The 71,830-nt window shown below is 36.4% G+C and overlaps 5 protein-coding genes and 1 long non-coding RNA gene across 8 annotated transcripts; 3 read left to right on the top strand and 3 right to left on the bottom strand.

Moving 5' to 3' along the window:
* Positions 1-19,036: 19,036 nt before the first annotated feature.
* On the bottom strand, positions 19,037-21,313 carry LOC125258524. Its single transcript, XR_007182644.1, has 3 exons — positions 21,262-21,313; positions 19,272-19,351; positions 19,037-19,130 (listed from the first exon to the last, which is right to left on the bottom strand). It is a non-coding gene; the product is annotated as an uncharacterized LOC125258524 (long non-coding RNA).
* Positions 20,418-28,394, top strand: rdh12l (retinol dehydrogenase 12, like). 2 transcript variants are annotated; one of them, XM_048175507.1, is made up of 7 exons: positions 20,418-20,545; positions 23,303-23,415; positions 23,508-23,663; positions 23,745-23,849; positions 23,939-24,148; positions 25,671-25,863; positions 27,929-28,394. In XM_048175507.1, the coding sequence occupies exons 2-7, from the start codon at positions 23,307-23,309 to the stop codon at positions 28,029-28,031; spliced, it is 876 nt and encodes a 291-aa protein (XP_048031464.1). In that variant the 5' UTR covers positions 20,418-20,545; positions 23,303-23,306; the 3' UTR covers positions 28,032-28,394. The 2 variants fall into 2 exon arrangements, with proteins under 2 accessions (XP_048031464.1, XP_048031462.1); XM_048175505.1 differs by lacking the exon at positions 20,418-20,545 and adding an exon at positions 22,843-23,003.
* A 2,578-nt stretch (positions 28,395-30,972) lies between these two features.
* Positions 30,973-37,627, top strand: ptchd3a (patched domain containing 3a). Its single transcript, XM_048175509.1, has 4 exons — positions 30,973-31,944; positions 32,486-32,607; positions 34,440-34,585; positions 34,681-37,627. Exons 1-4 carry the CDS (start codon positions 31,213-31,215, stop codon positions 36,630-36,632), a joined length of 2,952 nt encoding a protein of 983 aa, XP_048031466.1. The 5' UTR covers positions 30,973-31,212; the 3' UTR covers positions 36,633-37,627.
* Positions 37,628-37,751: 124 nt separating this feature from the next.
* On the bottom strand, positions 37,752-45,237 carry pks1 (polyketide synthase 1). Its single transcript, XM_048175502.1, has 6 exons — positions 44,694-45,237; positions 44,456-44,609; positions 44,201-44,361; positions 43,910-44,113; positions 43,645-43,826; positions 37,752-43,499 (listed from the first exon to the last, which is right to left on the bottom strand). Exons 1-6 carry the CDS (start codon positions 44,740-44,742, stop codon positions 37,962-37,964), a joined length of 6,288 nt encoding a protein of 2,095 aa, XP_048031459.1. The 5' UTR covers positions 44,743-45,237; the 3' UTR covers positions 37,752-37,961.
* A 138-nt stretch (positions 45,238-45,375) lies between these two features.
* Positions 45,376-57,707, bottom strand: yme1l1a (YME1-like 1a). Of its 2 annotated transcripts, none has more exons than XM_048175504.1 (18): positions 57,531-57,707; positions 55,898-56,029; positions 54,426-54,609; positions 53,311-53,412; positions 52,795-52,904; positions 52,566-52,710; positions 52,387-52,470; positions 51,981-52,154; positions 51,744-51,896; positions 49,839-49,971; positions 49,695-49,757; positions 49,482-49,594; positions 49,246-49,401; positions 48,986-49,137; positions 48,528-48,654; positions 48,374-48,447; positions 46,528-46,614; positions 45,376-46,448 (listed from the first exon to the last, which is right to left on the bottom strand). In XM_048175504.1, the coding sequence occupies exons 1-18, from the start codon at positions 57,561-57,563 to the stop codon at positions 46,305-46,307; spliced, it is 2,166 nt and encodes a 721-aa protein (XP_048031461.1). In that variant the 5' UTR covers positions 57,564-57,707; the 3' UTR covers positions 45,376-46,304. The 2 variants fall into 2 exon arrangements, with proteins under 2 accessions (XP_048031461.1, XP_048031460.1); XM_048175503.1 differs by having other exon boundaries at positions 52,363-52,470; positions 57,531-57,704.
* A 1,075-nt stretch (positions 57,708-58,782) lies between these two features.
* Positions 58,783-61,702, top strand: eif1b (eukaryotic translation initiation factor 1B). Its single transcript, XM_048175508.1, has 4 exons — positions 58,783-58,992; positions 60,900-61,063; positions 61,146-61,247; positions 61,362-61,702. Exons 1-4 carry the CDS (start codon positions 58,962-58,964, stop codon positions 61,404-61,406), a joined length of 342 nt encoding a protein of 113 aa, XP_048031465.1. The 5' UTR covers positions 58,783-58,961; the 3' UTR covers positions 61,407-61,702.
* Positions 61,703-71,830: the final 10,128 nt, after the last annotated feature.

Here is a 71,830-nt window from a genome sequence, read left to right as displayed (position 1 = left end):
ATGAAAAAAAGAAAAAAGAAGTGGCCTATATGACTCATGCAATATATTACGAGTCTTTTGAAGATGTAACATGCTGAAATTAAAGTCACTGTTCAATGAAAATCACACAAAGCACTCAAAAAGTTTGAAATACTGCAAGTTTATAGGGACCACATTTATTACATTTTAATGTATTTTAATTAAAAAAGAGGGCATGTTTTTAATGAAAATCCATAAGGGGAAGTATATCATATGTTTAGAATGAAACGAGGGTAAATGATGACAGAATGTTTACCTTTGGGTGAACTAACCCTTTTAATTAGCAAAAAATTATGCATTCAGTGCTCCCTTTCTCAGTCTTTCATCTGCTCTCTACCTTCTTATCTCCTCTTCAGTGTGCCGCAGTGCAGAGTGAACGCCTGTACTCAGATATGCCCAAGATATGCCCATCTAGAGTTTCTTTATGAGCTATCGTGGGTTCAAGTTCCTCACATTACCACCTGTTTGCAGCCGTCTGACCTGCACCTCAAAAGGTCAGGGAGGAGAGTATCATTTCATACCACTACATTTTTGTGTCCCTCCACCTCCAAAAAAAAATTCCAATGTAACCATGTCTAAACACACCAAAAAATGCATGCATTGCACATGCAACACATATGCTATGCATACAACACACATGTGGAGAAACTGAATCTGAAATCATAAAAATCAATCTTCATTCAAGGATTATTTACAAAATAGCCCAAATCCTCATTCCTGGAATGGATTAAAATGGGACAGATTAAGTCATAACAGAACACAAGATAAGATAAAACACAGACCTGCAGAAAAAAAAAAAATCTCTTGAAATGGGGACAGATGTTGCCCGTCACTGATGTTTATTCATGAGCAAATGTATAACAATATAATACTTAAGTTCATTCAAAAATGTAAGGTTTCTCTCATTTATGTGCCCTTGTTTACAAACCATCATGACTTTCTTTCTTCGGTGGAACACAAAAGAAGAATTGTGAAGAATTGCTACAGTATAGTGAAGCTACAAAAAAAGGCAAAAAAAGTACAAACCCGATTCCAAAAAAGTTGGGACACTGTACAAATTGTGAATAAAAAAGGATTGCAATCATTTACAAATCTCATAAACTTATATTTTATTCACAATAGAATATAGATAACATATCAAATGTTGAAAGTGAGACATTTTGAAATGTCATGCCAAATATTGGCTCATTTTGGATTTCATGAGAGCTACACATTTCAAAAAAGTTGGGACAGGTTGCAATAAGAGGCTGGAAAAGTTAAATATACATATAAGGAACAGCTGGAGGACCATTTGCAACTTATTAGGTCAATTGGCAACATGATTGGGTATAAAAAGAGCCTCTCAGAGTGGCAGTGTCTCTCAGAAGTCAAGATGGGCAGAGGATCACCAATTCCCCCAATGCTGCGGCGAAAAATAGTGGAGCAATATCAGAAAGGAGTTTCTCAGAGAAAAATTGCAAAGAGTTTGAAGTAATCATCATCTACAGTGCATAATTTCATCCAAAGATTCAGAGAATCTGGAACAATCTCTGTGCGTAAGGGTCAAGGCCGGAAAAACCATACTGGATGCTCGTGATCTTCGGGCCCTTAGACGGCACTGCATCACATACAGGAATGCTACTGTAATGGAAATCACAACATGGGCTCAGGAATACTTCCAGAAAACATTGTCGGTGAACACAATCCACCGTGCCATTCGTCGTTGCCGGCTCTATAGGTCAAAAAAGAAGCCATATCTAAACATGATCCAGAAGCGCAGGCGTTTTCTCTGGGCCAAGGCTCATTTAAAATGGACTGTGGCAAAGTGGAAAACTGTTCAGTGGTCAGACGAATCAAAATTTGAAGATCTTTTTGGAAAACTGGGACGCCATGTCATCCGGACTAAAGAGGACAAGGACAACCCAAGTTGTTATCAGCGCTCAGTTCAGAAGCCTGCATCTCTGATGGTATGGGGTTGCATGAGTGCGTGTGGCATGGGCAGCTTACACATCTGGAAAGGCACCATCAATGCTGAAAGGTATATCCAAGTTCTAGAACAGTGTTTCTCAACCCTGGTCCTGAGGGACCCCCAACACTGCAGGTTTTGTCTTTCTCCCTAATTAAACACACCTGATTCAACTCATCAGCTCATTAGAAGAAACTCCACTACCTGAAATGAGTGTGTCAGACAGAGGAGACTTTCAAAATGTGCAGTGTTGGGGGTCCTCCAGGACCAGGGTTGAGAAACACTGTTCTAGAACAACATATGCTCCCATCCAGACGTCGTCTCTTTCAGGGAAGACCTTGCATTTTCCAACATGAATGCCAGACCACATACTGCATCAATTACAACATCATGGCTGCGTAGAAGAAGGATCCGGGTACTGAAATGGCCAGCCTGCAGTCCAGAACTTTCACCCATAGAAAACATTTGGCACATCATAAAGAGGAAGATGCAACAAAGAAGACCTAAGACAGTTGAGCATCTAGAAACTTGTATTAGAAAAAATGGGACAACATTCCTATTCCTAAACTTGAGCAACTTGTCTCCTCAGTCCCAAGACTGTTATAAAAAGAAGAGCGGATGCCACACAGTGGTAACATGGCCTTGTCCCAACTTTTTTGAGATGTGTTGATGCCATGAAATTTAAAATCAACTTATTTTTCCCTTAAAATGATACATTTTCTCAGTTTAAACATTTGATATGTCATCTATGTTGTATTCTGAATAAAATATTGAAATTTGAAACTTCCACATCCTTTTGACTTTCTATGCCATAATTGATATGAAAAATCCAAATTATGTTTTGTAATAATTTAAACTCTGATAATTATGACTTTGTATGTTATAATATAAATTCTTAAGCTATATGCTATATTTTATTTGCATATTTGGATATTCAGACTTGACACATAAAGATGTCAGGTTTGACTATACTGATACCAGCAGAACTGGGTGTTTCATAACCAACTGCAATGCACCAAGTTAATATCCTAAGTGTAAATACAATTTGAGAGCTGTGGTGGAGGACAGGATTTTCCTTTCATTTTAGTTATCACACATCATCTACTATTAAGGTAGCACAAATATTAGGAGTCAGAAATTTCAGATACTGTCATTATCAACCAGGTCCAGAGAAATCAGATCCTTCAATTTCTTGACATGAACTGCACTTGAACTGAACAGACATGACTGCTAAAAGCTGTTTTGTTCAAAGGATCTTTTGAGGCATTTCATCAGCTTTCATTCATCTGTGTTTCAAGTCTGCAGGTAAAATATCACAATATACTTCCATAAATATCTATTCGGGACAGAGGTGTTATATAACAATACTTGCTATTGCTATATTGAGTTGTTACACAGTCCATATTTCAGTTATCCATAACATAAACCAAGGGAAAACAATAGCAGTGTGTATAAACTCAAAACATAAAAAACATGCCTACAACCTATTATATTTAGTTTTGATGTTTATTTGATTAAAAAAAAAAAAAAAAAAAAATTCATATTCATTCCAATAAAATGATTTGATTTTTCCTTTGAATATGAGTATAAAATTAGTAAAGATAATACAATGGGAGTTGTTCATTTGTCAGCCTGAGTCATAAGGTAACCTGACCTGCTTCACTGTTGCTAAAGTTCCTGGAAACTTAGAAACTATTCAAAGCTCAGTAACAGCGATAAAGCCGACACATCAGTCATGAGGGCTTTTATGTGGGCGAGTTAAATCAAATAAAGTGTGTAAACAGAGTACACTAGCAGTAAACTTTTTTAAAATAATTATAATAATATTATCGGCCAATCCTGTTGTGTTTAAACAGAGATGAAAGGGGCCCTAACACATAGACCTGCTGAACTTCTGGTGATACATGGGATCTGGAGAATGCATTTACATTGAAGCTCCATAAATGGACTGTCCGGGATAGAGACCAACACAATGAATCCTTAAATAGCTAAAACATAACAAACTGAGGAAACAACAGCTTACTGTCGTACATTTCCCAGAAGAGTCTGGTAGTCTGAGAGCTGTCTGATGTGAAACTGTGTGAGAGGAAGTCAAAGTTTCATATTCTTGCATATGTAAGAAGCAAAGCAAAGAGGGTAACACATACATACATACGTCATGTGTAGCTCAAACATCACTAAATGGTTGCAGCACAGTATGTTTTCAAATGAAGTGGCCCTGATAGGATTTCTAAAGACTCACTAAACACTTATAATCCAGTTTAACCAGAAAACTGCAAAGAAATATCCATGTGCTATGAGAAAATGATATTTCCACACTCACACAGGTCAGTGCTATTTGGCAGGAGCATTTAATGTCGCACTATTATCACCAACTGAAACAGGTAAAGCCTGTTAGTGTACATTTTCAAATGAAGACTGACTGACTAACTGAAAAGAGCTGATTCCTCTCAATAAGGTTCTAGTAATGATTCTTTTAGTAATGTTAAGACACAAATATTATGATAAAAGATGCAATTTCATTGCCAAATGACAAGATCATTTCAAAGGATAAATAAATTTAATAGAATTCTTACAAAAGGTGAAAAAAATATGTAGTGACAGGCATTTAAATCATTTCTTTTTATTAAAATACTACAGAGAACAATGTAATTTAATCAGGAATTTTACTAAACTGGTCGATGCTTTATGTTTTTAATTCACTAAAAAGAATCGACTCAGAGTCATTCGCTCAGAATCAGATTAGTCACACTGTATGGTGTTGATTCACTAAAAAGAATTGGATCATGAATGAGTCATTCATTCAGGAATCATGGAAACTACTATTCAAAAAGTCAGTAACAGCGAGTCACGAGTGGGATTTAAATAAAGTGTGTACTCAGTAAAAATAAATGAATCATTAGAGTCATTCATTCAGGAATTGAACTACATCAGCTGTGCTGTATGTTTTGAATCACTAAAAAAGAGAACTGGCTCATAAGAGTAATTCAGTCTTGAATCGCATTACACTGGTTGCGGTACTGTACGTTTTACACTGTTGCTGAATAAGTAGGTCAAGAGTATTTTAGTAATATTCCTGTGGAAGAAAGGATGGCGAGCAGAACAGTTGCTCCTGCTAAAGTTTCAAAATGAATGTGCTTAGCACAGTATGACAATTACCACAAAACCCCTTCTCATTTCTCATTTCCTTTTTTATGATTTTACAAGTCATTTGGAGTAGTACAAAAAGCTCCCTGTCAGGTGATATTTATTGTTGTACCTCATGGAAACATTAAATGACCGTAAAGTGACCTGTAAGAGCTTGATGAGGCTGAAGATGAGAGCTAATCGGAGCTAATCTCACTACCATGAGCTGAGACAGTGATAACATTTAAAAAAAAAAAAAAAAAGAAAGGAAAAAAAAGGATCCACAAAAGTGAAGAAGCAACTGCAATTGTATTAAAGCTGGAATGAAACAGAAGTTGTGACAGACTTTTCTTCCCTATTGCGATGCATGTCTGAGTGAAATGACTTCTAGCACAAATTTTTTTTTTTTTTTTTTAAATAGGGCGGGACTTGATTTTGTCCGTCAGGAATTGATTGGATGGTTGTGGTTTGCTATTGGTCAATCTCATGAGAGTGACAGGTTGCCCCGCCCTTGTGGCAGTAAACACATCATCAGAAAAGTGAAGGGATGATCCAAGAGGGGAAGTTATTTTGATTAAAGATTACTAGGGCACATGAACATAATATATTGCACATATATTTCTGTCAGGACCACTATCGTCAAATATGATTGATAAGGCATAGAGTTTGGATTGGCGGTATGGTTCTGTTCTGGGCAAGAACTCCCTGTGCATCCATGCAGCCTAGCATGGATAAGAGCCGGAAGAGCAGCAAAGGGGAAACAGAACAGAACCAACATATGCAGATATCATTAATGCCAATAATTTAACATGTACACCTACTTCAAGAATTAGTCTGATTCAGGGGAATCATAAGGTCAAATCCTGACTGACGAGAGGACGAGCTGGGGATGGACTAGGGTAATTAGCTCCTGAGAAATGCAATAACTGCTGATAATACTGAGGAGCTTATATATAGATGCTGTGGCATCGTATTCCTATAGGTACGTGAGTCACCTGGGAGTCAGCAGATGCGAGCTTGACACTGACGTGACCTGCCAGAACTGACGCTAATGCTGGATATATATATTTTTTAAATAATATATTAATTTATAGTAAATGATCAGTCATTTATAATGAATACTGCCAAAAACACAAACAAAACAAGATTTGTCCATTTTGATTTCATGGTGACTTAAATAGAAAAATAGCACACTTCTTTGTTTACATCACATTTTTGCATTTGAGAAACACAATTATTCAAAGCGACACTGCATTCAAGTTATATTTATATTTTACTAAAGAAAAATTTATAATGAATTTGTTGACTGCTCATCGCCCTTGATTTTGATTACTGCAGCTTACAGCTGGACAGAACGTGGCTTTCCCAGAACATATAACGAAGATAAAGAACAACTGAAGACCTTTCACTCTCTTGACTCACTTTAAAAAGTTCACAGGGTGGTTTCATATCCTTATCTCATGAACACCCAAACCACACTGCTGCTGACTGATGAATGCTGATTATAATCTTTTTCATAGTAACATTTTTAAGCAAAGATTAGTCTACTAGTAAGAATCAAACTCCTTTGACAGATCCAGAAATGCATTTATCATCTTGCATTCATGTCAGATTAACTGATATAAAGTATAGGAGACAATAACAAATGGTCACAGACCAGCACTGGAAACTATAGATGTTGCCAGTGCAAACACAAATACCTCTCTGAATTCAAAACAGGTCCTATTAGACACACTGATTGTGATCAGACTTCCTCCTCGGTGATGAGGCAGGTCTTAGAACATGAAAATTCTCAAACAATCGTTCTACAATCAGCCTGCATCTAGCAGGCTGCCTGGAGCCTGTTCACAAACAGCTATGAGACAGTAAACAAATGGTTTGTGATAGCAGCGATGGGTAATCGGCATCCTGGTGGTGTGATGTTTCCGAAGACAAAGTCACTTTATTTACAGACACATATGCAAGTGGCCCAGATGGGATTTCTGAAGAGTCCTATCTTTTCTTTGACCTGTCACTGACACTTGGCTTCCACTGTACAAGTAACAAAAATATTTACACAGAATATAAACGACTCGATTCCATAAAGTTCAGCTGAAGTCAAGAATCATAAGCAAATATACCAAAAACATCATAAATTAATACAGAGGAAATGACTGAGAGAGTTCACCAACCACCACCCAATTAATCAGCATTTCCTTTTTGCATTCAAACAGTCCAAAAAGAAGCTTATTGAGTAACAAAGCCTTGCATTATTATTAATTTGGATATTGGTCTAAAGGCTCCAATTCACTTTGCACATTGAACTCAGCTGTTTTCCAGATAAGTGAAAATGGAAACAGCCAACAATCCACGAGAACACGTCTTTTGGACCCTAATTATAAAACAATATGACTCATTGTGAAAAAGGCTACCAAATTATGGCTCTAGTTCATCTGTGCAATTTCGTCCACACAGATCTCATTATCTTTATATAGAACATGGAGCAATAAGCATCTTAGCTAAATCCACATCATTACGGCACATGGAGGCTGTTCCAACCCTTCACAACTGTATCTGTGGTATTAACTGAACATCTTGACACAGTTAACAGGATTGCATTACCTGGTTAATGAACACAGCGGCTACCGAAGCATTATAGAATCACGTTATGCAAGCGTTACAGTCGTTTTTTATTGCTAGTACGCCATACATTTAAAATAGATGGTCATATTTTCTAAGGAAAATGTATAATGGTAATACGGTAATCATTTAATGAAGAAATTATAAATACTGAACACATCAAAGTGCGAAGTTTTTTGAGTCTGTGTAAATTAATGTTCATGCTAAAATAAAAAAATAAATACATAAAGCAACTGCCATGCACTCTAAAAAGTAATTCAGGGGACTAGTCACAACTACTTGCAAGTTAAAACTTCTAATTTATTGTTTTAATTAAACTTTTTAAGTTGCAAACATGATTTTTTAGAATTCTGTTGACATAATAATGTTGATCATTACATCAACTTAATGTCGCCTGTAATTTAAACTCAAATTTCTGCGTTAATTGGCTTTAAAAAAAAAAAAAAAATTAGGTTGTAGTAACTTGATGAAATTGTCTTGATAACTTTGAAAATTAGGCAGTGGATTTCGAGGTTCCCAGCATGCTTTGCATAGGACTGGATAAGGAGAATAAATGTTGAAATTAAGTGTTTATTTGTTTTTAGTAAAGGGAAAGACCTGTTTAATGCTGTTATGTTTGACATTTAAAAGAGTTGAAGTTAATGTTGAAGTTTTTGTGGGTACCATTGTGCTGAAGAGTAGATACATGAAGGTAAACACTATATTGACTTTATTGGCGCAGTCATTGACAGTGACAAGTAATATCTTACTTTTTCATTAAATAGACAAGTTATGCTATCATGTGTTATGATAGCTGTTGATTTGAACTAAAATAGATCCAAGTCATCCCAATGGCAAAAAGTGTCCCAGTGACCCTGAATTGATACCATGGTTCCAGGGCTACAACTCTGGTTGATTTTTTTGAGTAATCAAATTAAAAATTTATGTATATGCTACAAATTATTAAAGGGATAGTTCACCCAAAAATGAAAATGATCCCATTATTTACTCACCCTCAAACCATCCTACATGTATACGACTTTCTTCTTTCAGACGAACACAATCTAAGGTATATTTAAAAAAATATCCTGGCTCTCCAAAGATTTATAATGGTAGTGAATGGGGGGCCTCTTTGAAAGCCCAAAATAAATGCATCCATTCACCATGAAAGTAATCCATACAGCTCCAGGGGGTTAATAAAGGCCTTCTAAAGCAAGGCAATGGGTTTTTGTAAGAAAAATATCCACATTTCAAATAAAATAACTAGCTTTCGCCAGATGACCGTACGCATACTGCGCAGGTCGACTTCCGCCAAATGAGTATCCTGTGATGCGATGTATGACGTAAGATATAGGAGGATTGTAAGCTTAGATGCTTCTCGCGATTTAAACAAATAGGGCTGTGCAACAAACTCAAGCTCCTCTTCTCTTATATCGACATCATCTGACATTTCTCTTTAAAATTTCTCATTTTAGATTTCTAAATCGTGACCGGTGTTTTGATTTGCTGTATCCTCTGTGCTTCTCATTCGTCATTGCGTCATGCGTCGTGTCAGAGGTTACTCTTCCGCTGCAAATCAATGCGTACAGCCGTCTGAAGCTAGAAGCTAGTTATTTTACTTTATAAAGTTTTAAATATGGATATTTTTCTTACAAAAACCCATCGCTTCGTTTCAGAAGGCCTTTATTAACCCCCTGGAGCCGTATGGATTATTTTTTATGATGAATGGATGCATTTATTTTGGGCTTCAAAACACGCCCCCCGTTCACTACCATTATAAAGCTTGAAGAGCCAGGATATTTTTCAATATATCTCTGATTGTGTTTGTCTGAAAGAAGATAGTCATATACACCTAGGATGGCTTGAGAGTGAGTAAATCATGGGATAATTTTCATTTTTGGGTGAACTATACCTTTAAGTTCCTCCAACTCAGTATTTCTTGTTGGTGGAACGTAAATTCACTAAAAGTTGCAATTACTCTAAAAAAATTGAGGTAAACTGTTGCGTACATTTTTTTATTTTGTTGAGCCAACATATTTTTTAGAGTGTGTTCTGAAATTTTATAATAAAAAAAGCTCAAGAGAAAGACTGCTCTGTTAAAACTCCTACTCAAGCCGCAGGAGGTGAGATCTGAGGATAGCCGTTTTCTCCTCTCTCGGTTAGACTGTGGAGCTCAGAAGGGATGCTGATCTCGGTTTCCTTCCTGGATAATAGAGATCTGGGGAGTCATTTGTGCTGAATATATACAGCCACCCATAATCCACAGCATGTGCCAGACGCAGCATGATTCATTACTAAAAGATCTATCGTGGTGCATGTGGAAACAGCAGCCAAATGTTTCTCTCAATAACTCTACCTTTCAATTTTTTTATCTGTGGTGTTTTCCTGACAGAATGGGGTGCTTCCTTTACTAATTTAGTCGAGCATAGAATAAAATTATGAATGGTTTCAGAACACAGCAGGATTTTAGGATATTAAAAGAACATTTTAATATCAAAGCGGTTTTCCTCTCTGATAACAAAATTACTCTGAAATTAAGCAGTAGCAGTAGTCATGGCAGATGAAGCGTTTTTCTGAAAGTATCCATGACAACATGCTAATGTGCTTATTATGGGATGATAAAAAGCTAGATGTTTGGCAGGGACTCTAGTGCAGAGCTTGTTGTACTGTGATCAGTGAGGCAAGCTGGAAAACACAAATAAAGTGCAGTATTATAATACAGTGGCAGATACTCATGGTACTTTGATCATGCTACTGAATGAAGCTACTAGTCGTGGCCTAATGGTTAGAGAGTCAAACTGGTAACCCGAAGGTTGCAGGTTTGATCCTCAATACCAGCAGGAAATGACTGAGGTGTCCACGGTTTGCAGTGTGTGTGTGTGTGTGTGTTCACTACTCACTGCTCCTAATGTGTGTGCACTAATTTGGATCGGTTAAATGCAGAGGACAAATTCTGAGTATGGGTTACCATACTTGGCCTTCAGATGTCACTTTTCACTTTCACGTTCTCCACTGGTATTTCAAGGATCACCTTTGTATTCTCTTGTTCCAAAAAAGTACTGTGGTGGTACCATGGTACAGTAATGGCATCAAATGTCAGTATTATGATAATTTGACACATCATTATGAAAATAACATGCTTTTTTTGGGCAAGTATCATGACAATACTACTGTTTTTCTGGAAGTGTACCATGGTTTAAAGTACCATGTAAAATACTACTGTACATTTATATGGTAATCATTCATTACCATTTATTATCTGATTCTATGGTATCTTGGATATGTCCCAAACTACATTTTCCACTCAGAAATAGTGCAATGTTCAAAATAAGTTTTCCATCCATATATAGTTCTAGACTCTGAAGGGATTTGAAGAGTACAGGACCAAAATGCCGATTTTAACTTTAACTAAATTTAGCCCGCTTTAAGTCCAAAACACTATGCCAAATTGAAGTTTGCATCATTATGCACACTTGCAAACAATTAGGAGCACCAGATTCAAAACTCATGTTCTAGTGGACAATTGATCTGGTCTGTTCTCTGACTACCGTCTGAACCAGTAATTCACTACATATTGATTTGCAACAAAAAGAGATTTAACCTAAACAGAGATTCAACAGAGGTTAAGGCAATGACTGTAGGGTGATCATTTCTAGCAGAACAAATGTGACCCAAATTGCACGCAAATGACCTCCAGTAGAGATCAATATTGTGTGGTCAGAGTTTCCTCTCTAAGTTTTTCTGAACAACTAATTTAATTTTTGACTTCCATGTTGTGGTACACAGAAATATTGAATATTTGGAATACCATCATACTAGAAACGTATGGAGGCTGGTTTCCAATAAAATAAAAGGTAATTACGAGTTTTCTTGCAATTGCGAGTTTATATCTCACAGTTCTGAGAAGAAAAGTCAGAATTGTGAGATAAAAAGTTGCAATTACCTTTATTTTTTTATTCTGTGACAGCAGCAAACAAATAAGCAGGACAAAAAATACGTTCCAAATTTACAAACACAAAGACATATTAACACATACCTCTCTTTTCCTATATTCTAGATCCCTTTAAAGGAATCACTGCTCTACAAAAATAAAGTAAAATAAAATATGTATGTAAATAAATATGGCATCTACCCAGGCTAAAGTGCTGCAGTATTCTGTGCTTTTCTCACAGGCTTTGATTTAAAAACAATTAATAAGCTACTCTGCACAGAAACATAAGCACTCCAAAAATAAAACTAGAAAAGGCAATGACAGAAAGTCTTGTCATTGTCATTTTCCCCTGTGAGAAACACGTGATGGTTTCTGACCTTTTAATCTGAGGGATCCAGCAGAACAGCTCACTAGATAAGGGGTGCTTTATTTGTTCTGAGACAGGAAAAGCTGTGCATTTCCTTTCTATTAGCTCAGAGTCTTCACACACACACACAACTAACATCCCCCACTGATGCCAGTGTCCTGCGCCACATTACCCGGAGGGAAATAATCTCACCTCTCTAACCTCAGCCCTGACTCTGAACCTAACCTCAATATAAATCTCAACCCTGACTCCTCCAAATAAAATCAGTGCTGAAAATAATGATTTAATTTTACAGTATACACAGCATTTGACTCTAGACAGTGAAATGGAATAGAATGCAGAAGCTTTTTTTTATTTTGATTTAATATCGGTGAATGCGATTTGACCAAGTAGAACATGTTCCAGGATCAAACCAATCAACCAATCAGATTTGAGGGATAGGTTTAAAGTTAATGCATGTTACAACAAGGATTAGGGACTTTACAAGGATTTTACAACATTCTTATTCACCTATCATTTCGTTCTGATTTTAGAGATAAGTTATGGGTAGGGTTAGGTTTAGGTATAGGAATGTTGTTCAGGATCAACAAAAGATGTTGATCCAGGAACATGTCTTACTTGGCAAAATCTTATATAAAAACAAAGTTGCAGTGTGAAGGTGTTGCAAAAACAGAAAGATACATTACGTGTCATGATGCAAACTCAGGAAATAAAAGGCAGGATGTAAACGCAGCAGTATTTTCTTTTTCATTCAACACAAACTCAGAATACACTTAAAGGTGCCCTAGATTGTTTTTTTTACAAGATGTAATATAAGTCCTAGGTGTCCCCTGAATGTGTCTGTGAAGTTTCAGCTCAAAATACCCCATAGATTTTTTTTAATTAATTTTTTTAACTGCCTATTTTGGGGCATCATTAACTATGCACTGATTTTTTCAGCATGGCCCCTTTAAGAGATGCGCTCCCTCTGCCCCACGAGCTCTCGACTATATATACATCGCATAAACAAAGTTCACACAGCTAATATAACCCTCAAATGGATCTTTACAAGATGTTCGTCATGCATGCTGTATGCATGCTTCGAATTATGTGAGTAAAGTATTTATTTAGATGGTTACGTTTGATTCTGTGTGAGTTTGAGGCTATGCTCTGTGGCTAAAGCTAACATTACACACTGTTGGAGAGATTTATAAAGAATGAAGTTGTGTTTATGAATTATACAGACTGCACGTGTTTAAAAATGAAAATAGCAACGACTCTCGTCTCTGTGAATACAGTAAGAAACGATGGTAACTTTAACCACATTTAACAGTATATTAGCAACATGCTAATGAAACATTTAGAAAGACAATTTACAAATATCACTAAAAATATCATGATATCATGGATCATGTCTGTTATTATCGCTCCATCTGACATTTTTTGCTGTTGTTCTTGCTTGCTTACCTTGTCTGTGCACAGATCCAGCCGTTAACACTGCCTTTCCTTGTCTAATGCGTCGAATGGGCTTGCATTATGCAAATATTGGGGTCATACATATTAATGATCCCGACTGTTACGTAACAGTCGGTGTTATGTTGAGATCCGAGTGTTTTCCGGAAGTCTTTTAAACAAATGAGATTTACATAAGAATGAGGAAACAATGGGGTTTGAAACTCAATGTATGTCTTTTCCATGTACTGAACTCTTGTTATTCAACTATGCCGAGGTAAATTCAAATTCTGATTCTAGGGCACCTTTAAGTTAAACGGGAAATCAAACACAGGTAGATGAACAACACCGAACTTAAAGCTGCTGTAGGTAACTTTTGTAAAAAAAAATTTTTTACATATTTGTTAAACCTGACATTATGTCCTGACAGTAGAATATGAGACAGATAATCTGTGAAAAAATCAAGCTCCTCTGGCTCCTCCCAGTGGTCCTATTGCCATTTGCAGAAATGCACCGCTCCCGGTAAGAAACAATCAATCGGAGCCAGGAGGAGTGTCTTAGCAGTGTCAATCAATCAAGCTCGCGTGCGCGCTGATCTCACCCCTCCCATACACAGCGCCAGCGCATACAGGCTTCAAGATTACCGGTGTGCCGCAGCTTTGCTTATGGCGGAAAAACAATCCAAACTGCCAATTCCTCGAGTGGCACCTGCTCATAAAATAAAGACGGGTAAACGGAAAAAGACAGATGACGATGATAAAAAAGCCAAAAAGAAAGAATTAGATAGAGCCCGAAATAAAACGAGGGTAAATATCGGAGCGGCTTTTCCGAGGTGGAGGGAGCTATGTATCCTGAACGGATTAAAAACCGATGCAGAGTCAGCCACATTTCTGCTTGACAAGTAAGTATCCCTGCTTGATTTGTTTAATTTTTTAAGAACTACACAACTAAGATAATTTCAAAACAGGACTGACAAATTATGTATGGCATGGTTTCTTGTAGATTTCAGGGTGGTCCTTTGCATATAACATCGTTTTATTTCGCCATAAGCAAAGCTGCGGCACACCGGTAATCTTGAATTTGACGCCTGTACACTGTGCATGAGAGGAGTGTGATCAGCGCGCACGCAAGCTTGATTGATTGACACTGCTAAGACACTCCTCCTGGCTCTGATTGGTTGTTTCTTACCGGGAGCGGTGTATTTCTGCAAATGGCAATAGGACCACTGGGAGGAGCTAGAGGAGCTTGATTTTTTCACAGATTATCTGTCTCATATTCTACTGTCAGGACATAATGTCAGGTTTAACAAATATGTAAAAAAAATTTTTTTACAAAAGTTACCTACAGCAGCTTTAATGAAGAGAACACACACTAACTAAAACTGAGGGCTATACAAGGCAAAACGTGAATGAAAAGAGTTAATTGATGAAACACAGGTGTGACACATGAGGGTAAATCAAACGCAATGGCAAAACATGAACAGAAACAAAGGAAACTGAATAAAACTGAGGGGCTGTTTACACAACATTTTAGCCATTTATTTACACGACAACAGTGTGTCAGGGGCATGAAAATGTAAACTTTTGAAAACAGGTTTCAAAGTGCATGTTTTTGAAAACGATACATTATCGCCTCCGTGTAAACTACAAAAACTTGAATTTGTGAAACAAATTTGAGTCCGTGCAAATTACGTGTTCACTCTATAGACGCGTAGTGTTTCTTTACAAAGTGACATTGCCAACTACTGGCCTGGCATGCATATTACAGCATTTTTAATTGTTTTCGTGGATCCGTGTGAATGGGGATCGTTTTGACAATTGTGCCATCTGTATGAGAAAAATGCAAAGAAATTAATAAAAAATCTAAATACACTCTTAAAAATAAGAGTTCTAAAAACTGGTGATTGCATAGAAGAACCATTTTTGGTTCCCCCAAAAAACTTTCAGTAACAGTTCTTAAAGCGGAACTCAGTAAGATTTGCGAAGCTCCCCCTACAGGTTCCTTCAGTGAATCACACTGTCGTAAATACTCCAAGTGCAGCTCTGGACTACAACGACTACAACGCTCACCAGCGCAGTAGTTTTGCAAATACAGTACAAGAAATCTTGATGGAGGTGGGTAATTTTCAAAATTGTCTTAAGTCATAATATATACATTGTTTTTGAATTACCGCAAAGCATTTTGTCACTCTCGCGTGAACGTGAACATGAGGCGAGATTGTGTCGGGTCGGCGCAGCTCAACTTGCAAGTGCTGTTTTCTGGCGTAGACGTGCCAGAAGGGGTTAGTGCACGCCTCAAACACACCACTACAAGTCAATTAACCATTGGAAGGACTTAGAAAACTATTTATGAAGGTAAAAAAGTTACTTAGTTCTGCTTTAAAGGGTTAGTTCACCCAAAAATGAAATTTCTGTCATTAATTACTCACCCTCATGTCGTTCCAAACCTGTAAGACCTTTGTTCATCTTCAGAACAAAAATTAAGATATTTTTGATGAAATCCAAGAGCTTTCTGGCTCCTCCAGATAGTAATTTAACCACCACTTTCAAGGCCCAGAAAGGTACTAAAGACATCGTTAAAATAGTCCACATGACTGCAGTGGTACAACCTTAATTTATGAATTGACGAGAATACTTTTTGTACAAAAACAAAACAAAAATTCTTTATTCAACAATTTCTTCTCTCTCCTGTCATTCTCCAACGCTCTTTACACTCAGCGCTTCCAGGTTCTGTGTCAGAATGCTGGCTCAGCATTGGCCAACGCTGTTCACGTGAACAGCACAACGTTTGCGTGTGATGCTGAGGCAGGAACTGGCCAATAATGATTCGCTGTTCGGACGTAAACACGGAAGTAATGCACTGCGTCTTCAACGTAAAGATCGTAGGAGAAAGATAGGGTAGAGAAGAAATTGTTGAATTAAGTCGTTCTTTTTGTTTTGTTTTTACACAGAAAAACTATTCTCGTCACTTCATAAAATTAAGGTTGAATCACTGTAGTCACGTTGACTATCTTAATTATGTCTTTAGTAGCTTTCTGGACCTTGACAGTGGTGGTTAAATTGCTGTCTATGGAGGAGTCAGAATTTCATCAAAAATATCTTAATTTGTGTTCTAAAGATGAACAAAATTCTTACGGGTGTGAAACGACATGAGGGGGAGTAATTAATGACAGAATTTTCATTTTTGGGTGAACTAACCCTGTAAAAGAACCTTTTTCCACTATAAAGAACCTTTTGTGGAATGGAAAGCTTCCACGTTAAAGGTTCTTCATGGAACCCTAGATGGCAATAAAGAATCTTTTTTTGTAAAAGTGTAAAATTTAGAACACCTGTGAAAATTCTGTGCAGTTCTTTTGCCATGTTTGTGTTTTCTTTTTTCTAGGTAAAGATAAGAAATACAGCAACTTTAGTGAGCACATATCTCTGTATATGTACTTTTTTTAATTGTATTATTTTGTGTGATTTATTTATCACATTGTACAGTATTTTAATGTGCTCTATAAATAAATTGGAATTGGAAATTAATACAACATTCCACTGGAACCTTTGCAAAGATTAAGAGGTTTTGCCCACTGGTCATTAAAACTGCATGAATGAAACCACCATGACACAAGTTCACAGGCTCTTCCTAAGGTTGTCTACTTGTAAACTAAAATAAAATAAATATGGCATCTACCGAAACTAAAGTGCTACAATATTCTGCCATTGATATTCTGTCTCTGAAGTTCTGTGCTTTTCTCACAGGCTTTGATTCAAAAGCAATTAATAAGCTATTCTGCACAAAAACAGAACACATGAAGAACTGTCTTTTTCTTCATGTGATGGTTTCTTGCTTGTACTTGCTTGTAGTTCTTAAACCAAATAGTCACTCAAAATTGCGCATGCAATGGGAGAGGTAGAGTTTGATCAGCTTAAACAAGATGTTAACCTATTTAAGCGGCAGCATGAACAAGCTTGTTAAATGGGTTAACATCTTGAGACATTCATGAGAAAAAGAATCAGTTAACAAACTTGAGTTATGAAGGTGCTGACTAAAGGCTGGAACTGTGTGATGAGACCTAGAGACAGATCTTACTCACCATCAAACTTGAACACTTGATCTGTCTGAGCATGCTGGTTGCTGCGATACCCAACATGCAAGGCATGCCAACCCATCAAAGGTTTAAAAGGTCATAGAAGTTTGACCAATCATTTAAATTTATTGAACATAATACCCCACCCAATCATCTCAATTACATCTCAATTCGTTGCAGTGCCAAACTGGCACAAAAATACCCATGGCTGTGGCTATGAGCCTGCTGAGATGAGTTTACTGTATAGCTCATATCTGCTGACCTACGGAATCACTGTAAATCCAGGACAGTATTAGTATAACCCACATTTACACCCAGGATGCTAGAGCTTCACACAGAGAGACTTAAAACTCTCAGTGATGCAGAACGCCAAAGCCATGTAGAAGAAAACGCAGGTCCTTATAGAACAAACACAGTCATTAAGTTATGGAGGTGACCTGTTCTACATAAACAGGTGAGATCAATGGGAATTAGTGCTGGTAATTTAATCTCGGGAGAACTGGAATAGGGTTGGGAGTTGCATCTGGGACATTTCTATGACACTAAAAAAAACACTGAAACTCGTTTGAAGTGAGTGTAGCTAAAACTGAATTGTTTTTTCTTCTGTTTGATGAGCTTATAGACTCATGCAGACTTATAGGAAAGAATAATTTTATCATCTCAATAGTTTCTCCTAGATATCGATGAGATTAAATGTGGATTGAATGGAAGTTTTATTGGTTTTTATGCTCGGAAATGGAGCCCGTTGTACTCAGATTTTCTCCAACTAAAATATTTCAACATTAGCATTCAAAAGTTTGTGGTCAGTTAGATTTTTTTTCATGAATACATTTATTCAGCCAGGATTTATATTGACACAAAACAATTTCAATTTCAAATAAATTTGAACTTTCTATTAATCAATAAATCCTGAAACAAAATATATCATGGTTTCTACAAAAATCAGCATATTAATGATTTCTGAAGGATCATGTGACACTGAAAATTGGAGTAATGATGCTGAAAATTAAGCTTTGCATCACAGGAATAAAGTATTTTAAAATATAGGGTCATTTCAGGGTTATTGGGACAGTTTTTGCAATTGTGATGTCTTGGAAAAAGTGTCCCATTCAACCTGAATTCACCCTATACTTAAAATAGAAAACAGATATTACTGTTTTAATGGATTACTGTTAATTTCTGTCAAAAACATTAAAAACTCTTACAGACCCCAAACTTTTCAATGACAGTGTAAACTCAAACATTTCTTATCAACTTCTTCTAATTTATCTGAGCTGCGCAACACACATTTTTTTTTTTTTTTTGGCTTTATACTCTTACTATATGTCAACAATTGTGTCTTTTTTCCAAAGGAAGTTTATACTTAAATGAAACATAATTCAGTATTCAATTAAGTCTCCTGAGCAACGAAAGAGCAATAAGAAGTCCTGATGAGACTGCTGGCAAAGCCAAACCATTCTCATCAAAAACATGTTTGTGGAAGATCCAGTTTTCTGAAATGTTTACAGAAATCAGGTTCCTAGAAATCAGTGAAGAATAACTGATTATGTAATTCATACCATTTTAACTTAATTGAAAATGATAATACCCATTCTGTGTGCTCCTGTGGACCGTGGGGGTGATTATTTTCCGGTGAAATTCTCTGGAGATCAAAACAGGGACGAATCAGAAAAACAATTAGGTTGACACAATGATCAACCCAGTTTTCACACACATGCCAACACAAACTCAAAAGTAGGTGAATATCAATCATCAAGGTATTCAGGAGGAGTGAGAAACTTACACATCATGCAGAAACACATTAAAGTCTGAGACAGGTTCTTTAAGTTTTTGTTCATACCCGTCAGTAATGACTGACTGAACCTGAAAAGATAAAGAAAAAGGTGAAATTCTGAGGCAAACTTGCATGTCAGAGTAGGCTATCCCAGACCCCAGGTTAAAAAAAGTACATTTCTATAATATACTTAAAGTGCTCTATTTCCACGCACTAATTTTGTACTTAGTATACTAAAAATTCTTCTTTAGTACTTAAGATAATCATCTAAGTGTACTAAACTGTGCTATTGTGAGACACCATGAAATACGAACTAAAATGTGCTTTTAATATACTATATCTATATTTAAAATGTTATTTTTTTTAATACATTTTTTAAGTATATTATAGAAGTGTACTTTTTTTTCACCTGGGACTGCATTGCTACAACGTGGAAGCCGAGAGAGAATAATCTCGAGTAAATTAATACTGAAAAGTATCAATAACGAATGTTGATTATTTAACTAATTTTTGTATAAGTTGTCTATATTGTGTCATAATCACCTAGCAACATGCATACATCATACTCTATTGAAGTTTTGCTACCTACTAGTGTTCCAAATTAGTCACACATGAAGTTAACTAGTAGGCAGCTGCCTATGTAAACAATAAGCATCTTTATATTAACAGATTTATAACCATCCAGTTTTGTATTTCATGTGCACAATAGCATGCCACTCCGCCATAAATATATTGTGCACATGAATACATGAATGACCATTTGCCAAAAAGCATAAACATCACCTCAACTATTCATTCACAGTGTGAAAAATAAACCAGATATATTATGAATCATCAATGTCTAAGGTCATTAATATACTGTAGTACAGAATGCTTATCATTGTTTCAAATAATAATTTGAAAAGGAAGTACACTGTAAACAAGCTTGTATTCGTTTCCAAAGATAGTCTATCAGACTTTGATTTCTTTGAAAACAATGCTTTCACTCAGGTTTTGTAATTCTACAGCAGCCACATTCTGTCTTATTATTAACTAACACAGATCGTGTTGACAGACCAAGCAAAAGAAAGAAGAGCCCATATTTAGTAGTGCACAGTGGTTAATTAGTGTGATGGTCAACATAGCAACACTGTTTTTCTTTCTTCCTCTGCACTTCCATTTCTCCACCAACCTGGAAACTCAAATAGTCATTCTCCAGTGAAACCGTGGGATGAGGTGACAGACAGAGTGTAGTTATTTTTAATCCCTGAAGGCATCAACCACTTTTCGTTTCGTAGAATAAGGTGGGTCCAAGTACATTTTTCAGATAATTAGTTTAATAACATCTTCTCCATATATGCTTAATGAGCCATTCAAGATCAGCTTCATTCAATTAAACTTGTCAAGCGAGTCATATTTGCATTATAAGAAATGAAGGTGTGTAAAAGGCTTCTCGTGACAATGGCCTATAATTATTTTTATGGCAGCTTTGGGTGTTTTCTAATATCTAGCCTGAATATACCGCACTTGTAAAAAAAAAAAAAAAAAAAAAAAAAACGAGAAGTGCTGCAAAATGTATTGCACTTTAGGTTTGTTTGTTTGTTGGACTAACCCTCAAAGTTAGGCCTTCAATGTGTCATCCCTGAGATGACTATTAATCAGAGGTGATTTAATTATAGCTCTCTCTGTGGCTGTCCTGTGAAAAACGAGGGAAGGAAATGTTTACTTACACACTATCATCTGATAGCTGACAACGCACTTCCTCTTTCAGATGCCTGTGTGTGCTTTGACCGGTGTTGGAGTGTTTAAATGTAAGGGGTTATAAACATTAATAGTGCATAAGCACACATTTGGGCATATATGTGTGCGTTATGCTCCTTAACTACTGAATAAGTAATTTGCTAATAAATCTCACCATGAATAAGATCAATAGTATGTAAACACAAATATTTTAAACGGTAATACTACCATTAAAGGGTTAGTTCACCCAAAAATGAAAATAATGTCATTTATTACTCACCCTCATGTTGTTCCACACATCTTCAGAACACAAATTAAGATATGTTTGATTAAATCCGATGGCAGCATCTATACGTTAGTCAGCAATGGTACTTCCTCTCTCACGATCCATAAATGTACTAAAAACATATTTAAATCAGTTCATGTGAGTTTAGTGGTTCTATCTTAATATTATAAAGCGATGAGAATATTTTTTGTGCTCCAAAAAATAAAAAATAAAAAAATAACTGCTTAGGAGCGTTATGAATCTTTTGAGTCGAATCAGTGATTCGGATCGCGTTTCAAACCGCCAAACTGCTGAAATCACGTGACTTTGGCGCTCCGAATCACTGATTTGATTCGTAAAGTTAAGAAGCTTCATGAAGCAGTGAAATCGGCCATCACTGGATATTGTTAAAAAGTCGTTTTTTTTTTTTTTTTTTTTTTTTTTTGGTGCACAAAAACTTTTCTCGTCACTTTATAATATTAAGGTAATAAATGTCATTATTTTCATTTTTGGGGTGAACTTACCCTTCAAAGCCTTTTATTTGGCAAATATGCTACACATACTGCATACATAGCGAAATATTATTTTCTAATGGTCAGTCGTAAGTTTTGCATTTCACTGCATACACACAGATGCTGAATTACTAATAAGGGCATCACTGCAATGCAAGAAACTTTGCAGTAGTGCTTTCTTAGATGCAATTTATTTCATCCAATGTGTCTTATTAGAGCAGCACAGTGTGTTTGAGAGCAATTCTGCAGTTTCTGAGAAACATTACCAGTTAAAGTCTTACTAGTCTTGCACTAGTCTGTCACATGGTTTGGAGTGTTACAGTGTAGAATCTAAAAATATGATGCTCGAGAATAGCAATCTTCTGACAGTTTCAGAGAAATATGAACTGCTGAAATAAATTGGGGCATTACAAAGCAGTTTTTAAGATTTTTTAAAGATGCATTTGTCACAAAACACGACTATTAAAGTAATCTACACTTAAAGGGATAGTTAACCAAAAAATGAAAATTCTGTCATCATTTACTCCCCCTGAAGTTGAACACAAAGGACGATATTTGGAAGAATGTCAGTAACCAAGCTGATCTCGGCCTCCACCATAGTATGTTTTTTCCTACTATGGTAGTCAATGGGGGGGCGAGATCTGCTTGGTTACAAACATTCTTCCAAATATCTTTCTTTGTGTACAGCAGAACAAAGACATTCATACAGGTTTGGAACAACTTGAGGGGAGTAAATGATGACAGAATTTTCATTTTTGGGTGAACTGATTTTTAGCCCACTGTATAAACATGTTAACCTCAAACAAATATTTAAACACCTGCTTATTTCTTTACTAAACATCTACTGCCATCTCCTGGTTAAACTAAGAATCACGTGATCTAGTTTTTTTTTTTGTTTGTTTTTTAAGAGTAAAATATGCCCTTTCTCTCTGTTTTCCAGATAGCAGTAATTATATTTATGTTGACATATAATAAATATAAAAGTCTATAATATTTCTGGCTTCAAGAATTAACGTATAAATAGAATAAAAAATAAAAATAATTATACAGGTCCGGGTTTACTGTCTCTGACCAATCCCAAACTACAACTCTTCCTTGTGCGTCATCTGACTCCTCCCACTAGCGACAGTGCGAGCTCTTTGATTTTGAACTACTGTTTTTTTTCTGCTTAATCTGCATTAACTAGTTTTAGAAACTTTCTTTTTTGTTTCTGGATACATATCATCTTAAAATGCAGGCACTAAGGTATGAACAGAACGGTATATATTATATTTCATAGCTGTTATAGTAGATGTGGACAGTGAAATGTTGCACAATACAGTTGTGTCGAGGAAGTTACGTTTAATGGATTTTCATTCATATGATACAAATATTTCAGATGGTTTGAATCCAGTACAGACCTGACATGACTGGGCAAAAACCAAGGATTATTAAAACATATGTTTTATTAGTATTTCATTAAGCATGCGAAACTAGTTGACATCAAACCAACGCCCAAGTTGAGCAATATGAAAAATAATTACCTTTATCCCTTTTCCCCTCAGAAATATGTTTCGTTCGTGGTCATCTGATGCCAGACTTGACGGTAAAACTGTTATAATTACTGGAGCTAACACTGGAATTGGCAAAGAAACAGCCATTGACCTGGCAAAGAGAGGTAGACAACCTTATCTCTATAAAGATTAATATTAATATAATTGTCATATGTAAAAATGTTGTCTTTCTGGCTTTCTTCTGTCTTGTCTTTAGGGGCACGGATCATTATGGCTTGCAGGGATACAGAGAAAGCAGATGCAGCCCTGAAAGAAGTTAAGGGTGCTTCAGGAAACCAGGATGTTGTTACCAGAAGGCTTGACCTGGCAGATTCCAAATCAATCAGAGAATTTGCAGAGAACATCAATAAAGGTGAGTTATAAAAGTCCTTTATAAATGTCTTCCTTATATAGCACTACACTGATGCTACTGTATATATATATTGTCTTTCAGAGGAGAAACAAGTCAACATCTTAATTAACAACGCTGGTTTGATGGCTTGTCCTTACGGAAAGACTGCAGATGGTTTTGAAATGCAAATAGGGGTGAACCACTTGGGTAAGCATATCTAATTTGTCTGAATCGGTCACCATTTTTAACCCTAAAAGAAATTAATAGAGACATCAGAGCTGTCCTTCTTCCTGTAGGTCACTTCCTGTTGACTTACCTGTTATTGGATTTGATTAAAAGATCAACGCCAGCAAGGATCATTAATATCTCGTCCATGGCACACCAGTGGGGGACCATCAACTTAGAGGACCTCAATAGTGAGAAGAACTACGATAAACAGAAAGCCTACGCCCAGAGCAAGCTGGCAAACATTCTGTTCACTCGCTCATTGGCCAAAAGATTAGAAGGTCTGTCTCTTAAAAAAAGGACATTTACATTGCTTGTTTATATATATATATATATATATATATATATATATATATATATATATATATATATATATATATAATAAAAATGTGTTTAAGCACAATGTTTTTAATTTTTATGTATTTTTATTTTATTATTCTAATTTCATTTTATTCCTGTATTAGTAAATTGATCTTTAATTTTTTTTCCCACTTAATTAACTTTATTAATCAATTATTTAAATACCACTAAAATGCCTAAACCAGCTTCATAGAACTAAAATAGATGATAAAATATATTAAAATAAAATGTAAAATAATATAATAAAAAATATATTATAAAATGTTACAGTATATAACAGATTAAACATATTTTAAATTAATTTCTGTGCCACTTTTGCCCCTGGATAATTTCTGACCCTGTCCTGGGACGTGCATTTGTAAATAAGTAATATTATTTGATGAATAGAAAGTTCAAAAGAACAGCATTTATCTGAAATACAAAGCTTCTGTAGCATTATACACTACCGTTCAAAAGTTTGGGGTCAGTAAGAATTTTTATTTTTATTTTTTTGAAAAGAAATTAAAGAAATGAATACTTTTATTCAGCAAGGATACATTAAATCAATCAAAAGTGGCAGTAAAGACATTTATAATGTTACAAAAGATTAGATTTCAGATAAACACTGTTCTTTTGAACTTTCTATTCATCAAATAATCCTGAAAAAAAATATTGTACACAAATATTTTGTACAATTGTACACATTAAATGTTTCTTGAGCAGCAGATCAGCATATTAGAATGATTTCTGAAGGATCATGTGACACTGAAGACTGGAGTAATGATGCTGAAAATTCAGCTTTGCATCACAGGAATAAATTACTTTGTGAAATATATTCAAATAGAAAACAGTTATTTTAAATTGTAATAATATTTCACAATATTACTGTTTTTTACTGTATTTTTAATTAAATAAATGTAGCCTTGGTGAGCAGACGAAACTTCTTTTAAAAACATGAAAAATCTTAGTGGTTCCAAACTTTTGGACTGTACTGTATATATATATATATATATATATATATATATATATATATATATATATATATATATATATAAAATAAAAAAATGTGTTTAAGTACAATGTTTTTAATTTTTATGTATTTTTTATTTTATTATTCTAATTTCATTTTATTCCTGTATTAGTGTATTAGTAAATTAATCTTTAATTTTTTTTTCCACTCATTTAACTTTTTTAATAAATTATTTAAATACCACTAAAATGCCTAAACCAGCTTCATAGAACTAAAATAGATTATAAAATATATTAAAATAATATAATAAAAAATATATTATAAAATGTAACAGTATATAACAGATTAAACATATTTTAAATTAATATCTGTGCCACTTTTGCCCCTGGATAATTTCTGACCCTGTCCTGGGATGTGCATTTGTAAATATCGTTGTTTTATTTCAATAATATGATGATTGCTGCTTTCTCGTCTGGTCTTGTGTGGCGTCTCAGGTACTGGAGTGACAGCGTATGCTCTCCATCCTGGCGTGGTTCAGACTGATTTGTGGAGGCACATGAATATAGTTCTACAAGCTGGCTTGTGGTTGTCAAAGCCCTTCACCAAAACAACTGCGCAGGGAGCTCAGACCTCCATCTACTGTGCCGTGGCCCCTGAACTGGAGACAGAGAGTGGCAAATATTACAGGTCAGTGGATTTTCATCTCGATCTTAGCAAAAGAATAAATTGCAGTAGAGCAGGCCCAGATTGGCTAATCGGGAGCACCGGAAGAATTCCCAGTGGGCTATTCAGTTGTCATGGCATTGTGTTGAAATATGATCTAGAATATGTCAACACGGACAAATGTACTAAGCTGAGTAGCCTACCTTTTCCCTTAAAACCAGTCAGTGGCAGATTTAGGCATGGGCGACATGGGCAATGGCCCAGGCCGGCAAGCAAAAAAACAAAAAAAAAAACGAATTCGCGATTGGGGTTTTACCGTTCATTTGCACGTATGATATCATGTCACCCTGTGGGTAAAGTAACCTGGTCAGGAGGGACTCGGAGTGTGCGCCCAGAGAAGACAACGCACTCAAAAGTAGGCTATACGAGAAGAAGGGATGAGTGGACGTCTGTAGGGAGAGCGGGTGGGGAGCGGGACAAGTTCTAAATCAACACTAAATTATGGTAAGACAAAAGGTCTTAGCCACCGGAGGCCGATTTAGGTAAATAAATAAAAAGGAAGAGGGCAAACTTGCGAAAGATAAAGGCATGCATGCAGCTATGTCTCATATTGTAATAATAGTAGGCAAATAATAAAATATAGGGCCTATCACTTATGTTATGTTGCTTGCTATGCTATTACACATTGGCCAACAATATTCATTTTTCTGTCCAATTTGCTTACATAACCAGACAGTAAAATGTGATTTTGTCACAATGTAACTTCTTTTAAACATAATATTGTAAAGTTGTGCAGTTTTATGGTATTTTTTTGTTATTTATTTGCCTCAATTTCTATTAAGTTAAGTATATACAATTATATAAAATAGCAAAATTTTTATTTTAAATCCACTTTAAAAAAGGTCTGCATTTCTCAATTTCATTCACAGCCAAAAAAGACATGAAAAAGACATGAAAAATGGGCCTGGGTTTAGTGGACAATTGCTGCCATCTACTGGAAAGCAAACACTTTTTAAAAAATTATAATAATAATAATAATGAATTTTTAACTTTTGTTTTTTTTAACTACAGTCACTAGATGGTTACAGAATTAATCAATAACAAAATCATTATTATAACAATAATTATTATATCAATACAGTCGTGAATTAAAGTGGGCCGGTCTAATGCATGAAACTCCAGGGCTGAAAATGAGTCCCACTCCAGCCCTGCAGCAGAGCTTACCATGTAACACATAACCTAGCAAAGTACAGCATACACCTAATACAAAGTCCAATAGGGCATATTCTGTTATCATTCAGTTAAATATCATTATCATACAGCATTCAATAACTTCTGATAAACTATGATGTCATGGTGTTTCATAAACAGCTACAGTTCAGTCATGTTTTTAATAGTCTGTTAGACAGTGCTTAATTTGAGCCGGATACTGTTCCGGAAAATGTCCGATTTTGGATTTTTCGTTCCGGTATTTGGTTTTAAAGGGATAGTTCACCCAAAAATGATTTACTCACCCTCAAGTTGTTCCAAAAGCTGTATGAATATCTTTCTTCTGCTGAACATAAAAGAAGATATTTTAAAATATGTCGGTAACCAAACAGTTGATGAGCCCCACTGACTTCCATATATTTAGTCAATGGGGTCCATCAACTGTTCGCTTTAAACGATCCGGCACTAAAAAGTGCATTGCATGGTGACAGAGCAAAACAAAGCGAGTGCCGGTTTATGCAGATTAATTTAAAGGTTAGGTTTTGCTATTTGTTCTCTGAAAATATTTTTGACCAATCAGCTTTTTTAAGTTCAAAATCACTCTCATTGGTTGGTGCTTACTGCTTATTGTTTTGCATGCAGTGAGTAGCAGAACGTTTGGCTTGCTTAGTTGGGGACACCTACTATTCAACAATATTATATAGATGAATATATATAGATGAAATGCACTGAACTTATTGTATGTTCCAGGAAAACTGATGTTGTATGGTCACAGTGCCTATTAACTGCTGTTTTAATCCGGCAATTATTCATTTACAAGTTAAGCACTGCTGTTAGACAACTGTTGCACATACTCACCTGTCTTCTGCTCTCCTCGCAGTGACTGTGCACCTGCTAAATGCTCCCAGGCTGCCATGGATGATGAGACGGCCCAGCGCCTCTGGGAACTCAGCTGTAAGATGCTCAGCATCACATGGGAATGAAAACTCAACTCTCTTCCTGATGACTTCAAGTTTTATTGCAGTCTGCCTGAGATCAGCGTATCTGTCCAATTTAGAAATACTAATAGTTAATATTAATATTAACATAATATCAAAAAGAGAACTGGCTATCAAATATGATGGGCTTTACATTATGTGAAATTTTAAAACGTATATTTTTTGGTCTCAGGTTGCTTATATCTAATAATAAAGGTACATATTTATGCACTAAATTATATATTGCATTAAATAAATGCCAGATTCAAATAGTTGAAAATGCACTAAGTATATGTGAATATGTTTAATGCATTTCAATTTTTGTATCCTGGAATTAATTTGCAATAAAAAGTTTGGTATGACCCAAAATATTTGCACATTCATTTGTTTAATATGTCTCATATATGTTATATGCATACTTTTTTTGCTAAAGAAAAGAAAAAAAATATGTCAAAAACATTTAAAACATATGTTAATAATATGTTGCGTAAAATATAAAGATGCCAGTTCAGCAACTCTTGCAGCTCTGTTCTCTTCCTGACTCGGTCACCATGGCAATCTCTCATCTCTACTCTCACCCTGAGCCAGTCGTCATGACAACCTCTAATCAGCTATGCCTTCCCTTGACCCGATCACCATGAACAACCGCTAACGGCATCTCTGCTTCCCCTGGCCTAGTCCCCTTGACAACCTTCAACTGCAGCTTTTCTCTCCTTGTAACCTGTCACCATGACAACAACTCATTGCCTAATATAGTGTGATGCAGGGGAATATGAAAAATGGTCACTAGCACCACCTAGTGGCCACCAAAAATTGACATTGTCATATTTTATTTCTCTAAAACTGCAACATTAAATTATTATTTGATGTAATTATTATTTTAACCAAACAGATGTGTGTGAACATGTTCCAAGTAGGCACTGTAAAATATAAGAGTTGTACAAGTAAAACAGTGTGGTAATAATTTGAGGCCCCTACTGGCAAATCACAAGCGCTATGAGAATCGAAGCCACTTTTGTCGGGGCAATTAACCACTGAGGTAATTGAAAGGCATGAATGGAGCTCTGTGTTCAGTAATGAACTTGCATGTCATTCTCTCCTCACATCACTCTGTCCCGATGGAGCAAAAGGAGCAGAAACCGCGACGTAAGTCCTGTTTCCTTGAATCGGTCTATATTTCTAACATACAGCATTTGATCTGTAGTTTATTATATTCAGGGATGTTAACCTATTAGTCATTCACACTTAAAAATAAAGGTTCCAATTAGAACCAAGTTTTACAGTCTGGTGGCCATATGAGAACCATTTACACAAACTTTTTATTCTCTAGTTGTTTAGAAAATCATTTTGTTTTAAAGACCCTAGAAACCAATATACTGACCTGAAGAACCAATAATGCGACAGAAAGAATGTTTTTAGAGGTGCATTCACGTCATGTCGTAATTACCATAATGGTTTTGAACTGTAAAAAGCCTTCATATGCTTATAGAACTTGCAATTACAACGTGTAAACTCGTAATTTTCTGAGAACTACGACTTTTACCACCTGACCACAACAGATTTAAAGGGTAAGTTCACCCCAAAATGAAAATTCTGTCATTAATTACTCACACTCATGTTTTTCCACACCTGTAAGACTTTCGTACAGCTTCAGAACACAAATTAAGATATTGATCAAATCCGATATGGCTCAGTGATGCCTCCATTGACAGCAAGATAATTAACACTTTCAAATGCCCAGAAAGCGACTAAAGACATATTTAAAACAGTTCATGTGACTACAGTGGTTCAACCTTAATGTAATGAAGCAATGAGAATACTTTTTGTGCGCCAAAAAAACTACTTTATTCAACAATATCTAGTGATGAACCATTTCAAAACACTGCTTCATGAAGCTTCGAAGCTTTTCGAATCTTTTGTTTCGAATCAGTGGTTCGGAGCGCGTAACAAACTGCCAAAGTCATGTGATTTCAGTAAACAAGGCTTCGTTACATCATAAGTGTTTCGAAACGTTTCCAAATTTCGGTGATTCACCACTGGGGGGCGTGACTTTGGCAGTTTGATACACGCTCCGAACCACTGATTCAAAATAAAAGATTCGTAAAGCTTCGTGAAGCAGTGTTTTGAAATCGCCCATCGATATTGTCGTTATTTTGTTTTTGGCGCACAAAAAGTATTCCCGTCGCTTCATAACATTAAGGTTGAACCACTGTAGTCACATGAACTGTTTTAAATATGTTTTTAGTAGCTTTCTGGGCATCTGAAAATGTTAATTATCTTGCTGTCAATGCAGGCATCACTGAGCCATTGGATTTTATCAAAAAATACCTTAATCTGTGTTCTGAAGATGAATGAAAGTCTTATGGGTTTGGAACAACATGAGGGTGAGTAATTAATGACTGAATTTTCATTTTTGGCTGAACTAACCCTTTAAAGTGTATGACCAATCTGTGTATGACATCAAAGAACAATTCGAAAGCATACAGAGCTTTATCTACGGTAATTACAAGATGGCACGAATGCAGCATAATCTCCAAAGAACCACAATGCCAACTCAGCCCTATACAGCAAAATGTTTTTGATAAGAAGATCTATTCGGCAACTTTTTTCAAATAGCTGAAACATTAATTATTGTAATGTTTTCACCAATAAATTGAGCTTTTTATAAAATACAGATCAGATCATGTGACTGATTAACAATAACTTCAACAAATATCAAATATAATTTAATTACTACTACTAATGGTGCCCTTTTATGTTACTGCATGATGCAGCAACATTCAAAAAAAAAAAATAATAATAATAATATGCTAAATAATTTATTTTATGCATAATTTAATAACTCGTGCATCAAGTTTAATTAAAGCATATGCCTAATAAAAACAGAAATTAACACTGCGTAATTTGTGGTTATTTTGTCAGTCTAAATATAATTTTCTGCGTGTGCCCGTCAGTGGTCGCTCTCGGCTTATTCCCTGTAGATTTTCACGCAAAAATGCGTCAGGATATTGAAATACCCCGCATGCATTATGCTCTTTCTAAATCTACTTTTAACTAGTTTATATAGCTAGTTATAACTTTAATACTTCAACCACAACTCTGATATAGAGAAACTGAGCTTTACGTTAATTTAATTTATTTAGAACAGCTTTTTTCCCCCTTAACTTTTTTCTTTTAATCTTTCAAAATGCCGGTGAACATGGCTGGATGCACCACAGACTGCGTGGAGAAGCCGATCTCCATCTGCTTCCAGAAGTTCGGCCGCTTTGTGGGAACTTACCCGTGGTGGTTCTTCATCTCTCCTCTGTTGATCTCTGCGGTGCTGGGGAGTGGGTTTTATTTCTTAGAAGATCGTGAGGCCAATGACATTGAGGATCAGTTCACACCTGTGAACGGTCCTGCCAAGCTGGAGAGGCAGTTTGTGCAGGAAAACTTCCCGCAGAACGACTCGGTGTTCTCCAACCAAAGACTCTACACGGATGGAGTTTACGCGTCCTTCATAGCGGTGTCAACATCCTCCAGCATCCTCACAGATGCTGCCTTTCAGGAGATAGTCACTTTAGACAGGAAGGTCAAGGAGCTGAATGTGTCCATGGGTCACGAGGTGCTTACTTTCGAGGGACTTTGCGCAAGACGATACAAGAAATGCATACCGAATAAGATACTGGATATTTATAAATATTATGGGAAAAATTTAGAAAAGACCGAGCTCACTTTCCCGTTCTTTCGTTTCGGATTCGCGTACATTTTCCTGGGCTATTCTGTTGGTGGAGTGAATTTAAACTCTTCTGTCATTAAAAGTGCAAAGGCAGTGCGACTGTTGTATTTCCTGAAGGAGGATAATCGTACCAGAACAGATCTATGGCTGAACGAATTCCTTAAGGTTTTTCCGTCTAATTTATCACTGAACTTCATTAAGGTAGGCCATGTTTTATTTATGTACTGTTTGAGGACTTTATTGATGGTAATCGGGGCCTATAATTTTGTATCATCCCTCTTTAAACTAAATTAATATATTTTGCAACAGCTCTTGATTTTATAAGTGAACTGTCTATAGATTGATATGGGTTCTCAAAAGTTTTTTATTTACGTTTTCAAAAAATGTTGAGGCAGTTTGGCACATTTTAAATGTTATAATTTTATACAATTCAATAGATTCTGTTGGTTGAAAAATTTTACTGTTTAAATTTTGCTTAAAAATCATTAAATGGCCTGTAATAGGTATTACTGCCAGATTTCCATTGTGACAACTTACCCCTTATGCTGTGACAACTACATGCACCCCTATTGGACATCATTTGCTAAATGAACTGAAATATAATTTTCCTGGGCAATATCTGTGGAAATGTTTTTATTGCGACTGACAGCTGTTGTTTAAAAATAGTTTAAGTTCGTTGAAATGTTCTTGTGATATAACTATTTTTATTAGCTAAATCTGAAATGATAATTTGCATCCTCAGGTGACCCATTCTACATCTCTGTCAAGGCAGGTGGAATTTGAGGCAAACACAAAGGATGTGATTCCCCTCTTCTCTATCACATATGTCATTGCCATTGCATTCTCAATTCTCTCTTGTTTGAGGTATGTTAATAGTTAGGCTTATTTTAATGCACACCTGATTTTGCCAGGGCTTCTGTGTACATGTTTTACAGGTGCACATGTTTACATTGTGTTATGACTTGAGTTTAAAGGAATGTTCTGAGTAGTGATGGGAACTTGATCGGATCTTCAAATCTATTTATCTGTTTATCTAGTTATTTACCTCAATTGGGCGGAGTTAAATTAATGTTGTATTTTAAATTAGTCAAACACATCCACATACACAATCTTTGCTCATATTCCAAATTATAATGCATGCATTTCGAGAAATGGTTCACTTTTCGAGTCTGTGCTGTATCTTCTGGAACAAGTCTCTCGTCATTTACAGGGGCTTTCGCACCGAATAGTTTTAGGAACTAGCCACTAGGAAAGTTCCCCCGAGAACTAATTTCTCCCCTGGGCCATGTTCCTGGTTGCATTCGCACCGGGAATAGGAACTCTGAAGCAGCCGACAGCGGTATCTTTAAGCGCGGCATTTACAAACACTAAAAACCTGTGGATGGAGGATGCTGTGATTGGAGCTGTGTTATGTATCGTGGATTTTATGATAAATGCATAAGTTACGTGACTGAAAGAGCAAAAAGTGGGGCTAAGAGATAGAACTAAAATCGTTCCTAGTTCCTGCGGTGCGAACACGGCAAAATCCAGGTACTTCAGCCAATAGTTCTAGGAACTATGAAAAGATTCCTCTGGTGCAAAAGCCCCTAATTTGTCATGTAATAGGCAATGTATAGGAAACGGAAATGATTTGTTCAACTCCAGAGTCCCTGCTGTATTCAAAATTAATGAACGAATCTTGTTTGAAAATGATTCCAAAAAAGATTGGTTCTAACATTTGTACATGGGTCAGTGACGTGACGGGTCATTTTTTTGTCCTAAGGCCTTAATAATAATAAAAAACCAAGATATGACATCCAAAGTATGTAAGGTAGTACAACTAGATCTCTTTTATTGAATCCAAAATGTTTTAATTATATTTTGCTACATATAAAGGCATTTTAAATATTTTGAAGTGTCAAAAGGCCATTCAGTTTAACCATCCAAAAGCCAATACAGCCGTTTCATTTGTGATAAAAATATCTTAAAATGTAATAAATGTATATATTTTTTATTCTGGCATGATTTTATGAAATCATATATCAACATAGTGCAAAATGGAATTAAAATTATGCGTAGAAGTCATTGCTTTGTAATGAGAAAGAATGTCTGGAAAAATTAATTTAGTTGATGTCATTTGGAGTAACCAATATAAAGAGACCATTTTGGATCAAGTCATGCGGTTAATATCATGTGACATCATTCAGACATCTGCAAAGGACCACCTGGTCATGAAGCAAAGTAACTAACTCTCTTTTAACTATTTGAAAAATTCATGCTTTGACTTGCTTGGTCATTTGGTACAACCGCTATAAAACATGGAAAATGTTGTAATATTTTAAAAACTTGTACTAAATATAAAATGTTTGATTGTCCTTTTGCTAGCTAGCTAGATATCAGCCTGTTAGCATTGTTTGAAAATATCGTCATTCGGTCTAACCAAAAGTGTCATTCAGTAAAACTGAAATTTTGGTTAAACCGAATGACTTTTTTGGTGACAAATTTTGTCCATCTTGTAAAAAATGACAAAAGCAGTGTTGATTGATTATAAAAACAACATAATCTCATTGATAACACTTAGTAAAACTTCAAAATGAATTACATCTCCATTATGTTTTTTTTACACTTTTAAAAACCTTATTCAACAATGACCCACATATGTTGTTTTTAACCCAGAGAAATTCTTTCAAAAATATCTATTTTGTCTGTTTTTCCAGGTTTGACTGTGTCAGAAATAAAGTATGGGTTGCCACATTTGGAGTGTTCTCCGCTGGACTGGCTGTTCTGTCCGCTTTTGGGATGATGTTACACATTGGCGTCCCATTTGTCATGACAGTTGCTAATTCTCCATTCCTGATATTAGGTAATAACTTTGAAGCATCACTATAAATCCAGTTCTGTGCTATGTTAATGTATATTATCAGATTAAACAGGGATTTTCTGATGTGTTTTAAATAGGGATCGGAGTGGACGACATGTTCATCCTCATCTCCTGCTGGCAGCAGACAAATGTTCACGATCAAGTAGAGACTCGCCTTGCCAAAACATACAAAGAGGCGGCCATTTCGATCACCATCACCACCCTCACGGACGTGCTCGCTTTCTACATCGGCCTCATGACACCCTTCCGCTCCGTCCGCTCCTTCTGCTTGTACACCAGCACCTCCATCCTCTTCTGCTACATCTACAGCATCACATTTTTCGGAGCGTTCCTCGTTCTTAACGGACGGCGAGAGAACAGCAACAAGCACTGGCTGACCTGCAAGGAAGTACCAGAGGAGTGCCCTGTGGGTCAGTCAAAGTGGTATGAATTATGTTGCGTGGGAGGCGCTTACGACCCTCAAACTGGCACGGAGGAGGTTCAGCCCATGAATCACTTCTTTAAAAAATACTACGGCCCTTTTCTGACAAAATCCTGGACGAAAGTCTTTGTGATTGTGTTTTATTGCATCTATTTGATTATCAGCATTTATGGCTGCTTCCAGATTCAAGAAGGAATCGATCTTCGGAATTTGGCAGCTGATGATTCATATGTGGTAAAATACTATGACAACGAGAAGGCATATTTCTCTGAATATGGCCCAAACATCATGGTTGTCATCCGACGGGAATTTCCATATTGGGATGAAACGTACATGTCAGATCTTGAAACTTGCATCGAAGATTTCAAAAATTTGTCTTTCATTGAAAAGGATATATTCACCTCCTGGATCAAATCATACAAGTACTACGGAAATCACACGAAACTCAATCTGAGTACTGAAGATGTCTTCAAAGATAATTTGGGAACATTTCTGCGTTTTTATTCTGATTTCAAACAGGACGTCAATTTCACTAACAACTCCATCCACGCGTCTCGCTTTTTCATCCAAACCGTAAACATCTCTACCGCCCTGGATGAGATGAATATGTTGAATAAATTAAGAGCGACGGCACAAAAGTGCCCTGTTCCTTTACTAGTTTACCACCCTGCCTTCATCTACCATGACCAGTATGCAGTTATAGTCATCAACACCATCCAGAACATTGCTGTTACGACGGCCGTAATGTTGCTCATCTCCCTTCTCCTCATCCCAAACCCTCTATGCTCTCTCTGGGTGACTTTTTCTATCGCATCTGTCATTGTAGGGGTCACTGGGTTCATGGCGTTATGGGATGTTAATTTAGACACTATCTCCATGATCATTCTTGTTGTCTGCATTGGTTTTTCTGTAGACTTCTCTGCTCATATATCTTACGCCTTTGTCTCCAATAAGAAGCCCAGTGCGAATGAAAAGGCAGTGGAGGCCTTGTTTAATTTAGGTTACCCTATTTTGCAGGGGGCTGTGTCTACTATTCTTGGGGTGGTAGTGTTGTCTGCTTCAAAGAACTACATCTTTAGAACTTTCTTTAAAATCATGTTCTTGGTAATCTTATTTGGTCTCTTCCATGGCTTAACTTTTATCCCAGTTTTTCTGACCTTTTTTGACATATGTAGTGGCACACCGGCTAAGAAGAAATCAGGCCCAGAAGAGCAGGCCATGAAGAACAGCCACGGCAATAACGTTCAAGCGGTGGTAAAGGATGGTGAGGTGAAGGAGCGGGAAATTTATGTCAATCACAATTTTCAACCCGACAACCACCGAACATGTCAGTCTCAGCCATGCTCTGCATTATGGATGATAACCGGCGGCAATAATCATCATGTCCAAGATAATCATATGTGTGTGGCAAGCACCATCCCAATGTTCAGAGTGGACAGTCAGACCTATGAGGTTCACATGTATACACCCTCTGATGATGCCATGTTAAGAGTCAACTGTCAATCAAAACACAGCTCTGAAGGTCAAAATTGTGTTTTAGGAAATAGCAACCACATTCAAGATTCAAATGTTCCCACTCTTAATGGTTCTGATTTGGCCATTCTGTAAAATCCTTATACTTCATTTTCTTCCAAATACATCCCGTTTGTATGTGTAATACCTTTTATATGTTTAAATTAAAATTACTAATGTAATGTAAATCAACAAGATGACAACATGGCACCTTTTTACGAAAATACATCTGGGCCAATGGTTTTAGGACTTTTTAAGGGTTTCAGGATTTAGGAGCCCCAAAAACTGGCATTAATCTGTAAAAGAAAAAAAAAAAAAAGCGTTTAAAAATGTTTACAAAATGCATCACAGTTGTAAGCAATGTACACCTAAATGAAATAACCATCTTCATTTATGAAACACAAGCATAACAAATGTGTAAATCATTCATAAAACCATTCTTAATAAATTCAGTTGAAAGCAACAATTTATGTAAAAATGGATTTATGAATTTACACAGAAATTCATTGTTTCATGAATGAGCTTCAATCTCTCAGAAAATATTTAAATGTGTTATTTTTGCAGGGTATGTGAATATTAATATTTCTATTTAGTTATAAAAGTACAATTACGTAGTTTTTCTTAATTTTTTTTGTTTTTTGTGAAATAAACTAACTGAATGCACACGTGTAACCATACTTTGCTCTGTATTTATGAGAGGTTTGCATTGTTTTATTATGGATTGTTTGTGTAATAGCTTATTAAAGACATAATACACACATTTTAACTATTTTTAATGGCTCATTTAAACAGCCAAAAATTGATTATATTTCCACTATTTTAAAAGCTATATTTTCCCTTTGCTTCTGTAGTGCACGTGACGTGCTGTTCTGCTTTCCTTGAGAAAAGAGGATTGTCTGAGTAAGGATAAGAACTATAAATATTTTCATCTTTTAAACCAGTTTTGTTTAGTATTTTTCATATTTATGAATTGTAGATTATTATCATTTTAGGGAGAATTTAAATTTCTATTAAAAACTATTATGTTTAGTTCACTCAATGTTTACAGTGTTTCATGAGCCTGTTTCTGCACATAACTTACATGCTTGCATAAAACCTCAGTGGATTTATTTATTTGGCAGTAAAAAGAGAGAGACATGCCTGACCTTTGATCTCTGATTCCTTGGTAATGTTAGGTCTGGGAATGTATCAAATAATCAAAATTGGTGTTTGAAATCAAGATTTTATTTTTTGATATCCACGATGTGTCACACATAACAATATTGTGGTTAATCTTGCAACAATTAAACAATGCAGCATTTGTAATAATAAGTGGTTTAGCTAAAACAAGTATACTACAAAAAATAGAAATGGGTACATTTCATTTATATGAATTTCAAGAAATATACAATGTACTATAAGACATCAGAAAGGGATAACTTTCCATTACAGGTGCACAGAAATCTCACAGTCCTTATCTGTGCTCTCTTTTATGAATTCAGCCAATGAGGACAGTGTACTGTTTGGATCAAGCAAAGCAACAAGAGGAATATTCACACCTATCTCTTGAAACAGGCGATTTTGCAGTGTCATGGCCAACATTGAGTCAATTCCTAGTGCAGTGAGTGCAGTTTCATCACTAAGATCATCAGTTTCAACACTGCAAATTTCAGTCAGAATCCCTTTAACACAGTCATCTACTGATGACTGAACATTTATCCTGGAGTCCTCAACAACTGTGTTGTTTTTCAGTTCTTCCTCCACTAAAGCAGACAGGCGAAACTTCAAAGACGCATTCTGAGAGAGGACATGGTTCTTCAGGTTCCTGAAACTGAATTTGCAGACCACCTGCTGGGGATTGTTAGTTGACAGGCAGTGCTCTAGTGCTTCATGGATCTCTGTCACATCCATGATCATTAGCCCTTTTGTTTCCAGGAACTTTTGAAAATTGTCTTTGTTCATTAGCAGGCCCAGTTTAAGGGGTCCCCAATTGATTGACTGGCCTGCAAGTCCAATATTGTGTCGGTAGTGACAAAACAAATCCAGAAAAGAATTAGCTGCTGCGTAGTTAGCTTGTGCAGCATTTCCAATGAATGAGGAGACTGAGGAATAGCACACAAAGTAATCAAGTGTCTGGCTGTGCAGAGTGGCGAGGTGAAGATTAAGAGCACCACAGACTTTAGGTTGCAGGACTTTTTGAAAAAGAGACTTATCAAGGGTTTCCAGTAATCCATCATGAAGCACAGCAGCACTGTGGAACACGCCTCTGATTGGACATGAGGAAAAATGTTTTCCAATCACAGAAATGGCTTCCATCACCTCCTCTGTCACAGAGACATCACACTGAAGAGTGAGAATTCTTACCCCGTATCTCTTCTGGAGACTGCTCATTTCCTCTTGTACCTTCTCAGATGGTGCACTCCTTGAAAGAGTGGCAATGCATCCTCCACCCCTGTGGGCAATGAACTTAACAGTTTCAAATCCCAAACCAGAGAGACCACCTGTAACTATGTACACACCTTTCTTTAAGAACAGGTGCTTTGTTCTTGGAAGCAAATTGATGGAAGACATCTTGCTCCTAGTGTCATCACTGGCCAGAGCTATCACGTCCAGAGTGCTTGCACTGAAATAAGATCCAGACTGCTCAAAAGACTGAGGATTCATACCTTCAGGTGGCACCATCTGAAAAGTGCTGCTTTGTATTGACGGCCACATTTTGTGCAAGTGCATTCTCTTTAGCCATTTCTGTAGAAGAGCTCCATGTGCCTTAAGACCTGATTTCTGGAAGATTTTAGACATCTCAAGAGTCTGGAAGCAAGTTCTCTCACTATCTCTCTGAATTCTATTTATTGTAGAGTAGCATGGCTCACGGATGCCACATACTGCAATGATGTGATTTGCATTGACAACACTTACAATGTCTGTCAGAAGCAAGGAATCATATGGAGGAAGAATCACAAAGAGAAGACATTGCTTTGTATTTTGGACTAATACATTTTTTTCAGTCTCTGTAAAAACTCTCCAGCCTGATTTACTTGCTACAAGTGTCAATAACTTGACCAGAGCCGAGTCACGATCAGTAGAGAAGATGCCCAAACTCTTCTGTTGTTTAGACTTGGGTAACACACACTGCAATATCTCCCAGATCAGGACAAAGTATGAAACACATGGTGCATCCTTTAGGAATGGAAGCCGTTTCATTTTGAAACACACATCTTCTGGGACGATGACTTTGGAAGTTGCTTTTACAGGGTAACAACAGACAACATGGTCTCCCACTTTAAGTTTGCTGACATCCTTTCCCACAGCTGTAATGATCCCGCTGAAGTCAAGTGCCAGAAGACTGTGGTTTTGTGTTGTGTGCTTGTTCCAATACATTGTCTGACCAAAGTTTAAGTCTGAAGTACTAACTGGAAAGTAATCGGAAGAGTGCACACATACCTTACTCAGCTGAACCTCAATGTTTTTCCTCTCAATAGTGTGGACAGAACACGCTGAAGGCAAAGCCGATAAGCCGGTCATCCTGTAGGGGCTGGTTGTCTGCAAAGTGAAGTTCTGGGACTGTAGGGTTTTTGATTCAGTCTTCGCTTCCATAATTGTGGTGACAGGAGTATGACTTATCACAGCAGAGTAAACTTTCCCTTTGCTGATGAAGACTTCTGGACACTCTTGGGTTTTGTATGAGTTAAGCACATGAGCCAGTGCTTCTATATCCTCTCTTGACACTGTGGAAAGGTCAATGAGCTGGAAAAAGATGCCTGACAACTCCGCAGCACATGCCCTTGTCATGCCAGATAACACAAATCCAGAATTTATACTTTCAACTGTTCCTTCTGCTGACCTGTACGTAATGACACGGATGGAACATGTACGACTGCAGCTTCTTAAAGACAGAACAACCTGACGGTAAAGTTCACAGTTGTCTACCAAGGTCTCCAGAATTACTTCAGATTTGAGGTGACTAATATTCTGTACACCCCAGATAAACAGGATCTCATCCAGTTCCATGTGTGCAGTACTGCATGGAGACTTCAACAGTAATTCTTGGACCTGCAAGGCTGAGTTTTTTGTTAAATCGGGTGGAGGAACAAATACAGATTTTGGGTGCAAATATGGCTTCAAACCTTTAGCGATACCCAAGGTGTCCTCAAAGACCAATGCCTTGATTCTACTGGGGAAACTGCTCTCAACATTAATGCCAACCTTCTGGTTATAAAAGAAACATGATTCCCTGATCTGTGCATGTCTTCCCAGAAAATTAATTCTGACATCTCTGAGCTCAATCAACACATGTCCATCTTTGTCAGTGAAACAACCACAAACCTCAAAGTAGTCTGGCATTTCTTTGGTCAATCTCATATACATGAACATCTTTTCACGGGGAGGTGCAGATATAACCATACTACCAATTGCAGAGGGAAATCCAGGCCTGATGGTGCTAGAGACTGATACTAAAACTGAGGACATTTGCAAGAAGTAATCTAGGACCACTGGGTGCAAGCAATAATCATACAGATAACTGATTACTGCCTCTGGAATTGTGACACTGGTCACTGCTTCCTTGAATTCTTGTCCGTAATGAATGTCACCGAGTTGTTTGAAGTTGGGACCATACTCAAATCCTACATCATTAAGAGTGCTGTACACATCCTTTGCTTCAATGACTAATGGACATCTCTCCAAAACAGCATTGAGGTGAATGGTTTGCTGTTCTATCATAGCTGGTCCCCCTTCATGGCTAATGGTGCCTGATGCATGCACAGTACTAGAGGACTGAACCTGAAATGCGGTTGTGTTCTTGGATGTCTCAACTGTGATTTTCAGAGGAGGGCAGTTTTTAGTTAGAACAAACAAACTTTGAAAGTTGATTGTGAGCTGAAATGAGTTGAGAGGTCTCTTTGGAATAGCAGTTTCCATTACAGATGCGAAAGCCAATTCAACATACAACGCCCCTGGGGCAATGGAGATGCCATTGTTCTTGTGTTCCCAAAGGTAGGTACCTGCTGACAGGTTGCACTTGATCACTTTGCCATCACGTTTACTTGGACTTATCAGTGGATGTGGACTGCGAGGGACTGTGTCATTTCCCCGTCTTACGTCCTCAAAGTATACCTCATTTTTTTGACATTCAAACTGATACTTTGGGAAAGCAATAAGCTTTGTTTCAAACCCTTTGTAGAACTCGTCCCACTTCACATTGACCCCCAGCTCAAACAGTTTTGATACAGTGGTGAACATGGTCTCGTGGTCTTTATCTGGATGCACTGAAGGGAGCACTGTGGTGTCATTTCCCAGGATCTCCATGATGTTCCTCTGCAGAGCCCGTCTTGGACCAATTTCCACAAAGACTGTGTTCCTTGTGTGGTTGGAAACTGATTTAATTGCTTGTTCAAATGCAACAGGTTTTCGGATGTTTCTTGCCCAGTATTCACCTGTTACAAAGTCCCCTTTATGACACATTTCTCCTGTTACAGTGGAAAACAGTTCACACTCCATTTCATTCAGAGTTAAATGTCCAATGCTGTCTTTGATTTGCCCCAGTATAGGATCCATCATATGACTATGGTAGGCAGCAGGAACATCCAAGACATGAAGGAACAGGTTCTTGCTCTTAAAAGACTGAAGCTTTTGGTGCACATTATCAATAGCTTCTTTATCACCTGACAGCACACATGACATAGGACTGTTCACAGCAGCTAGACAAATCTTTCCTGTGTATGCAGGGAGGATTTCCAGAACATCTAGGACAGCAATGTTACCAATGACCAGCATCCTCCCACCCATCACTTTGGTCTGAAGAGCGCTGCGATGGTAGACAACCTTTACTGCATCCTCAAGAGACAGCAGACCAGAGCAATGAGCTGCAGCAACCTCTCCCACAGAGTGTCCAAGAACAAAATCCGGACTGATGCCCCAGTGTTTCAGAAGGTGAACAATTGCAACCTGGATTGCAAAGAGTAGAGGCTGGACAACATTTGGTTTAGAGAAATCTTCATTGTCATAGCTGCTTGCGATCTTTTGCAAAATACTGGTGCATCTGAACTTCTGGAAGTAGTTTTCCACCTCTTTGACTTTGTCCCTAAATACGGGTTCTTCTTTCAGTAGCTGCTTACACATTCCCCTATAAGTAACGCCATTACCACAAAATACAAAAACTAACTTCAGGTCCTGCTTTACTGGGGCTAACTTCTTGTTCATGTTAGCTTTGAAAAGTGATTTTAACTCTGACACAGATGATGCAGCGAAGACTTTCCTAAATTTGTGTCTCATGTGGCTTCTTCTGCAGGCAGCTGTATAAGCAAGAGCTTGTAGATCAACTGTCTCATCTACCAAAATCCTCTGATACGTGTCAGCTATGCACAATTGAAGAGACTGATACGTGGCTGCAGACAGTGGAAGCAGTTTTAGAGGTTCAAGATTGTGGCTGTCAGAGGCTGTAGCACAAACATACTCGCTGATTAAGGCATGGGCATTGGTGCCTCCAAACCCAAAGCTGTTTAATCCAGCCATCCTTTTCTTGGATCCAGAGTACAGCCATTTCTCAGCTCTGGTGGGGATTTTAAGATTGAGAGCTTTAGCATCTATGCTGGAATTTTGTGCCGAGTAGAACACAGAGGGGACAATGATTTCGTGCTTCATCATTAACAGAATCTTTATAAGTCCTGCCACACCTGCTGCAGATTCTGTATGTCCAATGTTACTCTTAACAGAGCCAATAAGCAGAGGCCCTGAGCTTGAAGGTCTTGCTTTGGCAATGATTTCTGAGATACTTCCTGCCTCAACTGGATCTCCTGCTGGTGTTCCAGTCCCATGAGCTTCTACATACTGGACATTTACTAAATAATTCTCGGAGGAGTAGATCATGTGCAGTAGAGCCTCCTGCTGGGACATGGATGGTTTGGTGATCGGTGTGACGGTGTGGCCATCTTGGTTTACTGCAGTCTTGTTCACAATGCCCCAAATATGATCAAAGTCCTCAAGAGCCTAAAATGAGAATATGATCAGCTTACTTCCACAAACAATTAACTAAATTTATTGCATTTACATTTTTATAAACCATAACTGAATGTAATATCAATATTATAAATAAGATTTTTTTTGTTTGTTTTTTTTAAAGTCAAATATCTACCTTTTTCAAAGGCTTCAGTAGGACTATACCACATCCCTCCCCTCTGCCATAGCCGTCTGCAGTACGGCAGAATGGTTTGCTTGTGCCCTCAGGTGAGATCATCTTTGCCTTGCTGAGGGCCACAAACACTCGAGGCTCAAGGATGCAGCTGACCCCTCCACACAGAGCCATTTCACAGTCCCCTAGAAATGAGGTAAAACAAGGATGATTAACAATGTGAATGTCAAGCAACGAACAGACTTTAAAATTAAAATAGTATCAATACCTTGTCTGATGGCCTGACACGCAGAGTGCAGGGCGACTAGGGATGAAGAACATGCGCTGTCAATGGCAAAAGAAGGTCCAGTCAGGTTAAAGATATAGGAAATTCTGTTGGCAGCTATACTCATAGCTGTTCCTGTGCCGTTATAGTGAGTTATTGTACTGGGACTGTTGTTTAGAAGTGTCTCATAGTCCCTGTTCATAAGACCTGAAATCAAACAGAAACAAATATATGGTTTCAGTATCCTAAAAACACCCAAAAGTTAAAAATGTGAACTACTTCATGATGCATTACCTATGTAAACTCCTGTTCGTGTTCCGCTCACTTTTTCCAAGGGTATCCCAGCATCCTCTAGAGCTCGGTATGCACACTGCAGCAACAGTTTCTGCTGAGGGTCCATGTAATCAGCTTCAGCCTCACTGATGCCAAAGAACTTGTGATCAAACTCATTGAATCTGAAATAAGACATATCTTTTATTACTTTATCATTTAATTTTTTTTTTGTAACCATAAACCTCAAATGTATCATCATGAACTGATTATTCCTACCCTTCAATGAGTGCAGCTTTGGTCGTCTGTGTTTTTCCTGGTTTACTCTCATCAGGATGAAACCACTCTGATGTATCAAATCTTTCATCTTGAATCTGTACCACACAGTTCCTGCCCTCCACAAGAACTTTCCAGAAACTATCAACACCCTCACCTGTGAAGGTAGTAGAGTAGTCATACAAATGCACACAGTATTATCACAAATAGTATAAGTAGAGGTCAGAAACAATATATTTACCTCCTGGGAAGTTGCATCCAATTCCAATGATCGCAATGTCTTTGTCCATTTTGGCAGTATTTTTTTTTTTTTCTTCTTCAAATGATCATTTTATTTTGCGGTCTCTTCAGAAAAACCAAAACAAGCACAAAAATCTCTGAGCTCAGCTCAGTTGGTCCTCTCATGGTTGTGACCAGTATTTCATCAGTTCCCTACAACGTCTAGGCATTTTTATAAAGCCTTTCACAGCTGAAAACCAATGGGAAAACAAATTTCTTTCAACAAAGGGTCTTTAAATGTGCCATCCTTCCTCTTGTAACAAAACTCTGTAATTACAGGCTTGGGTAGAGATATAAAACACTGATTGCAGTTTTCCTCACTGGACACAAAAAAGCTATTGTCTCAAAGCTATTGGGGTGAAACTCTAATTCATGATTGCCTTTGATTGGCTTCCATGAAGAAACATTGAGACAATGATGAGAAGGCAGGACATAAATGTGTGTAGACCACCAATTTGAAATAAGATAACCAATGACTATCTCAGCACACCTGTGATTATCAGACTGAATGGTTTACTGCCAGTCTACTCTTTTGGATCCTTGAAAAGGATCCAAGACATTTAACTTAATTCATTTCAGCCTTCATTTCAAACTCATACAAAATCCCAGCTTTATATTCTTATTTTAAGGAAATGACAAGGGAATAACCTTTATTTATGTATTTTATTTATAGTCATATCCCTGTTCATTCCGGATTAAGAGAAATGGAAATAAACATGGTATTAATTTCAAAAGCAAGCACACTAATTATTTTTCAAACACACACACACACACACACACATATATACAGTGCAGTCACCTGAGCTGTTTAAACGCACACATGCAGACAACTCGAATGTGACAGAGGATAGCAGCAGGAGGCTTTTAGCTACCCCTGGAGTATATTCAAATAAATAACTTAATGAATAAGATCAGGGGTTAATAATTTTGAAAGGTTCAGCAGAAATATTAGACAAAACTCTACATTAGCTAATTGCTCAGATTTGCAATTACAGATATATTTATTCTATATCTGTGGATGCACAAATAATACTGACATTCTGAAGTCACATTTATAATTGAACAATCTGTACTACTGTGCTTACTGAAAATGAGACATCCTGATTTGGGCAGAAGCCCACTAGCATTTGATTTCAAAGAAAAGTGCACCATTTATGAGTTAAAAATTGCTCTGATTTCTGTTTTTCTCCATTTCTCCATAACAAGTGCTTCAATTTGATGACTGGGTAACAAAGAATAGGATGAATAAATCAAATTATGAGCATCACACTTTTCCTGTTATATACTTGGCTTCTAAAAACAAAGCAAAGAATTTACAGTTTAATTGATTACGAGCCATTTCCACTGGTTCACTGCTTAGGCATACTGTATGTACTTTTGGCATCAATTTATCATCTCAAATGAATACAAAATGTCTGATTTTCTGTTAGCTTAGTGTCTGTTTAAAAGCCAATGTGTTCCCTGAAAAATATTAAGAGAGAAGGCTAGAAAGTCCCGCTTATTACAGATGTTTGTATTTACAGGTAAATTGTAAGATTGTGCCTTGAAATGTCTCTGGTAATCCAAGATTTAATCATCTGGGTTCCAGTGACTTTCCCTCCAGGATTATCTGAATTTCCTTTGCATCCAGAGTCTCATAAGTCAGCAGGGCATCGGCCAGCAGCTTGTGTTCTTTGCTGTAGGTCTTAAGTAGGTTCTTTGCCCTTTCATATGAGCTCTGAAAGAGAAAATTAGTAAGCTGAATTTCCACAATCATCAGATCAAATATCGCTGACAAACAAAAAATAAAGACCTACCTGCAACAGCACTCTGACTTCCTGTTCTACAGCAGCCTGTGTCTCCGGGCTATGGTTCGTCAGGTCACTGTAGGTCATGACCCCCAGCTGGTCAAAGCAAAGAGAGGTGAGTGAACTGCAGTTACAGTCACAACAGGAATTCAACAAAGGCTTCACACAAGTTTCTGATTACGACAGGATCCTGTCGTTAGAGATGGGTGGATGTGTGTAGTTTAGACCCTGCGTGTGCATTGCTCATTTCTGGAAATTGAGTATGAACAGAGTTCTGGAGAAGGGATTAGAATGAAACACAGATTTAAGTCTGGAATGTAAGAGCTCACACAGCACTAATGGCTTTAAACACGTGGAAGGACTCAAATGGCTTCTCCAAAATAACTATTTGATTTCTTCTTTTAGAATATAACAAATAATCATTTACATTTGAAATGTGATCTGATGGAGATGGGGTTTATTTTTCTTCTAAAAAATGTCCAAGAATCATCATCTGAAATAATTTTGAATTAGAAGAGAACTACGTGTTGTTTAGGTAACAAGTTGGAAACAACAATGTCTATGGTAAAAAAAACTATGCAGCTATATTTTATAAACTATGCAGTTTATAAAATGATAAACCTCACATTTCAGCCTAATAAATGATAATACATTTTATTTTATTTTATAAAAATAAATAAATAAATAAAACTCCTCGGATTTACCCAAAGTACATGAACGGCTAAAATATTTTATTATTTTATTTTGATTTTGGATTGTAGTAAATTCATATATATATATATATATATATATATATATATATATATATATATATATATATATATACACACACACACACACACTACCGTTCAAAAGTTTGGGATCGGTAAGATTTTTAATGTCTTTAATAGAAGTTTCGTCTGCTCACCAAGGCTGCATTTATTTAATTAAAAATACAGTAAAATCAGTAATATTGTGAAATATTATTACAATTTAAAATAACTGTTTTCTATTTGAAAATATTTGAAAATGTAATTTATTCTTGTGTTGGCAAAGCTGAATTTTCAGCATCATTACTCCAGTCTTCAGTGTCACATGATCCTTCAGAAATCATTCTAATATGCTGATCTGCTGCTCAAGAAACATTTATTGTGTACAATTGTACAAAATATTTGTGTACAATATTTTTTTCAGGATTCTTTGATGAATAGAAAGTTCAAAAGAACAGCAATTATTTGAAATATAATCTTTTGTTACATTTTAAATGTCTTTACTGTCACTTTTGTTCGATTTAATGCATCCTTGCTGAAAAAAAAAATTAATTTCTTTAAATTCTTCTCAAAAAAATAAAAAAATAAAAATTCTTACTGACCCCAAACTTTTGAACGGTAGTGTATAATGTTACAAAAGCTTTGTATTTCAGATAAATGCTGTTCTTTTGAACTTTCTATTCATCAAGGAATACTGAAAAAAAAAAAGTATACAACTGTTTTTAACATTGATAATAATAATAAATGTTTCTTGAGCAGCAAATCATCATATTAAAATGATTTCTGAAGGATCATGTGACACTGAAGACTGGAGAAATGATGCTGAAAATTCAGCTTTTCCAACACAGAAATAAATGACATTTTATATTATATTCCAATAGAAAACAGTTATTTTAAATTGTAATAATATTTCACAATATTACTGTTTTTACTGTATTTTTAATTAAATAAATGCAATCTTGGTGAGCAGACAAAACTTAGTTTTCCAGCAACTCACAAACCCAAGTTTGGGAAACTCTGGCATAAATTATGAAATGATTAATAACTACATACTGTAAGACAGGAAAAGAAAAAAAATTGCATTAAGTCACATAATGCGTTTTCACCTTGTCACTCATTCCAAACCGTGTCACCATCATCTGTGCTATTTTGGTGGCTCCATCAAAATCACTGGATGCTCCTGTAAAAGAAACAAATAAACCATGATATTGATATTTCTAAGAATTTAAATAGCAAGGATCAGTTATGAACACCTCTCACCGGTGGTGATGTGATCATTTCCAAACACCAGTTCCTCAGCGACCCTGCCGCCCATGCTGACGTCCATCTGAGCCAGCAGCTGGGCCCGCGTCTCACTCCAGCGATCGTTCTCTGGCAGCAAGGATACCTGAGAAAGACCAAAGAAACAGAAGAAGCAGCACAATGGGTTTATGTATAAATCTGGAGAGTAAAAGCTATAATTTCATGCAGTCCCTTTCTGCAAAACTCATTGTACAAATTTATTTTATATGTTTATATGTGGATAAAAGCCTAAAGTCAATCTGTTCATCATATAAAGTGATCGTTTCTCTTAATAAAAATATCTTTATTTGAATTCCGAAGATAAACGAAAGTATGGATTTGGAACGACATGAGGGTGAGTAAATGATGACAGAATTTCATTTTTGGTTGAACTATCACTTTAATGTTATAATGGAACAGTGAGACCATTTACTCACATGTCCAAGCGAAGGGCCGCGTGGCATGATGGTAGCTTTGTTGATGGGCATGGCGTCTTTGGTGTAATAAGCAACTATAGCGTGTCCTGATTCATGATAGGCTGTTATCATCTTATTTCTCTTGTCTATCTCCACACTCCTGCGCTCTGGGCCTGGACAGACAGAGAAGAAGAGGATGTCAGGAAAGAATGTCTTTGTTCAAAGCATTAATCCCCATCACATGCTGCAGAGACTAAGCTGTACGGCCCTACTGTCCTCACCCATCAGGATCTTATCCTTCGCAAACTCCAGCTCCTTCATGGTCACCAGTTCTTTCCCATCAGCTGCTGCTTTCAGTGCAGCCTGGTTCACCAGGTTCTCCAGTTCGGCTCCAGAGAAACCCACTGTTCCCCTGGCAATGATCTCGGCATCAACAGCTACAAAACCAGATTATTTTAGTGGATTGTTCTATTGAGAATCTTTGGAAACATATTTGGTTTCTCTTAATAATTCTTACCAGATTCCACTTTAATTTTCTTCAAATACCACTCCAGGATTTCAGTGCGTCCCTTCACATCCGGTCTTGGAACAGTGACCTGCATGTCAAATCGGCCTGGTCTCACCAGAGCACTGAAACACATATTAACAAGATTTTTACAACCCTAAAAGTCTTTGCAATAAATGCCTGCATGTAAAAAAGTGGAATTTACTGATGGCTGGAGAAACCTACTTGTCCAAAGCTTCAGCAAAGTTCGTAGCTCCAATCACAATGACACCTTCATTAGGTTTAAACCTGAAATCATCAAAATACTACAATAAGACCCACGTAACTCCTTTCAAAAAGAGGACACGTAATAAAAAGCCATGGACTCACCCGTCCATCTCAGCGAGCAGTTGGTTGATGGTCTGTCGCGAGTACGGGTGCATGGGAGACTCGATTCTCTTGCCTCCTACACTGTCCAGCTCGTCAATAAATATTACACACGGTGCACTAGCTTTGGCCTCCTCTATGAGAAAAACCAGCAAAAACATTTGTTAAAAGGGTCATGAATTGAGAAATCAAATATTCCTTGATCTTCTGACATGTAAGAGGTCATTGTACTATAAAAATATCCTGCAAGTTTCAGAAACTGTTAGTACAAAAACAGCTTTTATTAAAACCAAGCTCAGAAAAGGACTCGTTTAGGGTTTTGTCACATTATTACGTCATATAGCAACAAAAGACCACCTGCTCTACAGATCTGCAGAAGATCAATGTCTACATCATGGCCTCTTTAGGCCCATCATCATTTTGCACATGTCATGTAGTAGTAAATATGAGAGAGACACCTCTGAGACATTACAAGACATTTTGAAGTGCCAAGCTGTGGAAAAACACAGTCTTTGCATTGCCATCCTTGTGATCCTAACACTAATAGAGGTGTGAACCTACACTGGTCTCACGGTTCGGTTCGATTGCGATTATCAAGTCATCGATTCAGTTCGATTCGATTATCTCGATGCATCACGATGCATTGATGATGCACTGCATCCTTATTTTTCAATTTTGCTTCACATGTATACAATTTTGTCAATAAATACAAGCAGTCAGATATATGAACTGAACCTTTAATTTTACCTAAAACACGCTTCTTGAATGTATCAAACATCAAATAAAACTCAAGTCTGGGCACAGAAGACAACAGCAGCATTAGATTAGAACACACAAATGTAAGTACTAAAAGTGCATAATGCAGGGAGTGTACTTAATTTGACGCCATTACCTGGGCTTTGGTTTCGAGGTAGAGTTCCGGGATAACTTTTTCTGAAAAGTGGCTGCAAGAGGGGAGCTTATATCGCGGCTCCAGTGTTGTTAACAGGTGGCGAAACCCGGGGTTTTCCACTACAGAAAAGGGCCGTATATCCTTTGCAATAAAAGATGCCACTGCTCTGGTAATTCTCTGCCCTCTCACTGAGTTTGGCGGCAACGTTGATATAAGTTGATCAATTTTTGGCTGAGCTGGATCCACAATGGCACTGACAGGCGTTTGCAGCTCGGGGTGAAAACGACTGACGTGGTTTCTCCTGTTGGTGGTATTACCCCCTGCATATTTTATTTTTGCATGACATGATTTGCACACAGCGTGTGTCTTGTCAAGGTCGGGCTTACCGTGTTGTTGATAAAAGCCGAAATGTGCCCAAATGTCGGCTTTTAAAGTGGTTGGAGCATTTTTTATTGCACGCTCAGGCGTTTCGCCTCCCTCTGCCATTGTATGCCGCGACTAAGCACGCGGTGCTGACGTCAGAAATGCGTCAGTACATTATAACCGGTTATGGGCTATTACTGAACCGAAACCGGATCGTCCTCGTCTGCATCGCGATGCACCGTAGAAACGATTAATTTTGACACCCCTACTAAGAAAGCATGGATGGACTTTTTTTTAACAAAGTTCCAGAGATATTTTTCAACATCGGAAGTTTTCAAAACAATTCCACACGTGTAATGGTGGAAATTATTTTAATATGCAAAACTGTTACCCAACCATAGCAGTGGGCGTTTACTTCCAAGTCTTGAATGAGGCACGCCCATCAAAACGGAGTGTCCGAAAGAGAGGGTCACAAACAGGATAGAAAATAGCTTATTATACTTCTAAATTAGGATGTTTTTGATCATCTTGATAACATTATAAATGGACCTTAGAGAACATAACAAAAATTGCAGTTCATGACCACTTTAAAGTAGTTAAGTAAGTAGTTAAAGTAGCTTTCTAAGACCACATTTTTTCCTCAAAAGACTCACTGAAAAGGTTTCTGATGCGACTCGCTCCGACTCCCACAAACATTTCATCAAACTCTGACCCAGAGGCGTAGTAAAAGGGCACGTCTGCTTCACCTGCTACAGCTCTGGCCAACAGGGTTTTTCCTGTTCCTGGAGGCCCGACAAGCAGGATACCTGAAATACACATCCAGATTAGATATTTCTACAAAATTAAAAAAAACCCTATAACCATAAATTAAAAGAAGTGTTAAATTTCACCTTTGGGAAGTTTACCGCCAAGCACAGTGAATTTCTGAGGGTTTCGCAAAAATTCGACAACATCCTGAAGTTCGTTCTTGGCCTCCTCTACACCTTTCACATGTTCAAAGGTGACATTTTTCATTTGAATAGGGTCCACGGCTGAATCCAGACCGGAGGTGGTGCGAAAACGAACTACAAGTAAACAGATAAAATGAAAACTTGAATGTGAATATACTGCATAACTAATGATCTTATCAGAAACAAAAAATTATTTCACAGCACAGCCACAAAACATTTCAAGCACTACATACTTTATTATAAAAGCTGCAGAAGAAATTCAGCTACAGTAAATATATTTTAGGCATGCAAACATAAGGAATGAATAAAATGGGAAACAAACCAGTGTCGGAAAACGAGCCTTTACCCGAGAAGAGAGGGCTTCTGGACACACCATACAGGCCCACCAGCAGGACGGCAAAAATAATCAGACGTGTCCTCTTTACAGAGTCTGATAAAAACAAAAGTAAGAATGAAGTTTCTACCGCAAACACATATTTTGCTATTAAACAGTCTCTGGGCTAAGATATGTGTTTAAGATATCACCTTGAGTCCTCTGTGTCAATGCCTGAGCCTTCATGAAGCCCTCTGTGAAGCCAGTCTTAAAAGCATCCTGGTGAGATTCTGACAAGTTATTCTGTTTCAATAGCTGTTCAAAACTCCCTGTGTCTTGCTTTTCCTTCATGAGGCCCTGAAGAGGACAGAGAATAATCACATTAGAAAAAACCTGTTGTATTTATGAATTAATATTTTGTCAGTGTCATGCTTTACTAACCTTCATAAAGACTGGTGTATAATTCTCTGCTTCTACTGGACCTTCAAAACCTGACTGCAGACGTCTGGTCTTGGACCTCATTGTCTTGAAACCTCTGTTTTGTACCCACACTAAGCATGAAAACAAACAAGACTTACATCAAAATAATCACAAAACTAAATCCATTCAATAGCTATAATGTAACAGCATGTAACCCAGTAAAGCCCCTGTTCACACCAAGAACAATAAATATAACTATATATTAGCATCTACACTAACAGATGATAATGTTTATTATAAGCTTACACTGCAGTTATGTCATGTGCCACTTTAAATGCTCAAGCTTTTCTTGGTTGTCAATGTTTTTATCATTTATCAGCTGATTTAAAATAGTTCTGAAAGTGATTCCAATGATATTGTTCCAACTGTGGTGTGGACTTCATGAACAATTCATACAACTTTATAGTTATAGTTATCGTCCTTAGTGTGAACGGACCATAATTCGTAATATTTTGGTCATTTGTATATAAATATTACATTGCAGATGGTGCAGATCTACGCAGGCTGTCTGGAGGGGACTGGAGCTTTGCCTGCGAAACACTGGAGAGCCAAAGAGTCCCATGTGTTTGTGAGAGAACCCTGTGGCAAGATATACAATTTACATTACACAACAAAGTCAAGAATAAACACTTTGCTGACAACAAAATGAGCCTTTAGTTTCCAAATGACAAAACTTTTCTCACAGTGTCTGTAACGGTTTGATAAAGGATTCAGTCTCTCTAAACCCCTCCTTTCTGAGAGCCTACTCTGCTCTGATTGGTCAGATGGCCCAGTCTATTGTGATTGGTCGACTGCTTACAGTGTGGATCAGAAACAAAACGCCTATTAGCATATCTGAACTTCAGCTCTGGATCTTCCTCAGCGGTTGATACACAGTGAAACGATCCGTAATGATGGTGTCAACCAAGCCCCAGTCCACATCCTTTGGATGTGCAGCAAAGTGGATTTTCTTTTGCAGCGCAGAAAACATGTTGACGACACAAACCAAACTCTTCCAGGCCTCAGCTACAACTATAGTGTTTGAGGGTCAAAGTAGACATTGTTCTCAGGCAGCCAATGAAAACCAAAGGCTGGCATTATGCAAATTTGTAACAAACCTATGTAGGTTCATGCAGGAATTAAGACGGGAATTACTAATGACTCGTTTCAGGCAGTTCAGAATCAGTTCTTTCTTTTAAGAGACAGTAACTCCATTTCTCATACAGTTTGATCTTTGACCTTTTACATTCACAAACAGCTACATGAAAGGTGATATCTGAAAAAGTGGGCACTTTAAGACTGGAAAGTTGTTGGAAATCATAAAACTTGTTGGTGCACAAAATTTGAACATCCTAATAAATACATTTTCTACTTGTAACCTAGATTGCACAAAGTATTCAAGTACAATAGGTTGAAAATGATACAAAAATCGCAGTGTCATTTCCTGTGAAGCAGGAACAACTTATTTTTGTAATTGCTCAACAGCACAATGTTGATAAAGAAAGACATGGTAGCATAAACATTCTGTAGGGGAATAAACCTAATCATTGAGCTATCAACAATTCAGAGCGACAAAACATGATATCATCACTATATGTTGTGGCTAACCTTACCATATTTGTTTTGGAAGAAGGAGGGGGCAGAAATGTGAGATGTTCTCCATGCTGTTGAGTTTTGAGCAACACTGGAGATTGATTTCTCTTCTGGATCTATAGACGGCAGCAGGCGTTCCAGAACATCACGTACATGACTGAACCTCAGCTCTGACAGACCCAGCTCCTTCAAGTTTACTTTAGGCTGTGAAAACAAGCCAGTTAGAACCAGGAAGCGCAGTGGAAAGCAGTATTATTTAAGTATCACTGAGATAATATTATAGGGGACCTATAATGCCCCTTTAACAAGATGTAATATAAGTCTCTGGCGTCCCGAGAATGTGTCTGAAGTTTCAGCTCAAAATACCCCATAGATCATTTATTATAGCTTGTCAAATTTGCCTCATTTGGGTGTGAGCAAAAAAAACACACCAGTTTTTGTGTGACCCTTTAAATGCAATAAGCTGCTGCTCCCGGACACTTTCCAAAAGAGGGCGGAGCTTTAACAGCTCACACTTCAGTTGCTCAACAACAACAAAGCTGGAGAATCTCAAGCAGCCAAAATGAGGATTGTCAGCAACGGTATTCAGCCTTACATTGTTCAAACCGGAGTCGGACACTGATGGAGAGACTCAGGAAGAAGTTGCAACTTTTAGAATGAAACTGGACGTTTCTGAATGGTTAGTGGATACATTTATGTAGTTGCTGTGGAGTTGATTCAACTCATCGACTAGCATGTGCCGTCATTTTGTGCAAATCCAGCGCTGAATTGACCCTCGTTTGTGAAGCAGTCCGGCGTAAAATGACAGTATGGTAACAACACTAACTACAACAACTCTTCTTCTTCTCTAAAGCAGCACAACATGGCCTCATCCCCTTTGTTGCGTGTTCTCAGGGCGGGGTTTATGTAAATTTATGGTTAGTGATGTCACCTAACCCAAGAAGAAGCTTGTTGTAGTCCCTACCAGCCATTTGTTGTAGTCCTTAAACAGAATTTTTTTAAAAGAAAATATCTCCCTTTGCATTGAACTTTGAGTGTCGTAACTTTTCAGATTTCAACATCACACACTAACTAAAGTTAAAAAAAAGTGAAATCATAATCAACCACCCCTTTAAAATTTTTGAATGTTTTTATTTTTATATTTTTTTGTTTTCAATTTAATTTTAGTTAGATTTTTAGTGTTTTTTGTCCATTTTTTTGTAATATGTCAATATAGTTTTTTAGTCATTGTTATTTCAGTTTTAGTTTTAGTTTTAGTTACTTTACTGCAAGTTAAACTTAATGAAAATGAGAAATGTTGCCTTGGCAACTAGCTAAAATAAACTAAGTTTATGTTTTTTTTATATTACATTTTATTGCAGTAAATGTTTATTTTATTTCAAGCGACAAAATTAGGTTTTAGTGAACTATAATAACCCTGGTGTAAACATGAACTCTAACACGCACTTGCTTTAAAGCCCTGTGCGTGCTGTTTCCGTGACTGCTATCATACCTCATTGAGAAGTGGGTCATGTTCAGGTGACGGGTCTCTCTGTAGACTCTGCACCGATGTGGTCACGGCCGAGTTGGCTGAACTCTTCAGGTACTGGACCACATTGATTAAATGGGTCAAAGGCACTGTTCCCTGAAAAAAAGTGCATTTTGGTCACATTGCATAACTTGGTGTGCATGGAGAATACTGGTTAGCAAATAAAAGAATAAAATTGTATTAAGTTTGCCAGTCCTTAAAGGATTAGTTCACTTTCAAATTAAAATTTCCTGGTAATTTACTCACCCCCATGTCATCTAAGATGTCCATGTCTTTCTTTCTTCAGTTGAAAAGAAATTAAGGATTTTGATGAAAACATTCCAGGATTTTCTCAATTCAAAATTTCTACACGATCCCAGATGAGGAATAAGGGTCTTTTCTAGAGAAACCATCACTCATTTTCTAAAAAAAATTAAAATTATATACATTTTAACCATAAATGCTCATCTTGAGCTCTCTTCTTCTTCTCTATTTGAATTCCAGCAGTGTAGACACTGCTAAGTGCATTACTGCCCTCCACAGGTCAAAGTTTGAACTAATTGTTATATACTTACACTAGCATATTGTATATGACAATTTAGTTCAAACTTTGACCTGTGGAGGGCAGTAATGCACTTAGCAGTGTCTACACTGCTGGAATTCTAATAGAGAAGAAGAGAGCTAGTTAAAGGAACATTTATGATTAAAACGTATAAAATCTTAATTTTTTTTTAGAAAATGAGTGATGGTTTCTCTAGATAAGACCCTTTTTCCTCGTCTGGGATCATGTAGAGCTCTTTGAAGCTGCACTAAAACTGTAATTTTGACCTTCAACCGTTTGGGCTCCATTGAAGTCCACTATATGGAGAAAAATCCTGGAATGTTTTCATCAAAAACCTTCATTTCTTTTCAACTGAAGAAAGAAAGACATGAACATCTTGGATGACATGGGGGTGAGTAAATTATCAGGAAATTTTAATTTGAAAGTGAACTAATCCTTTAAGTTATCGTCATAGTCACATACAGTGACTGATAAGCTCTCTATGTATGACTGCTACTAAATTTTGTTGATCTGTAGGTCAGTTATGTCACTTGTTGAAAGGCACATACTTCATTTTTCCCTTCAGGCACATACACTTTCAGTCTCTCTATTAAACACACTCTCTCTCAGAGCTTTTGTTGTATAACCAGAGTGAAGGTAACATTACACAACAATGTCATCAGAAAACACTATACTTTCTACTGAAAGAATATCAGTATAATTGTATTTTCTCAATCTACAGTGAAGAAAAACAAAAGGAAATCGCAACAGATGGTTTTTAATGAAATTAATACCGTCAATCAGATGATGTAATCTGTCTGATGATCTATACAACATCTAAATATCGACAGAATGCCAAGAAATATGCTGTTAATTCAAATAAACTTTCAATATTATTGTTTTAAATATCTATTTTAATCAGACTTGTATTTAAAAGATCGAAGTTTGTTATGGAAAGCCCCATTCACAGACTGTCTGCTTTCTCTTTCTCGTTTATTATTACTAACGTTACTCACTAATTTATTTACAAAACGGGCTTTGACAATTACTGTTTAAAACAATGAAATACCTTCATACCTGCGACTGAAAGGTTGTAGGCAGAGAAAACATATTTTGCTTAGATTTCCGTTGAGAGGTTTTCTTGTGCCCCTGTCAGATCCTCTGCTGTGTTCTGTTCTTCGGTTATGAAAACCGGTGTTGTTAATCTCACCGATGACTCCACGCTTCCTTTTCTAAACAAAGAGATAGCGTTGTTAAATTCAGCGGATTCATCGCTCTTACGTGAGCTTCTCTTCTTCTGTGGTAATCTAATCCAGCATTAGTTCTCTTTAGTGCCGCCGCCTGCTGGACAATAACGCTAATGTTTAGCATGTTCATTACTTTAATGAACTAATATAGCTCATTTTTAAATTACAATTGCATACAAGCATAACATAATCAAATAACAAGCCAAGGAAATACAAACAAATACAAGCTGTGTTCCATTTTCTGTACAGATCAAAATAAACATTTAAAACAAACTCAAGCAAAGGATACTATTATGGGAAATTATTCATTATTAGATGTTTGAATTTGAAATCGTGCTTTTTATCTATTATCATTGTTTTATACAGTCTATCTATGGTATTATCACAATAATCTCTCTTTAGCGCCATCTAGTGTTCGTGTAGCATAAGACCATGCAGCGCAGATCCCCGGATGTAGTGGCTTAGGTCTTTGCCTGTAAAAGCATAGCATTATGGTATTTGTTATTTATCTAATAATGCACCACTTTGGAAGAGATAAATATTTTGATGGTAATATACAGTTATGCTATAACCAAAATGGCGTGTTGGAAATGTCCGAAAACGTTAATTTATGAGCTCAGCGATTTTTGGCTTTACTTCCGGGTTGTTTGAAGACCCCACGATGGGCTAAAAAAGTCTTTATTATTCTATATTAAATTAAAACCATCTTGTCAAATATTATTATGCTGTAAAAGGCCTGTTTTACTAATTTTATCCACTGGTTAGTAAAGCAGTCATAGATAATTATAATAAACATTATACGCCTATCACTAAATAGTTCAATTTTTAAATTATACTGTCCTTTTATGTTTTCAGTGCTTTATTTAATATATATTAGTAATAAAACCATTTATAATCACTTAAAATTGGATTAAATACACAGTGGATGTTCAAAATAGTCTTTGATTTTAAATCACTTCAGTTCGTGAAATGTTTATTGAGACAATCTTGAGCTGCATACATCTGTTTAGAGAAAGATCCTAAATTAAATACAGCTGGCAATGTACTTAGAGCCTTTTGTCATCGCGATCTGTGGCGCATTAAAGCACTTCCGCTGTGTCATGCGAGAGGCTCGTTGGTAGTTGCATCAGGCAGATTAAAAAGCAGCAGCTCTCAGTTTTCGACGACGTTTTATAAATTAACTACAAATCTAAGCAAGCATATCCAAGCGGCACTGATCGCCGACATCTTTCATCTGTTAAAGTTACCTCAGTAATATCGCATGTCCAATATACAGAACCTCCAGTCCTTCGGTAAGTGGCACGAGTTTACAAAGGAAGAACATATTGGGCATTGTGTGTTGTTTGGAGCCTGTGGTCAAATCCATCAATGCAAACATGTTTTTTTTAAATAGTCGATGCAAAAAGTAAACGTTTGTCTTTATCTAAAAAAAAAAAATAAAAATAATAATAATAATAATAATAATAATAATAAAGCTAATTTCCATGCTTGGGGAAGTCGTGGGGAAAATAATGGCGCATTTTTTAAACAAAATACTTTTGTAAAACTGTTAGCTCAATATCTGTAAGATTTCTTTTTTTTTTTTTTTTTAAAGTCCTTATGCAGCGCACCCTTAAATTAAGGTTCATTATTGGCATCTGTGTTTCCACGAAGAACCGCTTTTCCGTTGCACAAAATGGTGGAAGAAGCTTCTACACGATTTTTAATGTGTAAAAAAAAAAAAAAAAAAAAAAAAGATTTTGAGAACTGTTCACTTTAAAAGTTCTCTGGGGAACACAAAATGGTGGTTCTACTGTGAAAACCCTCTTTTGGAAACTTGAATCTTAAAGGGTTAGTTCACGCGAAAATTAAAATTCTGTCATTTATTGCTTACCCTCATGCCGTTTCACACCCGTAAGACCTTTGTTCATCTTCGGAACACAAATTAAGATATTTTAGTTGAAATCCGATGGCTCCTTGAGGCCTGCATTGAGAGCAATGACATGTCCTCTCTCAAGATCCATTAATGTACTAAAACATATTTAAATCAGTTCATGTGAGTACAGTGGTTCAATATTAATATTATAAAGTGGTGAGAATATTTGACAAAATAAAAAACAAAATAACTTTAGTAAAGGCCGATTTCAAAACACTGCTTCAGGAAGCATCGGAGCGTAAATGAATCGGTGTGTCGAATCATGATTCAGATCGCGTGTCAAACTGCCAACGGCTGAAATCACGTGACTTTGGCGCTCCGAACAGCAGATTCGATACACTGATTCATCTGTGCTCCAATGCTTCCTGAAGCAGTGTTTTGAAATCGGCCATCACTAAATAAGTCTCATCATATATTTTTTTTTTTTTTTTTTTTTTTTTTTTTTTTGGTACTCCAAAAGTGTTCTCGTCGCTTTATAATATTGATATTGAACCACTGTACTCACATGAACTGATTTAAATGTTTTAGTACATTAATGGATCTTGAGAGAGGAAGTGTCATTGCTCCCTATGGAGGCCTCACAGAGCCATCGGATTTCAACTAAAATACCTTAATTTGTGTTCCGAAGATTAACAAAGGTCTTACAGGTGTGGCACAGCATGAGGGTGAGTAAATAATGACATTATTTTCATTTTTGGGTGAACTAACCTTTAAGTGTAATCCAAAGTGACTGAAAAAATTTATTGAAAATTCACTGTTTCAGACGTGTGGAAAGGGATAGTTGACCTAAAAATAAAAACGTCTTTTACTCACCCTCAAGTTGTTCTAAACCTGTTTGAAGTTTTCTGCTACTGAAAACAAAATCTATTTTGAAAATATTGGTAACCAAACGGTTTATGGCCTTTTTTTTTTTTTTTTTTTTTTTTTTTTTTTCCCCTCATACTATTGAAGTCAATGGGGACCAACAACTGTTTGGTTACCCATATCCTTTAAAAATCATCTTTTGTGTTCAGAACAACTTGAGGGTGAGTAAATGATAACAGAATTATTTTTGGGTGAACTATCCCTTTAAAAGTTGTTTGATCAGGTTTTTTGTTGCTTAAAAGTCTCCACCATGCTAGTAAAATGCAAATTTTAGGTATCTTATTATTTTTAAACTCTTTCAAACCGCAATCAATTGTTGCTCCTTATGATTTCCAACTTGATTCATTCCCATTGTGCAACTTGAGCTGTGAGATTTGTTTCTTGTAGCAAAGACTGAAATGCTTCATTGTTTCTCCGTAGATCCCTTTGCTGATGCAACTAAGGGTGACGACGCACTCCCGGCTGGGACGGAGGATAAAATCCACATAAGGATTCAGCAACGGAACGGCCGCAAAACGCTGACCACAGTTCAAGGCATTGCGGACGATTATGATAAAAAGAAGCTTGTAAAAGCCTTTAAGAAGGTATTTTCTAACTCTAGTTATTTGGAAGCATTTCTTTCAAAGTGTTTGTCGTTGAGTAATCTTGTGCTGTTTTATTTAATAGAAATTTGCTTGCAATGGTACGGTGATCGAGCACCCGGAGTATGGAGAGGTGATTCAGTTGCAGGGTGACCAAAGGAAAAATATCTGTCAATTTCTTATGGAGGTGAAGTATACTTGTATATGGAATAACATACTACTGCTTGGAAGCTGTATCTAGAAAGTGGTTGTTTTGGACTTCAAATCAGCAGTTACTCAATTCCATTTTGCTATTTTTCAGATCAACATCGTAAAGGAGGAGCAGTTGAAGGTTCATGGGTTTTAAAATGACGGCCCCTCCAGGGCTTTCTAAAGGACTGCACCAGCATGTAGCAATCCTAGTATATTCATGGCAGGGTTTGTGACCATATGCTAACAACACTGACAGCAGGGTGAAACTGTTTTTTGCAGTCATTTCAAGCTCGAATTTTCATAATGACCTCAACCGGACCACTAATTCCAGGCTGGTCTGAATTAGATACTGAATCTTTGTTGCTGATGCTTGTAAACGTTTTATGATAGATGCACTCAATTGCACGATATCTTTTTATCAAGGACAATAAAGTTATGTGACTTTGCAAATTTGTGACTTTCTTTTCTTCCCTTGTAACATTTATTTGAATGCTACAGATTAAACCATGTAGCAAAGTATTAAAACTAAAAGCATACATATTGCTAGTTAAAATCTAAATGGCACAAAAATGAATAAAACTGCATCGATTCCGCATAGCTTGCATGATGTTGAAAAGCCTTTAATCAGAAATGGTACGAGTATTATGATTGGGTTTCTGTATTGTAATGGAAATTTGGAGCAATAGATTTCATAGGCAATTTAATCAAGTATTAAGCCAATGCTTTTTAGCATGATGTTTAATATGAACATGATGGGAAAAAACTAACTTGCATTTATTCTAAGTAGTTTATTATTTTAACAATGCTTTTGGTTGGTAAATCATTTGTTCACTCTCTTCTAATTTGGCTCATTGTCAGGGCTGGAAATCCTTTCAGCTGTGGCTTAAGTCTGCAGTGTCCTGGCTCAAACATGAGCGTAATCCTCTTTAAAGGGCATGGAATGGAGTTTGTGACTAAGGGACGCCAATCTCACTGCTAAGGCTGCATGGGCATTTCAAACACTTTATCAGAGCAAAGACAGTTTGAAGTTGAAAGTTTGAACTCTCTTTTCAATGATTTTGCCATTTCATGTTCTCTTTGTAGTCTGGGAGAGCACAAAACCATTTTATTAACCCATACTAAAAAAAATACAAGTGTCGGGTTGAAAATTGATTCATCCAACTGACTATGAAGCAAACTGGTTGCAAGTTCCGTTGTTACTAATAGAGTTCAATGGGACTTAAGACCATAGTTAGCAAACTATGCTTTCGGGAAACACACCCCAGGGCGTTGTGAGTCATTGAATCATTAACCATAGCATTTTGCATCCATAGTTAAATGCAGAGATGTGACTTAAGCTATAAAAACAGCAAATACAAGCCTAAATTATGAAGCCCCGCAAATGGCCATATATTGTGGCTAAAAATAAGAATTTGTTCTCTTGTTTGAGCAAATCGTGGCCATAATTTAAGAATTTGTACCCTCGTTTTAGTAAATCGTGGCTCATTTGTACCTTCGTTTTTATTTAACTACAGCAAGGGAATGAATTATTACAACGTGTAAATTATTTAAAACAAGGGAATTAATTCTTAATTTGTGATGATATATTTTATCCAGCATATGTGCATGGGCTCATTACTAAGTAAATAAATGAAAGAAAAAAAAAAAAAACATATATATATATATATATATATATATATATGTGTGTGTGTGTGTGTGTGTGTGTACTGTGTATAATTATGTATATTTAAATACAACCATGTATATACTATATATATATATATATATATATATATATATATATATATATATAGTACAGTCCAAAAGTTTGGAACCACTAAGATTTTTAATGTTTTTAAAAGAAGTTTAGTCTGCTCACCAAAGCTACATTTATTTAATTAAAAATACAGTAAAAAAAACAGTAATATTGTGAAATATTATTACAATTTAAAATAACTGTTTTCTATTTGAATATATTTCACAAAGAAATTTATTCCTGTGATGGCAAAGCTGAATTTTCAGTATCATTACTCCAGTCTTCAGTGTCACATGATCCTTCAGAAATCATTCTAATATGCTGATCTGCTGCTCAAGAAACATTTAATGTGTACAATATCTTTTTTCAGGATTATTTGATGAATAGAAAGTTCAAAAGAACAGTGTTTATCTGAAATCTAATCTTTTGTAACATTATAAATGTCTTTACTGCCACTTTTGATTGATTTAATGCATCCTTGCTGAATAAAAGTATTCATTTCTTTAATTTCTTTTCAAAAAAATAAAAATAAAAATTCTTACTGACCCCAAACTTTTGAACGGTAGTGTATAATGCTACAAAGCTTTGTATTTCAGATAAATGCTGTTCTTTTGAACTTTCTATTCATCAAGGAATCCTGAAAAAAAAAGTACACAACTGTTTTCAACATTGAAAATAATCATAAATGTTTATTGAGCAGCAAATCAGCATATTAGAATGATTTCTGAAGGATCATGTGACACTGAAGACTGGAGTAACGATGCTGAAAATTCAGCTTTGCATCACAGGAATAAATTACTTTGTCAAATATATTTAAATAGTACACAGTTATTTTAAATTGTAATAATATTTCACAATATTACTGTTTTTTACTGTATTTTTAATTAAATAAATGTAGCTTTGGTGAGCAGACGAAACTTCTTTTAAAAACATTAAAAATCTTAGTGGTTCCAAACTTTTGGACTGTACTGTATATATATATATATATATATATATATATATATATATATATATATATATATATACAAACTTATTTTGTGATTAATCGTTTGACAGCACTGATTGATATATATATATACAAATTAAAATCCACCAAAAAGATTTCAATAATATCATTGCATCATTTTAATTGTGCATGATCATCAGTCACTTTTACATATACTAACTCTTAAATCCCATATCTTCTTGTTGTGAATCGAGTTCGTTCACAAAGATGTTTAATTCTTCTCACTCTATTTCTTCCAAACCTGTATGAATACACAAATGCTGAACACAAAAGAAGATATTTTGAAGAATATTGGTTAACCAAACAGTTGGTGGGCCCTATTGACTTCTATAGTATTGTAAAAAAAAATAATAATAATAATACTATGGAAGTCAAAGGGATCCATCAACTTTGGTTAACGACATTCTTCAAAATATCTTCTTTTGTGTTCATCAACAACTTGACGGTGAGTAAATGATGACAGAATTTTCATTTTTGGGTGAACTATCCCTTTAAATGATATCAACAGATACAACATTTGATTTTAATAATGTATTAGTAAATGTCAAAATTAACATGAACTAAGATTAATAAATGCTTTAGCAGGATTTTTCATTGTTAGTTTGTGTTCACTAAAGGTATGAAACCTTATTATAAAGTGTTACTATAATTTTTTCCTCGAGACACAGTTTGCCCATTAAGATGTGTAGGAGTGAATTGCTGAGTTTTGGTCTCAGCAGCAGTTTAGTGGCTGGTGTCTGAATAAGATGGAAACAGACGGAGCACGTGCGGATGCCTGGGGCCGTCCACCGTCCTCTCCGCTCCACTCCATTACCTCCACCAGACAAACACACAGAGTTAATGATGGATGTCTCCGATTCATCAGCACACTCTTCCTGCTCTTAATGCTTTATTGTTTTCTTTCCCCCCTCTCATTTTAACAATCAGTCCATTCATATCTGAACAATTGATCTCTTATCAATTTTTTAGGAGGCTTAAAAGCCATTTTACAGCTCGCTGAGTTTTATGCGCTTATTATGTGTTTAAATATGAAAAAGAAAGGAATGGCTATGCATGCATATGCATTAATTCCACACAAGAGCTTGATATTGGACAAAACGGTTAAATGCCTGTCTGGCAGTCAGCAGATTCCATTATTTTTGTTTGTGTTTAGCCAGAGGCCAGCCAGCTGTTATTGTTTTTGTGTGGTATTGCATTCCCGAGCATTCACCCCTCTCACATCTCTATAAGCAGTGATTCAACTTCAGATGCTGTTTCACTGCAGTGTGATATTGGCCATAAATAATCCTAGTGACACTGACCCCTGCCTCCAGCTTTATTAGAGTGCCACTGTCATTTCTGACCAACAGGCTGAGAAGTAGATTCACACAAGAGCTTCTTTGTCCACCTTGCACAGAATGAAACATGGAAAATTCATCATGCTGTTTGCCAATGCAAAAAATTATTACCCTGAAAAAAAAAAGTCCTAGTGATTTGCTGGTCTTGGCTAGTCTCATTCACTCTTAAAAATAAAGGTTCTTTAATGGCAACTATAAAGTTCCATTAAGAACCTTTAAAAAAAACATGGAACCTTTCCATTCAACAAAAGGTTCTTTATACTAGAAAAGGCTTATTAAAATGTTCTTCACACTAAGAAAAACATGGTTCTTTTAAGAACTGTTCACTGAATGGGAACCAAAAACAGTTCTTCTATGGCATCACTGCAAAAACGCCCTTTTGGAACATTTACACTGTAAAAAATGCTGGGTTGTTGCGTGTTTGGGTCAAATATGGACAAACCCAACCATTGGTTTAAATTTTAAATTAAATTTTAAACCCAACAGCTTGGGTTTGTCCATATTTGACCCAAACATGGTTTAAAACAACCCAGCATTTTTTTACAGTGTATTTTTGAGAGTTGTGTTGATTTGTGTTGAGTTGATTTAGCTGAAGTGCAAGCTGGTCTCTCGTCCTTGCTAAAGATTGTCCGAACCCCTGTAAAACCTGCTTACAAATGACTCTGGCCAGCCTCGGAGAGCATCTATAACTGTAAAACCAACTTACTGTAGACTATTTTTTTTCTCAGCAGGTTTAATGGACCAAAACGTGCTGGTTATGGCAAGCCATTTTGACTTTTATTCATTCTCAGGATATGAATTCTTGATATCAACAATTCAATTCTTGATATCAGGAATTACATTTCAACTAGTAACAATGTTAATTCTTAATATCAACAATTCAATTTTCACTAGTTAAAATGCTAATTTTTATATCAAAAATTACATTTCCACTAATTCTTGATATCTGTAATTGTATTTTCACCATAGGCTGCCATTCAAATTCAATTATTGATATCAAGAATTGATATCTGACTAGTTGAAATTCCAATTTCACATATCAGAAATACAATTCTTACTATTAAAAATCATAAATTTTGATATCATTAATTACTTTATCAAAACTTGCCATTGTTATTAGTGGAAATGTAATTCCTGATATCAAGAACTGAATTGCTGATATCAAGAATTCATATCCCGAGAATGAATAAAAGTCAAAACGGCTTGCCATATCTGCATTAACTTTTAAATATAGGAAATTAATTTTTGAATTCTTACCATACCTTGATGCAGGTGAAGGTAAAATCTGTAATGAAGGTCAACAGGTAATTACACCCAGCATCAAGCTGACCACAGAAATAGAACAAAAATACTAAAAACCAGTCTTATAAGCTATACAAAGGATTAGTTCACTTTAAAATAAAAATTATCTCAAGCTTTACTCACCCTCAAGCCATCCTTGTTGTATATGACTTTCTTCTTTCTGATGAACACAATCCAAGTTTTGTAATGGCAGTGAATGAGACCAACGAGTATGAAGCTCAAGAAAGTGCCTCTACCCAGGTGAAAAAATACTATAGTAATTTATAGTAAATACTATAGTGTTTTGAACCATACTATAGTAAAGTACTGTTGTGGTAATTCTATAGTTGCTGTGATAATAGAACAACTATAGTAATATAAACAAATTACTTTACCTAATACTGTACTAAGTTTTCTACATTATTATACTACAATATACACTAAGTTTACTGTAGTAAAAACTAAAGTATACTACAGTATGCTGTAGCATTCATTAACAAAGTGATGTAAATACTATAATACTACAATTTACTATATGGTTCAATAGTATTTACTATAGTATTTTTTTCACCTGGGCATCCATCGTAAACATACTCCACACGGCTCCAGGAGGTTAACAAAGGACTTCTGAAGCGAAGCCATGCGTTTGAGTAACAAAATACCCATATTTAACAAGTTTTGAAATAAAATATCTAGCTTCCGCCAGACCGCCTTCCGTATTCAACTTACGAAAAAAGCGTAACTGAGGTTATTTGAATACGGAAGGCGTAACGTTAGGACTCACAACTTTTGAGTCTCTATAGTTACTGAGAACTAGCCCACTATGCTAATTGCTAAGAATAAATAAACTCAATTTAGCCAATTCCCTTTACTGCTATCGTGGTCTCTTTTATTTCGATTCATCATTCTGTATTCCTTTGAGAAAGACAGAAATGCTCAGAGGAGAGAAGTTCCATTGTTTTTCCTCTGCTCTCCACGTGTCTCTTTGTGAGAATGCTGTCTGTACAAATTAATCTATATGTCAGTACGTTTGAAACCACCAGATGGCGATATATAATTGATATCGGTGTACACCTACCTTGCCAATTTATCACTTTTGATAGATTAAATATCAAATATTAAAACTGTTTTCTGCACACATCTTTAAGCAGACGCATCCTATACACAGATAAAATATTCCGTTGAAAGCAAAGCACTGTAGGCCTCTATAAAAGTGTAATGAATGCTGACATAACATATGGTGTCAGTCCCTTAGAGCCCAAACACCCCCTCTTTTCACTCTACACACTCAACCTCAAAACAGCAGCTCCTCAAAATGATGGCATACATCCAGTTCTTCTGTTCTAGTCTTAGCACAACCTTCATCAACAGAGCAGGTTGCCAGACACATCCACGCTTTCCTTTTGGAGACACCTGAGTTCTGAGATTGTACCTGGTTCAGTGACCATGACGGGGTGCAGATCTGCATTCGTAATGTTTGGGGAAGGAGGTGTGGAGCCTTTTCTGCTAATAGCACTAAAATATCCCAATTAAAAGAGGGAACAGGGGACTATGTGTTTTCATTGGCTCGTGCTCACGGTGTCGGCAGCTGCCAGGGAAACGGACGGTCTGGCGTCGCTACAATATGTTTCTCTGAGTGATCCGTTTTTAGAGATGAAAAGGGAGACATTGAAAATGGCTGCGTACCATATGCACGAAAAAAAAGTTAACACTTACACTTTTTTTTTTATCATGTTCAGATATGTACGGGGTTAATTGGTGAGACACAGCAGATTTAATCGTAATTACATCTTGTGGAATTTTATGTTGGGGGTTTGTGGGTCATGGTGGGCACCTCGGTTGTTTCGTAAGCTTCACGAGTCAGCCAGGGAGTATTAAACTGCTTTGACCGGAAATAGATAGAACTGGTGATGAAAGAAACGCTCTGGGCCTCATAAACAATAGTTCTGTTCCAATACCTAGTGAGTTGCCTACCTAGACAGAATTTTTATGCATGTTCTCGACATGAAGGCTGTTTGAAACAGAAGGCAGAGTACTATTTATGCCATCGAAGAGATTCTAGTCAAATATAAAGGTGCAATGTAAGAATTTTGGGTAACACTTTAGAATACTGATCCTTCATTAATGATTAACTACACAGGAACAAATGAGTAATGCATAATTAACACTCTAGTAACTACTATTAACTAACAAGTAACTCTGATGAATGAATTAGTAATAGTGCTCAGTTGAAGGTGGTAGTTCACTATTAACTAATCAGTAACTACTGTTTTTCATTCCTCCCAGAGAACTACTAAGAACTATATACATGTTCGTAATTAATGTGATGAATAATGAATAATGTATAATTCATTCTAGAGTAAAGGCTTGGTAACTCACTAGTAATGACTGAAGCATTACCAAATACTTAAGAAGGAATTACTAATTATTTGGATCAGTATTCTAAAGTGAAAAGCATGATAACTCTCTAGTAACTACTGTAGTCATTGTAAACTTTCGAGGTTTTTGTAAAGTATTGGATAGTAATAACTCAAGAGTTACTATATAACTCTAAAGTAACTACTTTTTATTTGGACCAGTATTCTAAAGTGAAGATCATAGTAACCCACTAGTAATTACTTAAGTGTTACCAAATATATCATAAGGAATTACTGTACAAAAACATACAAAAACATCAAAAGTTTACAAAGACTTCAGTAGTTACTAGAGAGTTATCATGTTTTTCACTTTAGAATACTGATCCAAATAATTAGTAATTTCTTCTTAAAGGTGCCATCGAACGTTTTTTTGTTAGATGTAATATAAGTCTAAGGTGTCCCCCTGTCTGTGAAGTTTCAGCTCAAAATATCCCATAGATTTTTTTTAAATTATTTTTTTTTGAACTGCCTATTTTGAGGCATAATTAGAAATGCGCCGATTCAGGCTGCGGCCCCTTTAAATCGCGCGCTCTCCGCCCCCTTCTGAGCTCTCGACTCTATCACTGCATAAACAAAGTTCACACAGCTAATATAACCCTTTAAAATGGATCTTTACAAAGTGTTCGTCATGCAGCATGTCTAATCACGTAAGTATGGTATTTATTTGGATGTTTACATTTGATTCTGAATGAGTTTGATAGTGCTCCATGGCTAAAGCTAACATTACACACTGTTGGAGAGATTTATAAAGAATGAAGTTGTGTTTATGCATTATACAGACTGCAAGTGTTTAATAATGAAAATAGCGAAGGCTCTTGTCTCCGTGAATACAGTAAGAAACGATGGTAACTTTAACCACATTTAACAGTACATTAGCAACATGCTAACGAAACATTTAGAAAGACATTCATTCATTAATCAGAGTTTATTGTTAGTTAATAGTAGTTACTAGACTGTTAATAATGCATTATTCATTTGTTCCTGTGTAGTTAATCATTAATGAAGGATCAGTATTCTAAAGTGTTACCGAATTTTGCCGTAAAATATCCAAAAACCACTACGCCAGTGTTATATATTTTGTTCACTTGAGTACTTACTACATCCCAAATGTTTGCAACTATTTGTAAATCGTGAGAAAATTGCAATTTTAACCAAGGCTCCGGGACGTGTGAGGAGTCGCCTGTCAATTGCGTCATACCCGCGTTACCCTCGGTTTCCAGTTTTATTTTGTAGAAACCATGGAAACACCAAAGACGCTTTAATATATTAACGTTTTAATAGACAAGGGAACAACTGTTTTGATATATTTATAGACAGAAAACTAATTATTGTTATATAGCTCAACATGTTTAGTCTTATTATTTAAATCTACTTTTCTTGATTTTTTGCGAGTACCATGCTTTACCATGCCTCAGAGAAAAACACTATTTTGTGAAGTAGCTAACATAGCATAATCAGACGCAGCTTTATTTTTAGTAACAGTAATACAGCATTTTCTCCATCATACAATACGTTTTAAAATGAATTCCATGCCATTTATCAACACAAGCCATCCAGCATTTAATATGATATTCTAATACCAATCTAGCTTGCAGTGTGTCTCACAGCAGCTGCCGAGCGAACACACAGAATAACGTTAGCCTATAACATAATTTTCAACACATTCAAATGTATCTAATATGATAAACAGAGCTGCGTTACCTCATACTCATGACCAGAAAAGCGGAAGCAGCGCCGGCGTCTGTGTCATAATTAAAGTTCCGCTGCTCGTGAGGCACGTGTTGTGCAATCGCTCCAGCGGCCTCGTTCAGCTCCACAACACTTGGTCCTGCTCTGCTTCATACTACAGTAACATTAATAATCGCATCCATGAACATGATTTCTTCCTGAGTCCTATCCCGATTATTTTCCACTGGCTTGTGAGTTAAGGACCACATGTCCCAAGATTCTGTGCTCAAACTTGGCATCATCAAGCTACGATTTGTTTTGAATAGGCCTCTAGCGACCTCTAGCGGACAGACAATTTTACATATTGCACCTTTAAGGCAGATTTGCATGTGTCCTTCGTGGTTGAGGCTGTCACACGTAGCAAAGAGCTCAGAAAGAAATAAAATGTAGAAAAATATTTGTATATTTTCTTCATTACTGCAAATCAAAAATTACAATTTCACTCAATAATTGTTTATATATTTATGTTCTTATAGAGGGCTGCAGTTATGATGTATTTTTGTAGGTTTGATTATCAGAGAAAATAAGCTCTGTGGCCAACAAAAGTTACACGTTTTGTTCATCATGATAATCTTTACAGAACTTTTATGTATTTTGAAGCCTAAATACAACAGTCAGATATTAAAAGGTAAATGTAAACGAAGAATCACTATGATTCTGTTTCAATCTTTATTAAAACATTTTCCTTGAAAGTTTAATTGCTTGCATGAACGCAACTATAAACACAACGAGGTAAAAGCAAACTAGTGAGCTGTTCAGTTTGATTATGTTTAATTTTGTAGTCCCATTGGCAACTTGTTACTTGTTTTTCAAGACAAGTAAAAGCTTAAAAAAATCACAAGGGCAAATTTGATGCTTCAAAAAGTGCATTAAAGATTGAAAAACTAATTCATATGAATTGAGCGGTTTAGTCCAAATTTTCTGAAGAGACACGATCACTTTATACGTTGAACAAATTTAATTTAGGCTGTTATTCACATATAAACATTCATCAACACACATCAGATATGGTAAAACGGAAGCTCAAGCATGCTTGAAATGCGAGAATCAATGATTCATTCTCGTGTGTTACGC

Source organism: Megalobrama amblycephala, linkage group LG22 (assembly GCF_018812025.1).
Source record: "Megalobrama amblycephala isolate DHTTF-2021 linkage group LG22, ASM1881202v1, whole genome shotgun sequence".
Lineage (NCBI taxonomy): Eukaryota > Metazoa > Chordata > Actinopteri > Cypriniformes > Xenocyprididae > Megalobrama > Megalobrama amblycephala.
Note: the sequence above shows the minus strand (reverse complement) of the source record. Positions and strands in the feature narration are given on the sequence as shown.

Coding starts and splice junctions, on each gene's coding strand:
- eif1b (XM_048175508.1), top strand. CDS start 58,962: ATGTCCAATATACAGAACCTCCAGTCCTTCG. Junction 58,993..60,899: donor ACAGAACCTCCAGTCCTTCG/GTAAGTGGCACG, acceptor GTTTCTCCGTAG/ATCCCTTTGCTGATGCAACT. Junction 61,064..61,145: donor TTGTAAAAGCCTTTAAGAAG/GTATTTTCTAAC, acceptor TTTATTTAATAG/AAATTTGCTTGCAATGGTAC.
- rdh12l (XM_048175505.1), top strand. Junction 23,416..23,507: donor CATTGACCTGGCAAAGAGAG/GTAGACAACCTT, acceptor TCTTGTCTTTAG/GGGCACGGATCATTATGGCT. Junction 25,864..27,928: donor GAGAGTGGCAAATATTACAG/GTCAGTGGATTT, acceptor CTCTCCTCGCAG/TGACTGTGCACCTGCTAAAT.
- yme1l1a (XM_048175503.1), bottom strand. CDS start 57,563: ATGTTTTCTCTGCCTACAACCTTTCAGTCGCAG. Junction 52,711..52,794: donor ATACACCAGTCTTTATGAAG/GTTAGTAAAGCA, acceptor TGTCCTCTTCAG/GGCCTCATGAAGGAAAAGCA. Junction 46,449..46,527: donor AAGTCAGAGTGCTGTTGCAG/GTAGGTCTTTAT, acceptor TTTCTCTTTCAG/AGCTCATATGAAAGGGCAAA.
- ptchd3a (XM_048175509.1), top strand. CDS start 31,213: ATGCCGGTGAACATGGCTGGATGCACCACAGACTGCGTGGAGAAGCCG. Junction 32,608..34,439: donor TCAATTCTCTCTTGTTTGAG/GTATGTTAATAG, acceptor CTGTTTTTCCAG/GTTTGACTGTGTCAGAAATA. Junction 34,586..34,680: donor TTCTCCATTCCTGATATTAG/GTAATAACTTTG, acceptor TGTTTTAAATAG/GGATCGGAGTGGACGACATG.
- pks1 (XM_048175502.1), bottom strand. CDS start 44,742: ATGGACAAAGACATTGCGATCATTGGAATTGGATGCAACTTCCCAGGA. Junction 44,362..44,455: donor AAAGCTGCACTCATTGAAGG/GTAGGAATAATC, acceptor GTCTTATTTCAG/ATTCAATGAGTTTGATCACA. Junction 44,114..44,200: donor ACGAACAGGAGTTTACATAG/GTAATGCATCAT, acceptor GTTTGATTTCAG/GTCTTATGAACAGGGACTAT.